The following is a 70132-nucleotide window of genomic DNA, read 5'->3' as shown; positions in this document are numbered from 1 at the left end:
GCTCCTCTTCCCAGGTCTCCTGTCTCTTTTGAGTGTAAGAGATCTCTGTCTATCGCTCACCGTGCAGCAGTGTCCAGCTTCTATAACTCACCGTGCCACAGTGTCCAGCTCCTCTTCCCAGGTCTCCTGTCTCTTTTGAGTGTAAGAGATCTCTGTCTATCGCTCACCGTGCAGCAGTGTCCAGCTTCTATAACTCACCGTGCCACAGTGTCCAGCTCCTCTTCCCAGGTCTCCTGTCTCTTTTGAGTGTAAGAGATCTCTGTCTATAGCTCACCGTGCAGCAGTGTCCAGCTTCTATAACTCACCATGCAGCAGTGTCCAGCTGCTATAGCTCACCGTGCAGCAGTGTCAAGCTTCTATAACTCACCGTGCCACAGTGTCCAGCTCCTCTTCCCAGGTCTCCTGTCTCTTTTGAGTGTAAAGGATCTCTGGGTATAACTCACCGTGCAGCAGTGTCCAGCTTCTATAACTCACCGTGCCACAGTGTCCAGCTCCTCTTCCCAGGTCTCCTGTCTCTTTTGAGTGTAAGAGATCTCTGTCTATAGCTCACCGTGCAGCAGTGTCAAGCTTCTATAACTCACCGTGCCACAGTGTCCAGCTCCTCTTCCCAGGTCTCCTGTCTCTTTTGAGTGTAAGAGATCTCTGTCTATAGCTCACCGTGCAGCAGTGTCAAGCTTCTATAACCCCCAGTGCCACAGTGTCTAGCTCCTCTTCCCAGGTCTCCTGTCTCTTTTGAGTGTAAAGGATCTCTGGGTATAACTCACCATGCAGCAGTGTCCAGCTGCTATAGCTCACCGTGCAGCAGTGTCAAGCTTCTATAACTCACCGTGCCACAGTGTCCAGCTCCTCTTCCCAGGTCTCCTGTCTCTTTTGAGTGTAAAGGATCTCTGGGTATAACTCACCATGCAGCAGTGTCCAGCTGCTATAGCTCACCGTGCAGCAGTGTCCAGCTTCTATAACTCACCGTGCCACAGTGTCCAGCTCCTCTTCCCAGGTCTCCTGTCTCTTTTGAGTGTAAGAGATCTCTGTCTATAGCTCACCGTGCAGCAGTGTCCAGCTTCTATAACTCACCGTGCCACAGTGTGCAGCTCCTCTTCCCAGGTCTCCTGTCTCTTTTGAGTGTAAAGGATCTCTGGGTATAACTCACCGTGCAGCAGTGTCCAGCTTCTATAACTCACCGTGCCACAGTGTCCAGCTCCTCTTCCCAGGTCTCCTGTCTCTTTTGAGTGTAAAGGATCTCTGGGTATAACTCACCGTGCAGCAGTGTCCAGCTTCTATAACTCACCGTGCCACAGTGTCCAGCTTCTATAACTCACCGTGCCACAGTGTCCAGCTCCTCTTCCCGGGTCTAGTGTCTCTTTTGAGTGTAAGAGATCTCTGTCTATAGCTCACCGTGCAGCAGTGTCCAGCTGCTATAGCTCACCGTGCCAGAGTGTCCAGCTCCTCTTCCCGGGTCTAGTGTCTCTTTTGAGTGTAAGAGATCTCTGTCTATAGCTCACCGTGCAGCAGTGTCCAGCTTCTATAACTCACCGTGCCACAGTGTCCAGCTCCTCTTCCCAGGTCTCCTGTCTCTTTTGAGTGTAAGAGATCTCTGTCTATAACTCACCGTGCAGCAGTGTCCAGCTTCTATAACTCACCGTGCCACAGTGTCCAGCTCCTCTTCCCAGGTCTCCTGTCTCTTTTGAGTGTAAAGGATCTCTGGGTATAACTCACCGTGCAACAGTGTCCAGCTTCTATAACTCACCGTGCCACAGTGTCCAGCTTCTCTTCCCAGGTCTCCTGTCTCTTTTGAGTGTAAGAGATCTCTGTCTATAGCTCACCGTGCAGCAGTGTCCAGCTTCTATAACTCACCGTGCCACAGTGTCCAGCTCCTCTTCCCAGGTCTCCTGTCTCTTTTGAGTGTAAGAGATCTCTGTCTATAGCTCACCGTGCAGCAGTGTCCAGCTCCTCTTCCCTGGTCTAGTGTCTCTTTTGAGTGTAACAGATCTCTGTCTATAGCTCACCGTGCAGCAGTGTCCAGCTTCTATAACTCACCGTGCAACAGTGTCCAGCTTCTATAACTCACCGTGCCACAGTGTCCAGCTCCTCTTCCCAGGTCTCCTGTCTCTTTTGAGTGTAAGAGATCTCTGTCTATAGCTCACCGTGCAGCAGTGTCCAGCTTCTATAACTCACCGTGCGGCAGTGTCCAGCTCCTCTTCCCAGGTCTCCTGTCTCTTTTGAGTGTAAGAGATCTCTGTCTATAGCTCACCGTGCAGCAGTGTCCAGCTTCTATAACTCACCGTGCCACAGTGTCCAGCTCCTCTTCCCAGGTCTCCTGTCTCTTTTGAGTGTAAGAGATCTCTGTCTATAGCTCACCGTGCAGCAGTGTCCAGCTTCTATAACTCACCGTGCCACAGTGTCCTGCTCCTCTTCCCAGGTCTCCTGTCTCTTTTGAGTGTAAGAGATCTCTGTCTATAGCTCACCGTGCAGCAGTGTCCAGCTTCTATAACTCACCGTGCCACAGCTTCCAGCTCCTCTTCCCAGGTCTCCTGTCCCTTTTGAGTGTAAGAGATCTCTGTCTATAACTCACCGTGCAGCTGTGTCCAGCTTCTATAACTCACCGTGCCACAGTGTCCAGCTCCTCTTCCCAGGTCTCCTGTCTCTTTTGAGTGTAAGAGATCTCTGTCTATAGCTCACCATGCAGCAGTGTCCAGCTGCTATAGCTCACCGTGCAGCAGTGTCAAGCTTCTATAACTCACCGTGCCACAGTGTCCAGCTCCTCTACCCAGGTCTCCTGTCTCTTTTGAGTGTAAGAGATCTCTGTCTATAGCTCACCGTGCAGCAGTGTCCAGCTGCTATAGCTCACCGTGCCACAGTGTCCAGCTCCTCTTCCCAGGTCTCCTGTCTCTTTTGAGTGTAAGAGATCTCTGTCTATAACTCACCGTGCAGCAGTGTCCAGCTTCTATAACTCACCGTGCCACAGTGTCCAGCTCCTCTTCCCAGGTCTCCTGTCTCTTTTGAGTGTAAGAGATCTCTGTCTATAGTTCACCGTGCAGCAGTGTCCAGCTTCTATAACTCACCGTGCCACAGTGTACAGCTCCTCTTCCCAGGTCTCCTGTCTCTTTTGAGTGTAAGAGATCTCTGTCTATAACTCACCGTGCAGCAGTGTCCAGCTTCTATAACTCACCGTGCCACAGTGTCCAGCTCCTCTTCCCAGGTCTCCTGTCTCTTTTGAGTGTAAAGGATCTCTGGGTATAACTCACCGTGCAACAGTGTCCAGCTTCTATAACTCACCGTGCCACAGTGTCCAGCTCCTCTTCCCAGGTCTCCTGTCTCTTTTGAGTGTAAGAGATCTCTGTCTATACCTCACTGTGCAGCAGTGTCCAGCTTCTATAACTCACCGTGCCACAGTGTCCAGCTGCTATAACTCACCGTACCACAGTGTCCAGCTCCTCTTCCCAGGTCTCCTGTCTCTTTTGAGTGTAAAGGATCTCTGGGTATAACTCACCGTGCAACAGTGTCCAGCTTCTATAACTCACTGTGCCACAGTGTCCAGCTCCTCTTCCCGGGTCTAGTGTCTCTTTTGAGTGTAAGAGATCTCTGTCTATAGCTCACCGTGCAGCAGTGTCCAGCTTCTATAACTCACCCTGCCACAGTGTCCAGCTCCTCTTCCCTGGTCTAGTGTCTCTTTTGAGTGTAAGAGATCTCTGTCTATAGCTCACTGTGCAGCAGTGTCCAGCTTCTATAACTCACCGTGCAACAGTGTCCAGCTTCTATAACTCACCGTGCCACAGTGTCCAGCTCCTCTTCCCAGGTCTCCTGTCTCTTTTGAGTGTAATAGATCTCTGTCTATAGCTCACCGTGCAGCAGTGTCCAGCTTCTATAACTCACTGTGCGGCAGTGTCCAGCTCCTCTTCCCAGGTCTCCTGTCTCTTTTGAGTGTAAGAGATCTCTGTCTATAGCTCACCGTGCAGCAGTGTCCAGCTTCTATAACTCACCGTGCCACAGTGTCCAGCTCCTCTTCCCAGGTCTCCTGTCTCTTTTGAGTGTAAGAGATCTCTGTCTATAGCTCACCGTGCAGCAGTGTCCAGCTTCTATAACTCACCGTGCCACAGTGTCCAGCTTCTATAACTCACCGTGCCACAGTGTCCAGCTCCTCTTCCCAGGTCTCCTGTCTCTTTTGAGTGTAAAGGATCTCTGGTTATAACTCACCGTGCAGCAGTGTCCAGCTTCTATAACTCACCGTGCCACAGTGTCCAGCTCCTCTTCCCAGGTCTCCTGTCTCTTTTGAGTGTAAGAGATCTCTGTCTATAACTCACCGTGCAGCAGTGTCCAGCTTCTATAACTCACCGTGCCACAGTGTCCAGCTCCTCTTCCCAGGTCTCCTGTCTCTTTTGAGTGTAAGAGATCTCTGTCTATAGCTCACCGTGCAGCAGTGTCCAGCTTCTATAACTCACGTGCCACAGTGTCCAGCTCCTCTTCCCAGGTCTCCTGTCTCTTTTGAGTGTAAGAGATCTCTGTCTATAGCTCACCGTGCAGCAGTGTCCAGCTTCTATAACTCACCGTGCCACAGTGTCCAGCTCCTCTTCCCTGGTCTAGTGTCTCTTTTGAGTGTAAGAGATCTCTGTCTATAGCTCACTGTGCAGCAGTGTCCAGCTTCTATAACTCACCGTGCAACAGTGTCCAGCTTCTATAACTCACTGTGCCACAGTGTCCAGCTCCTCTTCCCAGGTCTCCTGTCTCTTTTGAGTGTAAGAGATCTCTGTCTATAGCTCACCGTGCAGCAGTGTCCAGCTTCTATAACTCACCGTGCCACAGTGTCCAGCTCCTCTTCCCAGGTCTCCTGTCTCTTTTGAGTGTAAGAGACCTCTGTCTATAGCTCACCGTGCAGCAGTGTCCAGCTTCTATAACTCACCGTGCCACAGTGTCCAGCTCCTCTTCCCAGGTCTCCTGTCTCTTTTGAGTGTAAGAGATCTCTGTCTATAGCTCACCGTGCAGCAGTGTCCAGCTTCTATAACTCACCGTGCCACAGCTTCCAGCTCCTCTTCCCAGGTCTCCTGTCTCTTTTGAGTGTAAGAGATCTCTGTCTATAACTTACCGTGCAGCTGTGTCCAGCTTCTAAAACTCACCGTGCCACATTGTCCTGCTCCTCTTCCCAGGTCTCCTGTCTCTTTTGAGTGTAAGAGATCTCTGTCTATAGCTCACCATGCAGCAGTGTCCAGCTGCTATAGCTCACCGTGCAGCAGTGTCAAGCTTCTATAACTCACCGTGCCACAGTGTCCAACTCCTCTTCCCAGGTCTCCTGTCTCTTTTGAGTGTAAGAGATCTCTGTCTATAGCTCACCGTGCAGCAGTGTCCAGCTGCTATAGCTCACCAAGCCACAGTGTCCAGCTCCTCTTCCCAGGTCTCCTGTCTCTTTTGAGTGTAAGAGATATCTGTCTATAACTCACCGTGCAGCAGTGTCCAGCTTCTATAACTCACCGTGCCACAGTGTCCAGCTCCTCTTCCCAGGTCTCCTGTCTCTTTTGAGTGTAAGAGATCTCTGTCTATAGTTCACCGTGCAGCAGTGTCCAGCTTCTATAACTCACCGTGCCACAGTGTACAGCTCCTCTTCCCAGGTCTCCTGTCTCTTTTGAGTGTAAGAGATCTCTGTCTATAACTCACCGTGCAGCAGTGTCCAGCTTCTATAACTCACCGTGCCACAGTGTCCAGCTCCTCTTCCCAGGTCTCCTGTCTCTTTTGTGTGTAAAGGATCTCTGGGTATAACTCACCGTGCTGTGGAAAAGTAAATTTTGCCATGTTCTGTGTCCCTACGTGTCATCCATCATATGTTATCTGTGCATGATTAATATGCATATGTATTCCCTATGTTCGATTAATGACGCAATTACAGTTGTATCCACCTCTAGTATGTCAGTTTCCAGTTCTCGTGAATACTACGAATATCAGGCCTATGTAAAGCTACGTTGCCACGTTTCTCAGTGTACACGTTATTCCATTGTAAAGTCCCCGTTTCTAGGCTTTAAAAGGGCCTGGACACCAGATTCAGCTCCTGTCTCCTGAAGCCTCGCTGAGGAGCGATACAGCCCCCACCTGTATCCTCGACCCTTCACTTACTTCCTGCCTCACAGTGCCCGGTTCAGCCTAGCTCTGCCTCTGAGTCTGCCAAGAGTATGTTATGATTCCAGTTATCAGTTCAGTCCTCCTTCTCTGCATTCCTAAGCTACTGAACTGCATCAATAGTTTCCGTCATTGTCTAGCCTTTATGTCTCCATGTAAGAGAAATACTGCATTTAATGGTCATTTAATATTCTTCATCACGCACTACATGTAGAATAATGCATGCTCTAGTCTTAGAGTCTGTTCGCCTTTACCCCGATAACTTTTGGATTCTATCAACATGTTCTCTAAACATCAGATACTAGATACTGCTTAGGTACATGTCGCCCTGACTCTCCAGACTTCAGTCTCTGCTCCTAGCACAGAGTTCGTAGCCCCCAGCTTCTCCTAGTAACACGTCATTGCCAAGTTTGCGCGCACCATTAGGTCAGAGGTCCCGGCTCCTTAGGTAGCCCCCTCCATGTTTCCGCCCCATTTATAATGTAACAAGATGAGGCGAATTTACGCCCCAAACCAATTGCACATCTGACAATGTAACAAGATGAGGCGAATTTACGCCCCAAACCAATTAACAATGTAACAAGATGAGGCGAATTTACGCCCCAAACCAATTCTGCCTTGTCCGCCCCATTTATGACATATTCTGTTACGTTTGCATCACATGTCTATGTATACGCCCCTGTTGCACCCATTTTTCACCCTTATCTTTCGCGACTGCTATTGACCACACCCACTGCTCCGCCTATCGTATGTATTGTAATGCAACTGTTTTAGTATATATGATCGTGTATTGTTATTAAATGTTAGCGCGCTCATCCCAGATCCAGCCCCGGCAGCTGCCGGGCTCTGCCATCCTATTCCTGTGCAGGTTGTCCTGTTCCTGTCCTTTATGCTGTATTAAACCTGCAAACTCCTACTACCTCGAATCTTGACTCTTATTTATTGAGCTATCTGTTATTCATTTATCCATTCAAAAATAGAGGTATTATTTATTTATTTACCACATAATGGCGCCCGAATAGGGACTTGCCCTTTCCCCACGCGTCGGTGAAGCCACGCCGGCCCCCTGACCCTCTGCAGTCGTGACGGAACTCTTCTGCGCACCGGCAGATATTTCTGCTTTAAGTATCCCTCAGGCCCACGGAGGAGACGGAGGAGGCGGTCCAGCATCCAGACGAGACGGTGGAGGAGAGCGGCGAGTCCCGACCAGAGCCCAAGCCGAGAGTCCAAGGTCCGAGGTATCCGGAGGCCCATCCGTAACAGAAGTCCGAAGTTCGTCCGTCCGGCGTCCAAGCAGTCCAGTCCAGTCCGAGGCCTTCCGTTCTTGCTGCCCGGTGAGTACCATTGCTGGGGTAGTATCTAGACAGGGTCAATCTAATTGACTCTGGTCCGTGGGTTGGTGGTACACAGGCCCACAAACGAAGTGTCCACTTCGGTGGATGCGGGTCCTGACGTGTCTCTGTATGAGACCGGCTAAGTTTCGTACTGTTTCAGCAGTGCATCTAGTTTCTGTTCTAGTCAGTTCTGTTCTCGAGAAAATTCATGTATTCTGTTTTCCGTATTCCAGGTAGTATTCTGTTCGAACTGTTATTCTGAATGTTATTCATGTATTTTAATGTCGTGGTATGAGTGCGAAGTAATTATCGTGTTTATTGTGTATTGTATTGTGTCCAGATTATAGTTCAGTTATGACGCTATTTTCAAAACTACGTCAGTTAAAAACCAGAAAAGGTCTGCTAGAAGCAGCAGTTCCTGTCCCGCCTAGGGACAGTCCAGGTCATTTCATGTATCAGAAGCATGGCATAAGCGCCATATTGTATCTAGATTTATGGGTAGAGTATACCAAACAGTTAGAGGAAAAGTATAGATGGCCCGTATCAGGCACATGGGATGCCGAGTGCATCATGCGAGTAGAAGAAGCATTATGGAGAAAGAAAGCCAGACAGTCACAGAAAGATGCCATCGAGTTATGGCGCAAAGAATCTCATAAAAGAACCGAAAAAGAAATCAGAAAGTCAGAATTAAGTAGAGAATCCTTAGAACGAGCCCAAGAAAGGGAATTAATCGAGATTGGTGAACGAGTCAAAACCGAACAGTCAGACAGACAGAGGCATGCCCTCATCAAGGGTATGTATCCTCTTCTTGCCGAGGGCTTGCCAAAAGCAATCCCGGAGGCATTCAGTAATTTCCCGCCATCATTAGTTCCGACCAAGCTACGTCACAAACCGACCGCAGCTGATATTTTCATCTCGTCCTACTTGGACGACACAGTCCCAGAATATGCAAATCCCGCTCCGCCAGTCCCTGTAAATCAGGCACTTCCCGCTCCTCCAGACACCGGAGTACCTGTTACGGTACCCCCGGTCCAGCCCGCCATACAAGTCCAGCCTACATTTCCATTTCCCACTCTGCCAGGACGAAGAGCATCAGTAGACGACTCTAGTTTAGGGGCCGCAGGGGGAGGTCCTCCTCAGACCCCGCCGCCACACAAGCGTTTAACGTTAGCCGAATTACATGCACAAGCGTCACAGCGTACGCCCAGGTATCAGTCTGTTGCAGAAATAAGAAAAGCCCTTACCGAATGTGGCTATGATCCAGTCCCAGGCGAGGATAGTATGGTTTTATATTCATTACGCGTGAGAAAGGTGACCGAGTATCTAGTCACCCTACCAGATATGAAAGAAGATCTAGACAGAATATATCGTTTCATCCGTACCGGGAATGATCCAGAAAGTATTAGTGATGTCATGTGCCAAAGAAAAGCTGAAGTCCAGCTCATGCTATTAAAGTTTCTGATTAATTGTCTAATAAGGGAACAAGATTATCCGACCAAAGATCAAGCCGAAATGAAAGTCCTGACAAGGTGGAGTGATAATATAGCCGAGGGTAAGCACAAGACCATCAGTAGTATAGAGAGTATGTATAAGAAGATTCGTAAAGAAATAATAAGGATACACGAACAACGCAAAGCAGCACAAGTAAGCGAGAAAGAAAATGACTCTTCTACAGAAGAGGTAGAGGACGAGAATCCCGACAGAATAGCGTATGTAGGAAAATCTAGATTTCCAGATCGCCATTTACGTCTAGAACACAAGCCAGTTTTCCACCATCCAGCACCAGAACAAGGTTCTCTAGAACAAGTATTCCAAGCTACCGATCACATTCTGAAATCACGAATCGGTTATAGCGAGTTAAGTTCTATGCATGAACAAGAACTAGTCCGATCAGCAGTCCGATGGATTACTGATTCTACCACTTTTCCAGACGAAATAGTGGCACAAATGTTTCTGAAATTGCCCCCAGCCGAGCAACGACTGGCGGGTATGTATATGATCCAGCACCTCATCACATTGTATGAGGGTCAACATTCTGATCCAGGTCCGTTACACGATGTCCTGAACGAGTTACTCCAGTACAAATGGAAAGGTTTAGGTACCGATTTGATTAGGGTCATTCTAGAACAGCGCCACAAATATAGTATGTTTTTGAACCTGCATTTTGTTCATGTCTCACCCCCAGAAAGTAAACCCTTTTACATAGACAGACAGAATCCGTTACGAGAAGTGCATCCAGTTAAGACAGACGGTGGTGAAATGCAACGAGTGTTTGTTTACACCCCGATCACAAAGATGGAACTCTTAGAGATGAAAAAGTTAATTCCCTGTCATGATAAAGATCCAGCAGGGTTCCACCGAGAATTAAAAGACATGCTCCGTATGGGAGAATACACGTATCCAGATATTATTAAAATGTTAAAAGTCTTGTTGCCCGCAGGGGTATATGAGAAACTCAAAGAAAAAGAATGGGAGGTGGGAGAGAAAAAGATCGATTGGGCAGTCCTAGAAGCTGAAGACAAGGCACGAGTGCCAGGTACCGGTCTTGGAGATAAATGTAAAGAATTACCAGAATTGTTAATACAAGTTTTGCCCAGGTTATTGACAACTAGAAAAGAAGACTGGGATGCAATCTCAGCCTGTAAACAGAAACAAGACGAAGATATTAGTGATTATTATTCCAGATTTGAGAAATGTTTTACCATAAACAGTGGCCTCAAGACGAGTAGCGAGTCATACCCTCATCTTTTTGTTACTAAATTAGTCGAGAATTCAAGCCCACAAATTAAAAACCGAGTTTTGAAAGTCGAAAGTACCTGGCAAGCTAATACCCCGTCCCAGATGTTACAGATGCTCCAATATCACCAGAATAGAATCAGAGAAGAACAAGAACATGAAAGAAAACGTATGAAAGACACGAAAATGAAAGTACTAGTTGCACAATCTGTTCCTCAAGACAGTCAGAAAAGGGGTCCAAATCAAGCCAGTCATCCTGCAGCTCCCGTTAAAGGGAACTGCAATTATTGTAAACAGCCAGGTCATTTTATAAACGAGTGTGCAGTTCTGAAACACGACATAGCTACCGGTAAGACTAAAGAAAGGCCACGTCCGCCGAGACAAGAACAAGTTACACAGACTCCTCAGTCACAGAATGCACCACAGACAGTTATAGCACCGCAGCCTATCGCTGCAACACAGCATGTTACACAGCAGATGTACCAGTATGCACAGTCTGAGTATCCAGAGTATCAGCCATATTCATGAAACAGCCTAGAGAGGGAGGTAGGCTTGCCTCTCATCGAGATACCTGTAGATCAAGAAGGTCCCTATGTTCATAGTCAAGTATTAGGGAAAGACAGAAAGTTTCTGATTGATACAGGGGCAAGTAGGACCACCATCAGTCACGCCGAAGTTCCAGGGGCTCCGCTCTCAGGCTCAAGAAATGTTTCCCTTGGATTTTCAGGAAAACCTATTGTAAATGAAATATCAAAGCCAGTTACTCTAGAAGTAGGTCCATTGTCCCGCACTACTGATCTGTTACTTACTAAGTCATGTCCAGAGAATCTATTAGGCATTAAAACACTGAAAGAGTTAGGTGCAGTTATATGCTGTTCCCCAGAGGGAATACGATTGTTCCTACGTGACTTCAAGGGTCACTATGTATTACGAGATTTTGATCCCAGATTGTCTAATGTTCCACAGCATCTATGGGCGCAAGGTCCAACTGATGTTGGCTTTATGCAAATCACACCCCATCGTGTGACTCTCAAGCCAGGTGTAGTGTTACCACGAATCAGACAGTACAGATTGCCACCTGAGGCTGTAGCAGCCTTATCCAAAATTATTGACGAGCTCATGGCTCAAGGAGTAGTTGTAGAAACTGACTCCAATGTATACAATTCTCCGATCATTCCAGTTATGAAACGTACTGATCCAAATGCACCTCCAGTATATCGATTAGTGATTGATCTCCGAGAACTTAATAAATGTATTATTCCCCAGTACCCAGTTGTCCCAGATATCTCTTCCCTATTGACAGCCATTGATTCCGAAGCCTCATTTTTTACTGTCATAGACCTCAAGAACGCGTTTTTCAGTGTCCCCATTCATCCAGACAGCCAGTTTCTTTTCGGATTTTGTTTAAATGGAAGGAGCTATATGTTCACACGCGCTCCTCAAGGTTTCACAGAAAGTCCTAGTATTTACAGTCAAGCACTCAAGAGACAACTAGACAACATTCACATGCCAACTGACACTGCCCTGCTCCAGTATGTCGATGATCTCCTCATCACAGCCCGTTCTGAACGTGCTTGCGAGCGAGCATCCCTTACAGTCTTGTATTTCCTAGCCGAGATGGGACACAAGGTGTCCCCTTCTAAGCTTCAATTCTGTGTCCAGCAAGTGGTCTACTTAGGACACTTACTGTCCAAGAGGGGTAGGCAGTTGACACCAGACCGTATCCAGTTAATAGCGAGTCTTCCCCAGCCCAAGACCCAGAAGGAGGTACGTGCTTTTATCGGCCTTACTTCTTATTGCAGACAATGGATTCCTCAGTATGCATTTCTAGCCAAGCCACTGATACAGTTAACGACACAGGAGGCAGCCGTATCGACTGTCCTCCCTTGGACATCTGAACATACACTTAGTTTCAATGAGTTAAAGAAAGCCCTATGTCAAGCTCCAGTTCTAGCAACACCGAACTACAGTAAGCCTTTTACACTTTTCGTCACTGAACGCGAAGGTACAGCATTATCTGTCCTCACACAAGATCAAGCAGGACAATACAAGCCCTGTGCTTATTTTTCGAGCACATTAGATCCTGTAGCCCAGGCTCTGCCTGCGTGCCTCAAGTCAGTTGCAGCCACAGCACTAGCTATCAGACAAAGTGATTCCATAGTATTAGGACATTCCTTGACAGTACAAGTTCCACACTCCGTGGAAGTTCTTTTAAACCGAACACAAACTCAGCACTTGACAATTGCACGTTTAACAGGTTATGAATTGACACTGTTCCAGCCACACATAGAAATCAGACGCTGCAACGTTTTAAATCCTGCTACATTGTTACCATCAGTTACTTCGAATTCTGCCACACACGACTGTGCGGAAGTAGTTAACATCATGACAAAGCCAAGACAAGATCTGACAGATATTCCATTACCAGATCCCGACCTGACACTTTATGTGGATGGTTCATGTATGAGAACAAGTACAGGAGAACTAGTCGCCGCGTATGCAGTGACTACCGACACCGAAGTTATTGAGACACACCGTATTGACACCCTGTCTGCTCAAGCAGCAGAGCTAGTTGCTCTGACTCAAGCCTGCATACACGCCAAGAACCTGAAAGTTAATGTTTACACAGATTCACGTTACGCATTTGGAGTTGTACACGACTTTGGAGTGCTCTGGCAAGAGAGAGGTTTCATGACTTCTCATGGAACCAAGATTCAGCATGGTCTCCTTATTCAGGCTCTGTTAGATGCCATACATTTACCGACATCCATTGCTATCATGAAGTGCAAAGCACATACGAAAGTTACTGACATTATTTCCCAGGGTAATGATCTAGCAGATCGCACAGCCAAGCTTACAGCTCAGACTCCAGACATTTCAGTAAATACGACACAGACACACACTCCAGATCCGACTACATGCATGACAGTTAAAGACCCTACTCAAGATGTCATAGATATCCAGTTACATGCTACTCCCGATGAAATCAAGAAATGGTCCGAACAAGGAGGGGTCCAGACAGATCAAGGATGGTTAACGAAGGGTAGAGCCACATGGTTTCTCCCCGACTCTATGGTTCAAGTCATTATTAATACCGCACATAGTCCAGCACATTTAGGAGAAAAAGCTATGTTAGGCAGTATCCAGAACATTTGGTTCAACAAGCATTTACGAGCTGCAGCCAAGCAGAAAGTCCGTACCTGTATGATATGTTGTCAGTTTAATCCAGGTAAAAGTGTCCCGGTGGAACAAGGTGGATTCCAGCCCCCTGACCACCCTTTTGAAGTCCTCCAGATGGATTACATTCAGATGGAGCGATGTCGAGGTTTCAAGTATGTCCTTGTAGTTGTATGCGCTTTGTCCAGGTGGACGGAGGCATATCCAGTCCCAGATTACACAGCCGCGACCACTGCCAAGCAGTTGGTTCGTGAGTTCTTCCCCCGTTACGGACTCCCTAGAGTCGTATATTCTGACAACGGCCAGCCATTCTCATCTGAACTCATGAAACACGTGTCCCTTTTATTAGGGTACCAGTGGAAGTTCCATTGTGTACGCCATCCTGAAGCAGCCGGTCTCGTAGAGAGACATAATCAGACCCTGAAAATCCGAATTGCAAAAGTTTGTCAAGAGAAAGGTGTAGACTGGCTCGTAGCTCTGCCAGTCGCTTTGTTTTATATGCGCATGGTCGCACATTCCAGATCAGGTCTGTCCCCGTATGAGGTCGTTTTCGGCCGCCCCCCTAACATGTGGGGTACTCCTAGACCCCGAAGTATTACCGATGTTTCAAGTAATATGCTGACAGATTACCTAGCTTCCTTGATGTCTGCCCTCAACTCTTGTCGTTCACAGGTTGCCGCCGCATTTCCAGACAATACCGAGGTGGCACCGCATGAAATCGTTCCCGGATCCATGGTCCTAGTGCGAAATTTCGATCGCTCAAGTCCACTGGAGCCTCGCTGGAAGGAGCCCCGACAGGTCCTCCTGGCCACCCGTACAGCCGTGAAGTTGGAGGGACGCAAAGGCTGGGTGCACCTTTCGCATATCAAAAGGTTTTATGGATTGAAACCAATTTCAAAGAACATTTCCGAGGATTCTAAAGACTGCCAAAGTACTATTCTTAAGGACTGTCCCGCAAAAGACACTGATACTGCACCCTCCCTGTTAGAGAAAACTCCGCAACAGGAGTATAAACTCAAGTTAAGGTCTAGTAAAATAAGTCAGCCAGTTTGATTGTCTAAGTCCTCCCCTAGGTGAAACGGTTAGACCGGTTTCTGACATGTATAAAATAGACCCCCATAGTGAGAGAGTTAGTCAAAACTCAATCCGATGTATCGTTTTTCTATGTTTCGTTTTATTTCTCAGTATTATGATTTCCTGCACCAGTTATGCATTTTACCTGTATTTTCCAGTTTCTCATGTAAATGAGTCTTCTAATGCTACAGTAGAGCACACGTTTAGTGATCTGCCTCCTCATGAACTCTCTTACCGCCTCGCTATGCGTAATAATTCCTTTATCCGCATGTTACATTATTCACATCAGACCAGCAATGCCACTAATTGTTGGGTGTGCGGTCGACTCCCCCCTTTCCAGACACCGAAGGGAGTTCTGCCACTCTTTCCTTATCCATTTTCACATAATGGTTCGTGTGGAGCATGGTCCACGTTAACGTCATCTTCAACAGATATGTCTTTTCTTAACAGTACATGTTTCCCAGACAAGCAAGGTCTTCCCCACAGAACAGGGTTAGATCTAGAAAACGAAGTTAACAATTTAGGTAATTATTCTTCGAATTTTATGGTCCTGAATGTTCAGTCTGATTCCACTCCAGACTTACCTGCTATTTCCGTATTACCAGTCAAAGGCGAATTATGTGTCCGAAATAATGGTTCCGTACATGTAGGACATAGCGATTGTACTACTATTGTCAAGTACAGTGACAGTGGGAAATCTATTTTCAAAGCTTCACGTCATTCTTATTTTATTTGTGGTCAAACCGCATATGTTCGTCTGCCCCTCGATTGGGAGGGAACCTGTTACATTGCCTTCCTACTGCCACCTGTTTTCCTAGCCCCATCTGATTATCATAGAAACACACATCTAGTACACATTAGACATAGAAGGGAGATCGAGTCCCCCATTGTCGATTATACTGAAACTGCTCTAGAACAGTATACAGATTTCAATAGAGGTTTCTTCTTCTTTATAGGACCTATCCAGAATAGTAAGCTAATCCGTAGGTTAACCAGAACCCTTGAAGCAGTAGTTAATGAGACTGCCTCTGCTCTAGGTAACTTAACTGAAGAGCAATCTGCTATGAGATTTGTCGTTTTACAGAATCGTCTCGTCCTTGACGTCATATTGGCCGATAGGGGCGGGGCCTGTAGAGTCATCGGATCTAGTTGCTGCATTTTTATTCCAAATAACGCGCCGTCTGTTTATTCAGCTATAACCAGACTCCATAAAATTGCCCATCTGTTACACCAAGATCCAGGCACCTGGACATGGTCCGGTTGGTTCTGGAATATAATTTCCGCTTGGGGATGGAAAGTCTTGTCCTTTCTAGGTATTGCCGTAGCGATCAAATTCAGCTGCTGCCTCTGTATACAATGTGGCCCTGCGATTTGCGGCATTTGTGCTACCTCTTGTATTCCTAGTCCCAAGCCCCGTTCTAAATCCCGTTCCAAGAAAATTCGAGACGAGTAAATGATACTGTATGAAATGATAGATGGTATCATGAATATTGATGTTTCCTGATGGAAACGTAGTGACAAGGAGGGAATGTGGAAAAGTAAATTTTGCCATGTTCTGTGTCCCTACGTGTCATCCATCATATGTTATCTGTGCATGATTAATATGCATATGTATTCCCTATGTTCGATTAATGACGCAATTACAGTTGTATCCACCTCTAGTATGTCAGTTTCCAGTTCTCGTGAATACTACGAATATCAGGCCTATGTAAAGCTACGTTGCCACGTTTCTCAGTGTACACGTTATTCCATTGTAAAGTCCCCGTTTCTAGGCCTCAAAAGGGCCTGGACACCAGATTCAGCTCCTGTCTCCTGAAGCCTCGCTGAGGAGCGATACAGCCCCCACCTGTATCCTCGACCCTTCACTTACTTCCTGCCTCACAGTGCCCGGTTCAGCCTAGCTCTGCCTCTGAGTCTGCCAAGAGTATGTTATGATTCCAGTTATCAGTTCAGTCCTCCTTCTCTGCATTCCTAAGCTACTGAACTGCATCAATAGTTTCCGTCATTGTCTAGCCTTTACGTCTCCATGTAAGAGAAATACTGCATTTAATGGTCATTTAATATTCTTCATCACGCACTACATGTAGAATAATGCATGCTCTAGTCTTAGAGTCTGTTCGCCTTTACCCCGATAACTTTTGGATTCTATCAACATGTTCTCTAAACATCAGATACTAGATACTGCTTAGGTACATGTCGCCCTGACTCTCCAGACTTCAGTCTCTGCTCCTAGCACAGAGTTCGTAGCCCCCAGCTTCTCCTAGTAACACGTCATTGCCAAGTTTGCGCGCACCATTAGGTCAGAGGTCCCGGCTCCTTAGGTAGCCCCCTCCATGTTTCCGCCCCATTTATGACATATTCTGTTACGTTTGCATCACATGTCTATGTATACGCCCCTGTTACACCCATTTTTCACCCTTATCTTTCGCGACTGCTATTGACCACACCCACTGCTCCGCCTATCGTATGTATTGTAATGCAACTGTTTTAGTATATATGATCGTGTATTGTTATTAAATGTTAGCGCGCTCATCCCAGATCCAGCCCCGGCAGCTGCCGGGCTCTGCCATCCTATTCCTGTGCAGGTTGTCCTGTTCCTGTCCTTTATGCTGTATTAAACCTGCAAACTCCTACTACCTCGAATCTTGACTCTTATTTATTGAGCTATCTGTTATTCATTTATCCATTCAAAAATAGAGGTATTATTTATTTATTTACCACAGTGCAACAGTGTCCAGCTTCTATAACTCACCGTGCCACAGTGTCCAGCTCCTCTTCCCAGGTCTCCTGTCTCTTTTGAGTGTAAAGGATCTCTGGGTATAACTCACTGTGCAGCAGTGTCCAGCTTCTATAACTCACCGTGCCACAGTGTCCAGCTGCTATAACTCACCGTACCACAGTGTCCAGCTCCTCTTCCCAGGTCTCCTGTCTCTTTTGAGTGTAAAGGATCTCTGGGTATAACTCACCGTGCAACAGTGTCCAGCTTCTATAACTCACCGTGCCACAGTGTCCAGCTCCTCTTCCCGGGTCTAGTGTCTCTTTTGAGTGTAAGAGATCTCTGTCTATAGCTCACCGTGCAGCAGTGTCCAGCTTCTATAACTCACCGTGCCACAGTGTCCAGCTCCTCTTCCCTGGTCTAGTGTCTCTTTTGAGTGTAAGAGATCTCTGTCTATAGCTCACCGTGCAGCAGTGTCCAGCTTCTATAACTCACCGTGCAACAGTGTCCAGCTTCTATAACTCACCGTGCCACAGTGTCCAGCTCCTCTTCCCAGGTCTCCTGTCTCTTTTGAGTGTAAGAGATCTCTGTCTATAGCTCACCGTGCAGCAGTGTCCAGCTTCTATAACTCACTGTGCGGCAGTGTCCAGCTCCTCTTCCCAGGTCTCCTGTCTCTTTTGAGTGTAAGAGATCTCTGTCTATAGCTCACCGTGCAGCAGTGTCCAGCTTCTATAACTCACCGTGCCACAGTGTCCAGCTCCTCTTCCCAGGTCTCCTGTCTCTTTTGAGTGTAAGAGATCTCTGTCTATAGCTCACCGTGCAGCAGTGTCCAGCTTCTATAACTCACCGTGCCACAGTGTCCAGCTCCTCTTCCCAGGGCTCCTGTCTCTTTTGAGTGTAAGAGATCTCTGTCTATAGCTCACCGTGCAGCAGTGTCCAGCTTCTATAACTCACCATGCCACAGTGTCCAGCTTCTATAACTCACCGTGCCACAGTGTCCAGCTCCTCTTCCCAGGTTTCCTGTCTCTTTTGAGTGTAAAGGATCTCTGGGCATAACTCACCGTGCAGCAGTGTCCAGCTTCTATAACTCACCGTGCCACAGTGTCCAGCTCCTCTTCCCAGGTCTCCTGTCTCTTTTGAGTGTAAGAGATCTCTGTCTATAACTCACCGTGCAGCAGTGTCCAGCTTCTATAACTCACCGTGCCACAGTGTCCAGCTCCTCTTCCCAGATCTCCTGTCTCTTTTGAGTGTAAGAGATCTCTGTCTATAGCTCACCGTGCAGCAGTGTCCAGCTTCTATAGCTCACCGTGCAGCAGTGTCCAGCTTCTATAACTCACCGTGCCACAGTGTCCAGCTCCTCTTCCCAGGTCTCCTGTCTCTTTTGAGTGTAAGAGATCTCTGTCTATAGCTCACCGTGCAGCAGTGTCCATCTTCTATAACTCACCGTGCGGCAGTGTCCAGCTCCTCTTCCCAGGTCTCCTGTCTCTTTTGAGTGTAAGAGATCTCTGTCTATAGCTCACCGTGCAGCAATGTCCAGCTTCTATAACTCACCGTGCCACAGTGTCCAGCTCCTCTTCCCAGGTCTCCTGTCTCTTTTGAGTGTAAGAGATCTCTGTCTATAGCTCACCGTGCAGCAGTGTCCAGCTTCTATAACTCACCGTGCCACAGTGTCCAGCTCCTCTTCCCAGGTCTCCTGTCTCTTTTGAGTGTAAGAGATCTCTGTCTATAACTCACCGTGCAGCAGTGTCCAGCTTCTATAACTCACCGTGCCACAGCTTCCAGCTCCTCTTCCCAGGTCTCCTGTCTCTTTTGAGTGTAAGTGATCTCTGTCTATAACTCACCGTGCAGCAGTGTCCAGCTTCTATAACTCACCGTGCCACAGTGTCCAGCTCCTCTTCACAGGTCTCCTGTCTCTTTTGAGTGTAAGAGATCTCTGTCTATAGCTCACCATGCAGCAGTGTCCAGCTGCTATAGCTCACCGCGCAGCAGTGTCAAGCTTCTATAACTCACCGTGCCACAGTGTCCAGCTCCTCTTCCCAGGTCTCCTGTCTCTTTTGAGTGTAAGAGATCTCTGTCTATAGCTCACCGCGCAGCAGTGTCCAGCTGCTATAGCTCACCGTGCCACAGTGTCCAGCTCCTCTTCCCAGGTATCCTGTCTCTTTTGAGTGTAAGAGATCTCTGTCTATAACTCACCGTGCAGCAGTGTCCAGCTTCTATAACTCACCGTGCCACAGTGTCCAGCTCCTCTTCCCAGGTCTTCTGTCTCTTTTGAGTGTAAGAGATCTCTGTCTATAGTTCACCGTGCAGCAGTGTCCAGCTTCTATAACTCACCGTGCCACAGTGTACAGCTCCTCTTCCCAGGTCTCCTGTCTCTTTTGAGTGTAAGAGATCTCTGTCTATAACTCACCGTGCAGCAGTGTCCAGCTTCTATAACTCACCGTGCCACAGTGTCCAGCTCCTCTTCCCAGGTCTCCTGTCTCTTTTGAGTGTAAAGGATCTCTGGGTATAACTCACCGTGCAACAGTGTCCAGCTTCTATAACTCACCGTGCCACAGTGTCCAGCTCCTCTTCCCAGGTCTCCTGTCTCTTTTGAGTGTAAGAGATCTCTGTCTATACCTCACTGTGCAGCAGTGTCCAGCTTCTATAACTCACCGTGCCACAGTGTCCAGCTGCTATAACTCACCGTGCCACAGTGTCCAGCTCCTCTTCCCAGGTCTCCTGTCTCTTTTGAGTGTAAAGGATCTCTGGGTATAACTCACCGTGCAACAGTGTCCAGCTTCTATAACTCACCGTGCCACAGTGTCCAGCTCCTCTTCCCTGGTCTAGTGTCTCTTTTGAGTGTAAGAGATCTCTGTCTATAGCTCACCGTGCAGCAGTGTCCAGCTTCTATAACTCACCGTGCCACAGTGTCCAGCTCCTCTTCCCTGGTCTAGTGTCTCTTTTGAGTGTAAGAGATCTCTGTCTATAGCTCACCGTGCAGCAGTGTCCAGCTTCTATAACTCACCGTGCAACAGTGTCCAGCTTCTATAACTCACTGTGCCACAGTGTCCAGCTCCTCTTCCCGGGGTCTAGTGTCTCTTTTGAGTGTAAGAGATCTCTGTCTATAGCTCACCGTGCAGCAGTGACCAGCTTCTATAACTCACCGTGCCACAGTGTCCAGCTCCTCTTCCCAGGTCTCCTGTCTCTTTTGAGTGTAACAGATCTCTGTCTATAGCTCACCGTGCAGCAGTGTCCAGCTTCTATAACTCACCGTGCCACAGTGTCCAGCTCCTCTTCCCAGGTCTCCTGTCTCTTTTGAGTGTAAGAGATCTCTGTCTATAGCTCACCGTGCAGCAGTGTCCAGCTTCTATAACTCACCGTGCCACAGTGTCCAGCTTCTATAACTCACCGTGCCACAGTGTCCAGCTCCTCTTCCCAGGTCTCCTGTCTCTTTTGAGTGTAAAGGATCTCTAGGTATAACTCACCGTGCAGCAGTGTCCAGCTTCTATAACTCACCGTGCCACAGCGTCCAGCTCCTCTTCCCAGGTCTCCTGTCTCTTTTGAGTGTAAGAGATCTCTGTATATAACTCACCGTGCAGCAGTGTCCAGCTTCTATAACTCACCGTGCCACAGTGTCCAGCTCCTCTTCCCAGGTCTCCTGTCTCTTTTGAGTGTAAGAGATCTCTGTCTATAGCTCACCGTGCAGCAGTTTCCAGCTTCTATAACTCACCGTGCCACAGTGTCCAGCTTCTATAACTCACCGTGCCACAGTGTCCAGCTCCTCTTCCCAGGTCTCCTGTCTCTTTTGAGTGTAAAGGATCTCTGGGTATAACTCACCGTGCAGCAGTGTCCAGCTTCTATAACTCACCGTGCCACAGTGTCCAGCTCCTCTTCCCAGGTCTCCTGTCTCTTTTGAGTGTAAGAGATCTCTGTCTATAGCTCACCGTGCAGCATTGTCCATCTTCTATAACTCACCGTGCCACAGTGTCCAGCTCCTCTTCCCAGGTCTCCTGTCTCTTTTGAGTGTAAGAGATCTCTGTCTATCGCTCACCGTGCAGCAGTGTCTAGCGTCTATAACTCACCGTGCCACAGTGTCCAGCTCCTCTTCCCAGGTCTCCTGTCTCTTTTGAGTGTAAGAGATCTCTGTCTATCGCTCACCATGCAGCAGTGTCCAGCTTCTATAACTCACCGTGCCACAGTGTCCAGCTCCTCTTCCCAGGTCTCCTGTCTCTTTTGAGTGTAAGAGATCTCTGCCTATAGCTCACCGTGCAGCAGTGTCCAGCTTCTATAACTCACCATGCAGCAGTGTCCAGCTGCTATAGCTCACCGTGCAGCAGTGTCAAGCTTCTATAACTCACCGTGCCACAGTGTCCAGCTCCTCTTCCCAGGTCTCCTGTCTCTTTTGAGTGTAAAGGATCTCTGGGTATAACTCACCGTGCAGCAGTGTCCAGCTTCTATAACTCACCGTGCCACAGTGTCCAGCTCATCTTCCCAGGTCTCCTGTCTCTTTTGAGTGTAAGAGATCTCTGTCTATAGCTCACCGTGCAGCAGTGTCCAGCTTCTATAACTCACCGTGCCACAGTGTCCAGCTCCTCTTCCCAGGTCTCCTGTCTCTTTTGAGTGTAAGAGATCTCTGTCTATAGCTCACCGTGCAGAAGTGTCCAGCTTCTATAACTCACCGTGCCACAGCTTCCAGCTCCTCTTCCCAGGTCTCCTGTCTCTTTTGAGTGTAAGAGATCTCTGTCTATAACTCACCGTGCAGCTGTGTCCAGCTTCTAAAACTCACCGTGCCACATTGTCCTGCTCCTCTTCCCAGGTCTCCTGTCTCTTTTGAGTGTAAGAGATCTCTGTCTATAGCTCACCATGCAGCAGTGTCCAGCTGCTATAGCTCACCGTGCAGCAGTGTCAAGCTTTTATAACTCACCGTGCCACAGTGTCCAGCTCCTCTTCCCAGGTCTCCTGTCTCTTTTGAGTGTAAGAGATCTCTGTCTATAGCTCACCGTGCAGCAGTGTCCAGCTGCTATAGCTCACCGTGCCACGGTGTCCAGCTCCTCTTCCCAGGTCTCCTGTCTCTTTTGAGTGTAAGAGATCTCTGTCTATAACTCACCGTGCAGCAGTGTCCAGCTTCTATAACTCACCGTGCCACAGTGTACAGCTCCTCTTCCCAGGTCTCCTGTCTCTTTTGAGTGTAAAAGATCTCTGTCTATAGTTCACCGTGCAGCAGTGTCCAGCTTCTATAACTCACCGTGCCACAGTGTATAGCTCCTCTTCCCAGGTCTCCTGTCTCTTTTGAGTGTAAGAGATCTCTGTCTATAACTCACCGTGCAGCAGTGTCCAGCTTCTATAACTCACCGTGCCACAGTGTCCAGCTCCTCTTCCCAGGTCTCCTGTCTCTTTTGAGTGTAAAGGATCTCTGGGTATAACTCACCGTGCAACAGTGTCCAGCTACTATAACTCACCGTGCCACAGTGTCCAGCTCCTCTTCCCAGGTCTCCTGTCTCTTTTGAGTGTAAGAGATCTCTGTCTATACCTCACTGTGCAGCAGTGTCCAGCTTCTATAACTCACCGTGCCACAGTGTCCATCTGCTATAACTCACCGTACCACAGTGTCCAGCTCCTCTTCCCAGGTCTCCTGTCTCTTTTGAGTGTAAAGGATCTCTGGGTATAACTCACCGTGCAACAGTGTCCAGCTTCTATAACTCACCGTGCCACAGTGTCCAGCTCCTCTTCCCGGGTCTAGTGTCTCTTTTGAGTGTAAGAGATCTCTGTCTATAGCTCACCGTGCAGCAGTGTCCAGCTTCTATAACTCACCGTGCCACAGTGTCCAGCTCCTCTTCCCTGGTCTAGTGTCTCTTTTGAGTGTAAGAGATCTCTGTCTATAGCTCACCGTGCAGCAGTGTCCAGCTTCTATAACTCACCGTGCAACAGTGTCCAGCTTCTATAACTCACCGTGCCACAGTGTCCAGCTCCTCTTCCCAGGTCTCCTGTCTCTTTTGAGTGTAAGAGATCTCTGTCTATAGCTCACCGTGCAGCAGTGTCCAGCTTCTATAACTCACTGTGCGGCAGTGTCCAGCTCCTCTTCCCAGGTCTCCTGTCTCTTTTGAGTGTAAGAGATCTCTGTCTATAGCTCACCGTGCAGCAGTGTCCAGCTTCTATAACTCACTGTGCGGCAGTGTCCAGCTCCTCTTCCCAGGTCTCCTGTCTCTTTTGAGTGTAAGAGATCTCTGTCTATAGCTCACCGTGCAGCAGTGTCCAGCTTCTATAACTCACCGTGCCACAGTGTCCAGCTACTATAACTCACCGTGCCACAGTGTCCAGCTCCTCTTCCCAGGTCTCCTGTCTCTTTTGAGTGTAAGAGATCTCTGTCTATACCTCACTGTGCAGCAGTGTCCAGCTTCTATAACTCACCGTGCCACAGTGTCCATCTGCTATAACTCACCGTACCACAGTGTCCAGCTCCTCTTCCCAGGTCTCCTGTCTCTTTTGAGTGTAAAGGATCTCTGGGTATAACTCACCGTGCAACAGTGTCCAGCTTCTATAACTCACCGTGCCACAGTGTCCAGCTCCTCTTCCCGGGTCTAGTGTCTCTTTTGAGTGTAAGAGATCTCTGTCTATAGCTCACCGTGCAGCAGTGTCCAGCTTCTATAACTCACCGTGCCACAGTGTCCAGCTTCTATAACTCACCGTGCCACAGTGTCCAGCTCCTCTTCCCAGGTCTCCTGTCTCTTTTGAGTGTAAAGGATCTCTGGGTATAACTCACCGTGCAGCAGTGTCCAGCTTCTATAACTCACCGTGCCACAGTGTCCAGCTCCTCTTCCCAGGTCTCCTGTCTCTTTTGAGTGTAAAGGATCTCTGGGTATAACTCACCGTGCAACAGTGTCCAGCTTCTATAACTCACCGTGCCACAGTGTCCAGCTCCTCTTCCCGGGTCTAGTGTCTCTTTTGAGTGTAAGAGATCTCTGTCTATAGCTCACCGTGCAGCAGTGTCCAGCTTCTATAACTCACCGTGCCACAGTGTCCAGCTCCTCTTCCCTGGTCTAGTGTCTCTTTTGAGTGTAAGAGATCTCTGTCTATAGCTCACCGTGCAGCAGTGTCCAGCTTCTATAACTCACCGTGCAACAGTGTCCAGCTTCTATAACTCACCGTGCCACAGTGTCCAGCTCCTCTTCCCAGGTCTCCTGTCTCTTTTGAGTGTAAGAGATCTCTGTCTATAGCTCACCGTGCAGCAGTGTCCAGCTTCTATAACTCACTGTGCGGCAGTGTCCAGCTCCTCTTCCCAGGTCTCCTGTCTCTTTTGAGTGTAAGAGATCTCTGTCTATAGCTCACCGTGCAGCAGTGTCCAGCTTCTATAACTCACCGTGCCACAGTGTCCAGCTCCTCTTCCCAGGTCTCCTGTCTCTTTTGAGTGTAAGAGATCTCTGTCTATAGCTCACCGTGCAGCAGTGTCCAGCTTCTATAACTCACCGTGCCACAGTGTCCAGCTCCTCTTCCCTGGTCTCCTGTCTCTTTTGAGTGTAAGAGATCTCTGTCTATAGCTCACCGTGCAGCAGTGTCCAGCTTCTATAACTCACCGTGCCACAGTGTCCAGCTTCTATAACTCACCGTGCCACAGTGTCCAGCTCCTCTTCCCAGGTCTCCTGTCTCTTTTGAGTGTAAAGGATCTCTGGGTATAACTCACCGTGCAGCAGTGTCCAGCTTCTATAACTCACCGTGCCACAGTGTCCAGCTACTATAACTCACCGTGCCACAGTGTCCAGCTCCTCTTCCCAGGTCTCCTGTCTCTTTTGAGTGTAAAGGATCTCTGGGTATAACTCACCGTGCAACAGTGTCCAGCTTCTATAACTCACCGTGCCACAGTGTCCAGCTCCTCTTCCCGGGTCTAGTGTCTCTTTTGAGTGTAAGAGATCTCTGTCTATAGCTCACCGTGCAGCAGTGTCCAGCTTCTATAACTCACCGTGCCACAGTGTCCAGCTTCTATAACTCACCGTGCCACAGTGTCCAGCTCCTCTTCCCAGGTCTCCTGTCTCTTTTGAGTGTAAAGGATCTCTGGGTATAACTCACCGTGCAGCAGTGTCCAGCTTCTATAACTCACCGTGCCACAGTGTCCAGCTCCTCTTCCCAGGTCTCCTGTCTCTTTTGAGTGTAAAGGATCTCTGGGTATAACTCACCGTGCAACAGTGTCCAGCTTCTATAACTCACCGTGCCACAGTGTCCAGCTCCTCTTCCCGGGTCTAGTGTCTCTTTTGAGTGTAAGAGATCTCTGTCTATAGCTCACCGTGCAGCAGTGTCCAGCTTCTATAACTCACCGTGCCACAGTGTCCAGCTCCTCTTCCCTGGTCTAGTGTCTCTTTTGAGTGTAAGAGATCTCTGTCTATAGCTCACCGTGCAGCAGTGTCCAGCTTCTATAACTCACCGTGCAACAGTGTCCAGCTTCTATAACTCACCGTGCCACAGTGTCCAGCTCCTCTTCCCAGGTCTCCTGTCTCTTTTGAGTGTAAGAGATCTCTGTCTATAGCTCACCGTGCAGCAGTGTCCAGCTTCTATAACTCACTGTGCGGCAGTGTCCAGCTCCTCTTCCCAGGTCTCCTGTCTCTTTTGAGTGTAAGAGATCTCTGTCTATAGCTCACCGTGCAGCAGTGTCCAGCTTCTATAACTCACCGTGCCACAGTGTCCAGCTCCTCTTCCCAGGTCTCCTGTCTCTTTTGAGTGTAAGAGATCTCTGTCTATAGCTCACCGTGCAGCAGTGTCCAGCTTCTATAACTCACCGTGCCACAGTGTCCAGCTCCTCTTCCCTGGTCTCCTGTCTCTTTTGAGTGTAAGAGATCTCTGTCTATAGCTCACCGTGCAGCAGTGTCCAGCTTCTATAACTCACCGTGCCACAGTGTCCAGCTTCTATAACTCACCGTGCCACAGTGTCCAGCTCCTCTTCCCAGGTCTCCTGTCTCTTTTGAGTGTAAAGGATCTCTGGGTATAACTCACCGTGCAGCAGTGTCCAGCTTCTATAACTCACCGTGCCACAGTGTCCAGCTCCTCTTCCCAGGTCTCCTGTCTCTTTTGAGTGTAAGAGATCTCTGTCTATAACTCACCGTGCAGCAGTGTCCAGCTTCTATAACTCACCGTGCCACAGTGTCCAGCTCCTCTTCCCAGGTCTCCTGTCTCTTTTGAGTGTAAGAGATCTCTGTCTATAGCTCACCGTGCAGCAGTGTCCAGCTTCTATAGCTCACCGTGCAGCAGTGTCCAGCTTCTATAACTCACCGTGCAACAGTGTCCAGCTTCTATAACTCACCGTGCCACAGTGTACAGCTTCTCTTCCCAGGTCTCCTGTCTCTTTTGAGTGTAAGAGATCTCTGTCTATAACTCACCGTGCAGCAGTGTCCAGCTTCTATAACTCACCGTGCCACAGTGTCCAGCTCCTCTTCCCAGGTCTCCTGTCTCTTTTGAGTGTAAAGGATCTCTGGGTATAACTCACCGTGCAACAGTGTCCAGCTTCTATAACTCACCGTGCCACAGTGTCCAGCTAATCTTCCCAGATCTCCTGTCTCTTTTGAGTGTAAGAGATCTCTGTCTATACCTCACTGTGCAGCAGTGTCCAGCTTCTATAACTCACAGTGCCACAGTGTCCAGCTGCTATAACTCACCGTGCCACAGTGTCCAGCTCCTCTTCCCAGGTCTCCTGTCTCTTTTGAGTGTAAAGGATCTCTGGGTATAACTCACCGTGCAACATTGTCCAGCTTCTATAACTCACCGTGCCACAGTGTCCAGCTCCTCTTCCCGGGTCTAGAGTCTCTTTTGAGTGTAAGAGATCTCTGTCTATAGCTCACCGTACAGCAGTGTCCAGCTTCTATAACTCACCGTGCCACAGTGTCCAGCTCCTCTTCCCTGGTCTAGTGTCTCTTTTGAGTGTAAGAGATCTCTGTCTATAGCTCACCGTGCAGCAGTGTCCAGCTTCTATAACTCACCGTGCAACAGTGTCCAGCTTCTATAACTCACCGTGCCACAGTGTCCAGCTCCTCTTCCCAGGTCTCCTGTCTCTTTTGAGTGTAGGAGATCTCTGTCTATAGCTCACCGTGCAGCAGTGTCCAGCTTCTATAACTCACCGTGCCACAGTGTCCAGCTCCTCTTCCCAGGTCTCCTGTCTCTTTTGAGTGTAAGAGATCTCTGTCTATAGCTCACCGTGCAGCAGTGTCCAGCTTCTATAACTCACCGTGCCACAGTGTCCAGCTTCTATAACTCACCGTGCCACAGTGTCCAGCTCCTCTTCCCAGGTCTCCTGTCTCTTTTGAGTGTAAAGGATCTCTGGGTATAACTCACCGTGCAGCAGTGTCCAGCTTCTATAACTCACCGTGCCACAGTGTCCAGCTCCTCTTCCCAGGTCTCCTGTCTCTTTTGAGTGTAAGAGATCTCTTTCTATAGCTCACCGTGCAGCAGTGTCCAGCTTCTATAACTCACCGTGCCACAGTGTCCAGCTCCTCTTCCCAGGTCTCCTGTCTCTTTTGAGTGTAAGAGATCTCTGTCTATAGCTCACCGTGCAGCAGTTTCCAGCTTCTATAACTCACCGTGCCACAGTGTCCAGCTTCTATAACTCACCGTGCCACAGTGTCCAGCTCCTCTTCCCAGGTCTCCTGTCTTTTTTGAGTGTAAAGGATCTCTGGGTACAACTCACCGTGCAGCAGTGTCCAGCTTCTATAACTCACCGTGCCACAGTGTCCAGCTCCTCTTCCCAGGTCTCCTGTCTCTTTTGAGTATAAGAGATCTCTGTCTATAGCTCACCGTGCAGCAGTGTCCAGCTTCTATAACTCACCGTGCCACAGTGTCCAGCTCCTCTTCCCAGGTCTCCTGTCTCTTTTGAGTGTAAGAGATCTCTGTCTATAGCTCACCGTGCAGCAGTGTCAAGCTTATATAACTCACCGTGCCACAGTGTCCAGCTCCTCTTCCCAGGTCTCCTGTCTCTTTTGAGTGTAAGAGATCTCTGTCTATAGCTCACCGTGCAGCATTGTCCAGCTTCTATAACTCACCGTGCCACAGTGTCCAGCTCCTCTTCCCAGGTCTCCTGTCTCTTTTGAGTGTAAGAGATCTCTGTCTATCGCTCACCGTGCAGCAGTGTCCAGCTTCTATAACTCACCGTGCCACAGTGTCCAGCTCCTCTTCCCAGGTCTCCTGTCTCTTTTGAGTGTAAGAGATCTCTGTCTATAGCTCACCGTGCAGCAGAGTCCAGCTTCTATAACTCACCGTGCCACAGTGTCCAGCTCCTCTTCCCAGGTCTCCTGTCTCTTTTGAGTGTAAGAGATCTCTGTCTATCGCTCACCGTGCAGCAGTGTCCAGCTTCTGTAACTCACCGTGCCACAGTGTCTAGCTCCTCTTCCCAGGTCTCCTGTCTCTTTTGAGTGTAAGAGATCTCTGTCTATAGCTCACCGTGCAGCAGAGTCCAGCTTCTATAACTCACCATGCAGGAGTGTCCAGCTGCTATAGCTCACCGTGCAGCAGTGTCAAGCTTCTATAACTCACCGTGCCACAGTGTCCAGCTCCTCTTCCCAGGTCTCCTGTCTCTTTTGAGTGTAAAGGATCTCTGGGTATAACTCACCGTGCAGCAGTGTCCAGCTTCTATAACTCACCGTGCCACAGTGTCCAGCTCCTCTTCCCAGGTCTCCTGTCTCTTTTGAGTGTAAGAGATCTCTGTCTATAGCTCACCGTGCAGCAGTGTCCAGCTTCTATAACCCCCAGTGCCACAGTGTCCAGCTCCTCTTCCCAGGTCTCCTGTCTCTTTTGAGTGTAAAGGATCTCTGGGTATAACTCACCATGCAGCAGTGTCCAGCTGCTATAGCTCACCGTGCAGCAGTGTCAAGCTTCTATAACTCACCGTGCCACAGTGTCCAGCTCCTCTTCCCAGGTCTCCTGTCTCTTTTGAGTGTAAAGGATCTCTGGGTATAACTCACCATGCAGCAGTGTCCAGCTGCTATAGCTCACCGTGCAGCAGTGTCCAGCTTCTATAACTCACCGTGCCACAGTGTCCAGCTCCTCTTCCCAGGTCTCCTGTCTCTTTTGAGTGTAAGAGATATCTGTCTATAGCTCACCGTGCAGCAGTGTCCAGCTTCTATAACTCACCGTGCCACAGTGTCCAGCTCCTCTTCCCAGGTCTCCTGTCTCTTTTGAGTGTAAAGGATCTCTGGGTATAACTCACCGTGCAGCAGTGTCCAGCTTCCATAACTCACCGTGCCACAGTGTCCAGCTCCTCTTCCCAGGTCTCCTGTCTCTTTTGAGTGTAAAGGATCTCTGGGTATAACTCACCGTGCAGCAGTGTCCAGCTTCTATAACTCACCGTGCAACAGTGTCCAGCTTCTATAACTCACCGTGCCACTGTGTCCAGCTCCTCTTCCCAGGTCTCCTGTCTCTTTTGAGTGTAAAGGATCTCTGGGTATAACTCACCGTAAAGCAGTGTCCAGCTTCTATAACTCACCGTGCCACAGTGTCCAGCTTCTATAACTCACCGTGCCACAGTGTCCAGCTCCTCTTCCCAGGTCTCCTGTCTCTTTTGAGTGTAAGAGATCTCTGTCTATAGCTCACCGTGCAGCAGTGTCCAGCTTCTATAACTCACCGTGCCACAGTGTCCAGCTCCTCTTCCCAGGTCTCCTGTCTCTTTTGAGTGTAAGAGATCTCTGTCTATAGCTCACCGTGCAGCAGTGTCTAGCTTCTATAACTCACCGTGCCACAGTGTCCAGCTCCTCTTCCCAGGTCTCCTGTCTCTTTTGAGTGTAAAGGATCTCTGGGTATAGCTCACCGTGCCACAGTGTCCAACTGCTATAGCTCACCGTGCAGCAGTGTCCAGCTTCTATAACTCACCATGCAGCAGTGTCCAGCTGCTATCGCTCACCGTGCAGCAGTGTCCAGCTTCTATAGCTCACAGTGCCACAGTGTCCAGCTCCTCTTCCCAGGTCTCCTGTCTCTTTTGAGTGTAAGAGATCTCTGTCTATAGCTCACCGTGCAGCAGTGTCCAGCTTCTATAACTCACCGTGCCACAGTGTCCAGCTCCTCTTCCCAGGTCTCCTGTCTCTTTTGCGTGTAAGAGATCTCTGTCTATAGCTCACCGTGCAGCAGTGTCCAGCTTCTATAACTCACCGTGCCACAGTGTCCAGCTCCTCTTCCCAGGTCTCCTGTCTCTTCTGAGTGTAAGAGATCTCTGTCTATAGCTCACCGTGCAGCAGTGTCCAGCTTCTATAACTCACCGTGCCACAGTGTCCAGCTCCTCTTCCCAGGTCTCCTGTCTCTTTTGAGTGTAAGAGATCTCTGTCTATAGCTCACCGTGCAGCAGTGTCCAGCTTCTATAACTCACCGTGCCACAGTGTCCAGCTCCTCTTCCCAGGTCTCCTGTCTCTTTTGAGTGTAAAGGATCTCTGGGTATAACTCACCATGCAGCAGTGTCCAGCTGCTATAGCTCACTGTGCAGCAGTGTCAAGCTTCTATAACTCACCGTGCCACAGTGTCCAGCTCCTCTTCCCAGGTCTCCTGTCTCTTTTGAGTGTAAGAGATCTCTGTCTATAGCTCACCGTGCAGCAGTGTCCAGCTTCTATAACTCACCGTGCCACAGTGTCCAGCTCCTCTTCCCAAGTTTCCTGTCTCTTTTGAGTGTAAAGGATCTTCGGGTATAACTCACCGTGCAGCAGTGTCCAGCTTCTATAACTCACCGTGCCACAGTGTCCAGCTCCTCTTCCCAGGACTCCTGTCTCTTTTGAGTGTAAGAGATCTCTGTCTATAGCTCACCGTGCAGCAGTGTCCAGCTTCTATAACTCACCGTGCCACAGTGTCCAGCTCCTCTTCCCAGGTCTCCTGTCTCTTTTGAGTGTAAGAGATCTCTGTCTATAGCTCACCGTGCAGCAGTGTCCAGCTTCTATAACTCACCGTGCCATAGTGTCCAGCTCCTCTTCCCAGGTCTCCTGTCTCTTTTGAGTGTAAGAGATCTCTGTCTATAGCTCACCGTGCAGCAGTGTCAAGCTTCTATAACTCACCGTGCCACAGTGTCCAGCTCCTCTTCCCAGGTCTCCTGTCTCTTTTGAGTGTAAGAGATCTCTGTCTATAGCTCACCGTGTAGCAGTGTCCAGCTTCTATAACTCACCGTGCCACAGTGTCCAGCTCCTCTTCCCAGGTCTCCTGTCTCTTTTGAGTGTAAGAGATCTCTGTCTATAGCTCACCGTGCAGCAGTGTCCAGCTTCTATAACTCACCGTGCCACAGTGTCCAGCTCCTCTTCCCAGGTCTCCTGTCTCTTTTGACTGTAAAGGATCTCTGGGTATAACTCACCATGCAGCAGTGTCCAGCTGCTATAGCTCACCGTGCAGCAGTGTCAAGCTTCTATAACTCACCGTGCCACAGTGTCCAGCTCCTCTTGCCAGGTCTCCTGTCTCTTTTGAGTGTAAGAGATCTCTGTCTATAGCTCACCGTGCAGCAGTGTCCAGCTTCTATAACTCACCGTGCAGCAGTGTCCAGCTTCTATAACTCACCGTGCCACAGTGTCCAGCTCCTCTTCCCAGGTTTCCTGTCTCTTTTGAGTGTAAAGGATCTCTGGGTATAACTCACCGTGCAGCAGTGTCCAGCTTCTATAACTCACCGTGCCACAGTGTCCAGCTCCTCTTCCCAGGTCTCCTGTCTCTTTTGAGTGTAAAGGATCTCTGGGTATAACTCACCATGCAGCAGTGTCCAGCTGCTATAGCTCACCGTGCAGCAGTGTCCAGCTTCTATAACTCACCGTGCCACAGTGTCCAGCTCCTCTTCCCAGGTCTCCTGTCTCTTTTGAGTGTAAGAGATTTCTGTCTATAGCTCACCGTGCAGCAGTGTCCAGCTTCTATAACTCACCGTGCCACAGTGTCCAGCTCCTCTTCCCAGGTCTCCTGTCTCTTTTGAGTGTAAAGGATCTCTGGGTATAACTCACCATGCAGCAGTGTCCAGCTTCTATAACTCACCGTGCAGCAGTGTCCAGCTTCTATAACTCACCGTGCCACAGTGTCCAGCTCCTCTTCCCAGGTCTCCTGTCTCTTTTGAGTGTAAGAGATCTCTGTCTATAGCTCACCGTGCAGCAGTGTCCAGTTTCTATAACTCACCCTGCCACAGTGTCCAGCTCCTCTTCCCAGGTCTCCTGTCTCTTTTGAGTGTAAAGGATCTCTGGGTATAACTCACCGTGCAGCAGTGTCCAGCTTCTATAACTCACCGTGCCACAGTGTCCAGCTCCTCTTCCCAGGTCTCCTGTCTCTTTTGAGTGTAAGAGATCTCTGTCTATAGCTCACCGTGCAGCAGTGTCCAGCTTCTATAACTCACCGTGCCACAGTGTCCAGCTGCTATAGCTCACCGTGCAGCAGTGTCCAGCTTCTATAACTCACCGTGCCACAGTGTCCAGCTCCTCTTCCCAGGTCTCCTGTCTCTTTTGAGTGTAAGAGATCTCTGTCTATAGCTCACCGTGCAGCAGTGTCCAGCTTCTATAACTCACCGTGCCACAGTGTCCAGCTCCTCTTCCCAGGTCTCCTGTCTCTTTTGAGTGTAAGAGATCTCTGTCAATAGCTCACCGTGCAGCAGTGTCCAGCTTCTATAACTCACCGTGCCACAGTGTCCAGCTCCTCTTCCCAGGTCTCCTGTCTCTTTTGAGTGTAAGAGATCTCTGTCTATAGCTCACCGTGCAGCAGTGTCCAGCTTCTATAACTCACCGTGCCACAGTGTCCAGCTCCTCTTCCCAGGTCTCCTGTCTCTTTTGAGTGTAAAGGATCTCTGTCTATAGCTCACCGTGCAGCGGTGTCCAGCTTCTATAACTCACCGTGCCACAGTGTCCAGCTCCTCTTCCCAGGTCTCCTGTCTCTTTTGAGTGTAAGGGATCTCTGTCTATAGCTCACCGTGCAGCAGTGTCCAGCTTCTATAACTCACCGTGCCAGAGTGTCCAGCTCCTCTTCCCAGGTCTCCTGTCTCTTTTGAGTGTAAAGGATCTCTGGGTATAACTCACCGTGCAGCAGTGTCCAGCTCCTCTTCCCGGGTCTAGTGTCTCTTTTGAGTGTAAGAGATCTCTGTCTATAGCTCACCGTGCAGCAGTGTCCAGCTTCTATAACTCACCGTGCCACAGTGTCCAGCTCCTCTTCCCAGGTCTCCTGTCTCTTTTGAGTGTAAAGGATCTCTGGGTATAACTCACCATGCAGCAGTGTCCAGCTTCTATAACTCACCGTGCCACAGTGTCCAGCTCCTCTTCCCAGGTCTCCTGTCTCTTTTGAGTGTAAGAGATCTCTGTCTATAGCTCACCGTGCAGCAGTGTCCAGCTTCTATAACTCACCGTGCCACAGTGTCCAGCTCCTCTTCCCAGGTCTCCTGTCTCTTTTGAGTGTAAGAGATCTCTGTCTATAGCTCACCGTGCAGCAGTGTCCAGCTTCTATAACTCACCGTGCCACAGTGTCCAGCTCCTCTTCCCAGGTCTCCTGTCTCTTTTGAGTATAAGAGATCTCTGTCTATAGCTCACCGTGCAGCAGCGTCCAGCTGCTATAGCTCACCGTGCCACAGTGTCCAGCTCCTCTTCCCAGGTCTCCTGTCTCTTTTCAGTGTAAGAGATCTCTGTCTATAGCTCACCGTGCAGCAGTGTCCAGCTTCTATAACTCACCGTGCCACAGTGTCCAGATCCTCTTCCCAGGTCTCCTGTCTCTTTTGAGTGTAAGAGATCTCTGTCTATAGCTCACCGTGCAGCAGTGTCCAGCTTCTATAACTCACCATGCCACAGTGTCCAGCTCCTCTTCCCAGGTCTCCTGTCTCTTTTGAGTGTAAGAGATCTCTGTCTATAGCTCACCGTGCAGCAGTGTCCAGCTTCTATAACTCACCGTGCAGCAGTGTCCAGCTCCTCTTCCCAGGTCTCCTGTCTCTTTTGAGTGTAAAGGATCTCTCTCTATAACTCACCGTGCCACAGTGTCCAGCTTCTATAACTCACCGTGCCACAGTGTCCAGCTCCGCTTCCCAGGTCTCCTGTCTCTTTTGAGTGTAAGAGATCTCTGTCTATAGCTCACCGTGCAGCAGTGTCCAGCTTCTATAACTCACCGTGCCACAGTGTCCAGCTCCTCTTCAAAGGTCTCCTGTCTCTTTTGAGTCTAAGAGATCTCTGTCTATAGCTCACCGTGCAGCAGTGTCCAGCTTCTATAACTCACCGTGCCACAGTGTCCAGCTCCTCTTCCCGGGTCTAGTGTCTCTTTTGAGTGTAAGAGATCTCTGTCTATAGCTCACAGTGCAGCAGTGTCCATCTTCTATAACTCACCGTGCCACAGTGTCCAGCTCCTCTTCCCAGGTCTCCTGTCTCTTTTGAGTGTAAAGGATCTCTGGGTATAACTCACCATGCAGCAGTGTCCAGCTTCTATAACTCACAGTGTCCAGCTCCTCTTCCCAGGTCTCCTGTCTCTTTTGAGTGTAAGAGATCTCTGTCTATAGCTCACTGTGCAGCAGTGTCCAGCTTCTATAACTCACCGTGCCACAGTGTCCAGCTCCTCTTCCCGGGTCTAGTGTCTCTTTTGAGTGTAAGAGATCTCTGTCTATAGCTCACCGTGCAGCAGTGTCCAGCTTCTATAACTCACCGTGCCACAGTGTCCAGCTCCTCTTCCCAGGTCTCCTGTCTCTTTTGAGTGTAAAGGATCTCTGGGTATAACTCACCGTGCAGCAGTGTCCAGCTTCTATAACTCACCGTGCCACAGTGTCCAGCTCCTCTTCCCAGGTCTCCTGTCTCTTTTGAGTGTAAAGGATCTCTGGGTATAACTCACCATGCAGCAGTGTCCAGCTTCTATAACTCACCGTGCAGCAGTGTCTAGCTTCTATAACTCACCGTGCCACAGTGTCCAGCTCCTCTTCCCAGGTCTCCTGTCTCTTTTGAGTGTAAGAGATCTCTGTCTATAGCTCACCGTGCAGCAGTGTCCAGCTTCTATAACTCACCCTGCCACAGTGTCCAGCTCCTCTTCCCAGGTCTCCTGTCTCTTTTGAGTGTAAGAGATCTCTGTCTATAGCTCACCGTGCAGCAGTGTCCAGCTTCTATAACTCACCGTGCCACAGTGTCCAGCTGCTATAGCTCACCGTGCAGCAGAGTCCAGCTTCTATAACTCACCGTGCCACAGTGTCCAGCTCCTCTTCCCAGGTCTCCTGTCTCTTTTGAGTGTAAGAGATCTCTGTCTATAGCTCACCGTGCAGCAGTGTCCAGCTTCTATAACTCACCGTGCCACAGTGTTCAGCTCCTCTTCCCAGGTCTCCTGTCTCTTTTGAGTGTAAGAGATCTCTGTCAATAGCTCACCGTGCAGCAGTGTCCAGCTTCTATAACTCACCGTGCCACAGTGTCCAGCTCCTCTTCCCAGGTCTCCTGTCTCTTTTGAGTGTAAGAGATCTCTGTCTATAGCTCACCGTGCAGCAGTGTCCAGCTTCTATAACTCACCGTGCCACAGTGTCCAGCTCCTCTTCCCAGGTCTCCTGTCTCTTTTGAGTGTAAAGGATCTCTGTCTATAGCTCACCGTGCAGCAGTGTCCAGCTTCTATAACTCACCGTGCCACAGTGTCCAGCTCCTCTTCCCAGGTCTCCTGTCTCTTTTGAGTGTAAGAGATCTCTGTCTATAGCTCACCGTGCAGCAGTGTCCAGCTTCTATAACTCACCGTGCCACAGTGTCCAGCTCCTCTTCCCAGGTCTCCTGTCTCTTTTGAGTGTAAGAGATCTCTGTCTATAGCTCACCGTGCAGCAGTGTCCAGCTGCTATAGCTCACCGTGCCACAGTGTCCAGCTCCTCTTCCCAGGTCTCCTGTCTCTTTTCAGTGTAAGAGATCTCTGTCTATAGCTCACCGTGCAGCAGTGTCCAGCTTCTATAACTCACCGTGCTACAGTGTCCAGATCCTCTTCCCAGGTCTCCTGTCTCTTTTGAGTGTAAGAGATCTCTGTCTATAGCTCACCGTGCAGCAGTGTCCAGCTTCTATAACTCACCGTGCCACAGTGTCCAGCTCCTCTTCCCAGGTCTCCTGTCTCTTTTGAGTGTAAGAGATCTCTGTCTATAGCTCACCATGCAGCAGTGTCCAGCTTCTATAACTCACCGTGCAGCAGTGTCCAGCTCCTCTTCCCAGGTCTCCTGTCTCTTTTGAGTGTAAAGGATCTCTGTCTATAACTCACCATGCCACAGTGTCCAGCTTCTATAACTCACCGTGCCACAGTGTCCAGCTCCTCTTCCCGGGTCTAGTGTCTCTTTTGAGTGTAAGAGATCTCTGTCTATAGCTCACCGTGCAGCAGTGTCCAGCTTCTATAACTCACCGTGCCACAGTGTCCAGCTCCTCTTCCCAGGTCTCCTGTCTCTTTTGAGTGTAAAGGATCTCTGGGTATAACTCACCATGCAGCAGTGTCCAGCTTCTATAACTCACAGTGTCCAGCTCCTCTTCCCAGGTTTCCTGTCTCTTTTGAGTGTAAGAGATCTCTGTCTATAGCTCACTGTGCAGCAGTGTCCAGCTTCTATAACTCACCGTGCCACAGTGTCCAGCTCCTCTTCCCGGGTCTAGTGTCTCTTTTGAGTGTAAGAGATCTCTGTCTATAGCTCACCGTGCAGCAGTGTCCAGCTTCTATAACTCACCGTGCCACAGTGTCCAGCTCCTCTTCCCAGGTCTCCTGTCTCTTTTGAGTGTAAAGGATCTCTGGGTATAACTCACCGTGCAGCAGTGTCCAGCTTCTATAACTCACCGTGCCACAGTGTCCAGCTGCTATAGCTCTCCGTGCAGCAGTGTCCAGCTCCTCTTCCCAGGTCTCCTGTCTCTTTTGAGTGTAAAGGATCTCTGTCTATAGCTCACCGTGCAGCAGTGTCAAGCTTCTATAACTCACCGTGCCACAGTGTCCAGCTCCTCTTCCCAGGTCTCCTGTCTCTTTTAAGTGTAAGAGATCTCTGTCTATAGCTCACCGTGCAGCAGTGTCCAGCTGCTATAACTCACCGTGCCACAGTGTCCAGCTCCTCTTCCCAGGTCTCCTGTCTCTTTTGAGTGTAAGAGATCTCTGTCTATAGCTCACCGTGCAGCAGTGTCCAGCTTCTATAACTCACCATGCAGCAGTGTCCAGCTCCTCTACCCAGGTCTCCTGTCTCTTTTGAGTGTAAAGGATCTCTGGGTATAACTCACCATGCAGCAGTGTCCAGCTGCTATAGCTCACCGTGCAGCAGTGTCCAGCTTCTATAACTCACCGTGCCACAGTGTCCAGCTCCTCTTCCCAGGTCTCCTGTCTCTTTTGAGTGTAAGAGATCTCTGTCAATAGCTCACCGTGCCACAGTGTCCAGCTTCTATAACTCACCGTGCCACAGTGTCCAGCTCCTCTTCCCAGGTCTCCTGTCTCTTTTGAGTGTAAGAGATCTCTGTCTATAGCTCACGGTGCAGCAGTGTCCAGCTTCTATAACTCACGGTGCCACAGTGTCCAGATCCTCTTCCCAGGTCTCCTGTCTCTTTTGAGTGTAAGAGATCTCTGTCTATAGCTCACCGTGCAGCAGTGTCCAGCTTCTATAACTCACCGTGCCACAGTGTCCAGCTCCTCTTCCCAGGTCTCCTGTCTCTTTTGCGTGTAAGAGATCTCTGTCTATAGCTCACCGTGCAGCAGTGTCAAGCTTCTATAACTCACCGTGCCACAGTGTCCAGCTCCTCTTCCCAGGTCTCCTGTCTCTTTTGAGTGTAAGAGATCTCTGTCTATAGCTCACAGTGCAGCAGTGTCCAGCTTCTATAACTCACCGTGCCACAGTGTCCAGCTCCTCTTCCCAGGTCACCTGTCTCTTTTGAGTGTAAGAGATCTCTGTCTATAGCTCACCGTGCAGCAGTGTCAAGCTTCTATAACTCACCGTGCCACAGTGTCCAGCTTCTATAACTCACCGTGCCACAGTGTCCAGCTCCTCTTCCCAGGTCTCCTGTCTCTTTTGAGTGTAAGAGATCTCTGTCTATAGCTCACCGTGCCACAGTGTCCTGCTTCCATAACTCACCGTGCCACAGTGTCCAGCTCCTCTTCCCAGGTCTCCTGTCTCTTTTGAGTGTAAGGGATCTCTGTCTATAGCTCACCGTGCAGCAGTGTCCAGCTTCTATAACTCACCGTGCCACAGTGTCCAGCTCCTCTTCCCTGGTCTCCTGTCTCTTTTGAGTGTAAAGGATCTCTGTCTATAGCTCACCGTGCAGCAGTGTCCAGCTTCTATAACTCACCGTGCCACAGTGTCCAGCTCCTCTTCCCAGGTCTCCTGTCTCTTTTGAGTGTAAGGGATCTCTGTCTATAGCTCACCGTGCAGCAGTGTCCAGCTTCTATAACTCACCGTGCCACAGTGTCCAGCTCCTCTTCCCAGGTCTCCTGTCTCTTTTGAGTGTAAAGGATCTCTGGGTATAACTCACCGTGCAGCAGTGTCCAGCTTCTATAACTCACCGTGCCACAGTGTCCAGCTCCTCTTCCCAGGTCTCCTGTCTCTTTTGAATGTAAGAGATCTCTGTCTATAGCTCACCGTGCAGCAGTGTCCAGCTGCTATAGCTCACCGTGCCACAGTGTCCAGCTCCTCTTCCCAGGTCTCCTGTCTCTTTTAAGTGTAAGAGATCTCTGTCTATAGCTCACCGTGCAGCAGTGTCCAGCTTCTATAACTCACCGTGCCACAGTGTCCAGCTCCTCTTCCCAGGTCTCCTGTCTCTTTTGAGTGTAAGAGATCTCTGTCTATAGCTCACCGTGCAGCAGTGTCCAGCTTCTATAACTCACCGTGCCACAGTGTCCAGCTCCTCTTCCCAGGTCTCCTGTCTCTTTTGCGTGTAAGAGATCTCTGTCTATAGCTCACCTTGCAGCAGTGTCAAGCTTCTATAACTCACCGTGCCACAGTGTCCAGCTCCTCTTCCCAGGTCTCCTGTCTCTTTTGAGTGTAAGAGATCTCTGTCTATAGCTCACAGTGCAGCAGTGTCCAGCTTCTATAACTCACCGTGCCACAGTGTCCAGCTCCTCTTCCCAGGTCTCCTGTCTCTTTTGAGTGTAAGAGATCTCTGTCTATAGCTCACCGTGCAGCAGTGTCAAGCTTCTATAACTCACCGTGCCACAGTGTCCAGCTTCTATAACTCACCGTGCCACAGTGTCCAGCTCCTCTTCCCAGGTCTCCTGTCTCTTTTGAGTGTAAGGGATCTCTGTCTATAGCTCACCGTGCAGCAGTGTCCAGCTTCTATAACTCACCGTGCCACAGTGTCCAGCTCCTCTTCCCAGGTCTCCTGTCTCTTTTGAGTGTAAAGGATCTCTGTCTATAGCTCACCGTGCAGCAGTGTCCAGCTTCTATAACTCACCGTGCCACAGTGTCCAGCTCCTCTTCCCAGGTCTCCTGTCTCTTTTGAGTGTAAGGGATCTCTGTCTATAGCTCACCGTGCAGCAGTGTCCAGCTTCTATAACTCACCGTGCCACAGTGTCCAGCTCCTCTTCCCAGGTCTCCTGTCTCTTTTGAGTGTAAAGGATCTCTGGGTATAACTCACCGTGCAGCAGTGTCCAGCTTCTATAACTCACCGTGCCACAGTGTCCAGCTCCTCTTCCCAGGTCTCCTGTCTCTTTTGAGTGTAAGAGATCTCTGTCTATAGCTCACCGTGCCACAGTGTCCCGCTTCTATAACTCACCGTGCCACAGTGTCCAGCTCCTCTTCCCAGGTCTCCTGTCTCTTTTGAGTGTAAGGGATCTCTGTCTATAGCTCACCGTGCAGCAGTGTCCAGCTTCTATAACTCACCGTGCCACAGTGTCCAGCTCCTCTTCCCAGGTCTCCTGTCTCTTTTGAGTGTAAAGGATCTCTGTCTATAGCTCACCGTGCAGCAGTGTCCAGCTTCTATAACTCACCGTGCCACAGTGTCCAGCTCCTCTTCCCAGGTCTCCTGTCTCTTTTGAGTGTAAGGGATCTCTGTCTATAGCTCACCGTGCAGCAGTGTCCAGCTTCTATAACTCACCGTGCCACAGTGTCCAGCTCCTCTTCCCAGGTCTCCTGTCTCTTTTGAGTGTAAAGGATCTCTGGGTATAACTCACCGTGCAGCAGTGTCCAGCTTCTATAACTCACCGTGCCACAGTGTCCAGCTCCTCTTCCCAGGTCTCCTGTCTCTTTTGAATGTAAGAGATCTCTGTCTATAGCTCACCGTGCAGCAGTGTCCAGCTGCTATAGCTCACCGTGCCACAGTGTCCAGCTCCTCTTCCCAGGTCTCCTGTCTCTTTTAAGTGTAAGAGATCTCTGTCTATAGCTCACCGTGCAGCAGTGTCCAGCTTCTATAACTCACCGTGCCGCAGTGTCCAGCTCCTCTTCCCAGGTCTCCTGTCTCTTTTGAGTGTAAGAGATCTCTGTCTATAGCTCACCGTGCAGCAGTGTCCAGCTTCTATAACTCACCGTGCCACAGTGTCCAGCTCCTCTTCCCAGGTCTCCTGTCTCTTTTGAGTGTAAGAGATCTCTGTCTATAGCTCACCTTGCAGCAGTGTCAAGCTTCTATAACTCACCGTGCCACAGTGTCCAGCTCCTCTTCCCAGGTCTCCTGTCTCTTTTGAGTGTAAGAGATCTCTGTCTATAGCTCACAGTGCAGCAGTGTCCAGCTTCTATAACTCACCGTGCCACAGTGTCCAGCTCCTCTTCCCAGGTCTCCTGTCTCTTTTGAGTGTAAGAGATCTCTGTCTATAGCTCACCGTGCAGCAGTGTCAAGCTTCTATAACTCACCGTGCCACAGTGTCCAGCTTCTATAACTCACCGTGCCACAGTGTCCAGCTCCTCTTCCCAGGTCTCCTGTCTCTTTTGAGTGTAAGGGATCTCTGTCTATAGCTCACCGTGCAGCAGTGTCCAGCTTCTATAACTCACCGTGCCACAGTGTCCAGCTCCTCTTCCCAGGTCTCCTGTCTCTTTTGAGTGTAAAGGATCTCTGTCTATAGCTCACCGTGCAGCAGTGTCCAGCTTCTATAACTCACCGTGCCACAGTGTCCAGCTCCTCTTCCCAGGTCTCCTGTCTCTTTTGAGTGTAAGGGATCTCTGTCTATAGCTCACCGTGCAGCAGTGTCCAGCTTCTATAACTCACCGTGCCACAGTGTCCAGCTCCTCTTCCCAGGTCTCCTGTCTCTTTTGAGTGTAAAGGATCTCTGGGTATAACTCACCGTGCAGCAGTGTCCAGCTTCTATAACTCACCGTGCCACAGTGTCCAGCTCCTCTTCCCAGGTCTCCTGTCTCTTTTGAATGTAAGAGATCTCTGTCTATAGCTCACCGCGCAGCAGTGTCCAGCTGCTATAGCTCACCGTGCCACAGTGTCCAGCTCCTCTTCCCAGGTCTCCTGTCTCTTTTGAGTGTAAGAGATCTCTGTCTATAGCTGACCGTGCAGCAGTGTCCAGCTTCTATAACTCACCGTGCCACAGTGTCCAGCTCCTCTTCCCAGGTCTCCTGTCTCTTTTGAGTGTAAAGGATCTCTGGGTATAACTCACCGTGCAGCCGTGTCCAGCTGCTATAGCTCACCGTGCAGCAGTGTCCAGCTTCTATAACTCACCGTGCCACAGTGTCCAGCTCCTCTTCCCAGGTCTCCTGTCTCTTTTGAGTGTAAGAGATCTCTGTCTATAGCTCACCGTGCAGCAGTGTCCAGCTTCTATAACTCACCGTGCCACAGTGTCCAGCTCCTCTTCCCAGGTCTCCTGTCTCTTTTGAGTGTAAGGGATCTCTGTCTATAGCTCACCGTGCAGCAGTGTCCAGCTTCTATAACTCACCGTGCCACAGTGTCCAGCTCCTCTTCCCAGGTCTCCTGTCTCTTTTGAGTGTAAAGGATCTCTGGGTATAACTCACCGTGCAGCAGTGTCCAGCTTCTATAACTCACCGTGCCACAGTGTCCAGCTCCTCTTCCCAGGTCTCCTGTCTCTTTTGAATGTAAGAGATCTCTGTCTATAGCTCACCGTGCAGCAGTGTCCAGCTGCTATAGCTCACCGTGCCACAGTGTCCAGCTCCTCTTCCCAGGTCTCCTGTCTCTTTTAAGTGTAAGAGATCTCTGTCTATAGCTCACCGTGCAGCAGTGTCCAGCTTCTATAACTCACCGTGCCACAGTGTCCAGCTCCTCTTCCCAGGTCTCCTGTCTCTTTTGAGTGTAAGAGATCTCTGTCTATAGCTCACCGTGCAGCAGTGTCCAGCTTCTATAACTCACCGTGCCACAGTGTCCAGCTCCTCTTCCCAGGTCTCCTGTCTCTTTTGCGTGTAAGAGATCTCTGTCTATAGCTCACCTTGCAGCAGTGTCAAGCTTCTATAACTCACCGTGCCACAGTGTCCAGCTCCTCTTCCCAGGTCTCCTGTCTCTTTTGAGTGTAAGAGATCTCTGTCTATAGCTCACAGTGCAGCAGTGTCCAGCTTCTATAACTCACCGTGCCACAGTGTCCAGCTCCTCTTCCCAGGTCTCCTGTCTCTTTTGAGTGTAAGAGATCTCTGTCTATAGCTCACCGTGCAGCAGTGTCAAGCTTCTATAACTCACCGTGCCACAGTGTCCAGCTTCTATAACTCACCGTGCCACAGTGTCCAGCTCCTCTTCCCAGGTCTCCTGTCTCTTTTGAGTGTAAGGGATCTCTGTCTATAGCTCACCGTGCAGCAGTGTCCAGCTTCTATAACTCACCGTGCCACAGTGTCCAGCTCCTCTTCCCAGGTCTCCTGTCTCTTTTGAGTGTAAAGGATCTCTGTCTATAGCTCACCGTGCAGCAGTGTCCAGCTTCTATAACTCACCGTGCCACAGTGTCCAGCTCCTCTTCCCAGGTCTCCTGTCTCTTTTGAGTGTAAGGGATCTCTTTCTATAGCTCACCGTGCAGCAGTGTCCAGCTTCTATAACTCACCGTGCCACAGTGTCCAGCTCCTCTTCCCAGGTCTCCTGTCTCTTTTGAGTGTAAAGGATCTCTGGGTATAACTCACCGTGCAGCAGTGTCCAGCTTCTATAACTCACCGTGCCACAGTGTCCAGCTCCTCTTCCCAGGTCTCCTGTCTCTTTTGAGTGTAAGAGATCTCTGTCTATAGCTCACCGTGCCACAGTGTCCCGCTTCTATAACTCACCGTGCCACAGTGTCCAGCTCCTCTTCCCAGGTCTCCTGTCTCTTTTGAGTGTAAGGGATCTCTGTCTATAGCTCACCGTGCAGCAGTGTCCAGCTTCTATAACTCACCGTGCCACAGTGTCCAGCTCCTCTTCCCAGGTCTCCTGTCTCTTTTGAGTGTAAAGGATCTCTGTCTATAGCTCACCGTGCAGCAGAGTCCAGCTTCTATAACTCACCGTGCCACAGTGTCCAGCTCCTCTTCCCAGGTCTCCTGTCTCTTTTGAGTGTAAGGGATCTCTGTCTATAGCTCACCGTGCAGCAGTGTCCAGCTTCTATAACTCACCGTGCCACAGTGTCCAGCTCCTCTTCCCAGGTCTCCTGTCTCTTTTGAGTGTAAAGGATCTCTGGGTATAACTCACCGTGCAGCAGTGTCCAGCTTCTATAACTCACCGTGCCACAGTGTCCAGCTCCTCTTCCCAGGTCTCCTGTCTCTTTTGAATGTAAGAGATCTCTGTCTATAGCTCACCGTGCAGCAGTGTCCAGCTGCTATAGCTCACCGTGCCACAGTGTCCAGCTCCTCTTCCCAGGTCTCCTGTCTCTTTTAAGTGTAAGAGATCTCTGTCTATAGCTCACCGTGCAGCAGTGTCCAGCTTCTATAACTCACCGTGCCGCAGTGTCCAGCTCCTCTTCCCAGGTCTCCTGTCTCTTTTGAGTGTAAGAGATCTCTGTCTATAGCTCACCGTGCAGCAGTGTCCAGCTTCTATAACTCACCGTGCCACAGTGTCCAGCTCCTCTTCCCAGGTCTCCTGTCTCTTTTGAGTGTAAGAGATCTCTGTCTATAGCTCACCTTGCAGCAGTGTCAAGCTTCTATAACTCACCGTGCCACAGTGTCCAGCTCCTCTTCCCAGGTCTCCTGTCTCTTTTGAGTGTAAGAGATCTCTGTCTATAGCTCACAGTGCAGCAGTGTCCAGCTTCTATAACTCACCGTGCCACAGTGTCCAGCTCCTCTTCCCAGGTCTCCTGTCTCTTTTGAGTGTAAGAGATCTCTGTCTATAGCTCACCGTGCAGCAGTGTCAAGCTTCTATAACTCACCGTGCCACAGTGTCCAGCTTCTATAACTCACCGTGCCACAGTGTCCAGCTCCTCTTCCCAGGTCTCCTGTCTCTTTTGAGTGTAAGGGATCTCTGTCTATAGCTCACCGTGCAGCAGTGTCCAGCTTCTATAACTCACCGTGCCACAGTGTCCAGCTCCTCTTCCCAGGTCTCCTGTCTCTTTTGAGTGTAAAGGATCTCTGTCTATAGCTCACCGTGCAGCAGTGTCCAGCTTCTATAACTCACCGTGCCACAGTGTCCAGCTCCTCTTCCCAGGTCTCCTGTCTCTTTTGAGTGTAAGGGATCTCTGTCTATAGCTCACCGTGCAGCAGTGTCCAGCTTCTATAACTCACCGTGCCACAGTGTCCAGCTCCTCTTCCCAGGTCTCCTGTCTCTTTTGAGTGTAAAGGATCTCTGGGTATAACTCACCGTGCAGCAGTGTCCAGCTTCTATAACTCACCGTGCCACAGTGTCCAGCTCCTCTTCCCAGGTCTCCTGTCTCTTTTGAATGTAAGAGATCTCTGTCTATAGCTCACCGCGCAGCAGTGTCCAGCTGCTATAGCTCACCGTGCCACAGTGTCCAGCTCCTCTTCCCAGGTCTCCTGTCTCTTTTGAGTGTAAGAGATCTCTGTCTATAGCTGACCGTGCAGCAGTGTCCAGCTTCTATAACTCACCGTGCCACAGTGTCCAGCTCCTCTTCCCAGGTCTCCTGTCTCTTTTGAGTGTAAAGGATCTCTGGGTATAACTCACCGTGCAGCCGTGTCCAGCTGCTATAGCTCACCGTGCAGCAGTGTCCAGCTTCTATAACTCACCGTGCCACAGTGTCCAGCTCCTCTTCCCAGGTCTCCTGTCTCTTTTGAGTGTAAGAGATCTCTGTCTATAGCTCACCGTGCAGCAGTGTCCAGCTTCTATAACTCACCGTGCCACAGTGTCCAGCTCCTCTTCCCAGGTCTCCTGTCTATTTTGAGTGTAAGAGATCTCTGTCTATAGCTCACCGTGCAGCAGTGTCCAGCTGCTATAGCTCACCGTGCCACAGTGTCCAGCTCCTCTTCCCAGGTCTCCTGTCTCTTTTGAGTGTAAGAGATCTCTGTCTATAGCTCACCATGCAGCAGTGTCCAGCTGCTATAGCTCACCGTGCAGCAGTGTCAAGCTTCTATAACTCACCGTGCCACAGTGTCCAGCTCCTCTTCCCAGGTCTCCTGTCTCTTTTGAGTGTAAGAGATTTCTGTCTATAGCTCACCGTGCAGCAGTGTCCAGCTTCTATAACTCACCGTGCCACAGTGTCCAGCTCCTCTTCCCAGGTCTCCTGTCTCTTTTGAGTGTAAAGGATCTCTGGGTATAACTCACCATGCAGCAGTGTCCAGCTTCTATAACTCACCGTGCAGCAGTGTCCAGCTTCTATAACTCACCGTGCCACAGTGTCCAGCTCCTCTTCCCAGGTCTCCTGTCTCTTTTGAGTGTAAGAGATCTCTGTCTATAGCTCACCGTGCAGCAGTGTCCAGCTTCTATAACTCACCCTGCCACAGTGTCCAGCTCCTCTTCCCAGGTCTCCTGTCTCTTTTGAGTGTAAAGGATCTCTGGGTATAACTCATCGTGCAGCAGTGTCCAGCTTCTATAACTCACCGTGCCACAGTGTCCAGCTCCTCTTCCCAGGTCTCCTGTCTCTTTTGAGTGTAAGAGATCTCTGTCTATAGCTCACCGTGCAGCAGTGTCCAGCTTCTATAACTCACCGTGCCACAGTGTCCAGCTGCTATAGCTCACCGTGCAGCAGTGTCCAGCTTCTATAACTCACTGTGCCACAGTGTCCAGCTCCTCTTCCCAGGTCTCCTGTCTCTTTTGAGTGTAAGAGATCCCTGTCTATAGCTCACCGTGCAGCAGTGTCCAGCTTCTATAACTCACCGTGCCACAGTGTCCAGCTCCTCTTCCCAGGTCTCCTGTCTCTTTTGAGTGTAAGAGATCTCTGTCTATAGCTCACCGTGCAGCAGTGTCCAGCTTCTATAACTCACCGTGCCACAGTGTCCAGCTCCTCTTCCCAGGTCTCCTGTCTCTTTTGAGTGCAAGAGATCTCTGTCTATAGCTCACCGTGCAGCAGTGTCCAGCTTCTATAACTCACCGTGCCACAGTGTCCAGCTCCTCTTCCCAGGTCTCCTGTCTCTTTTGAGTGTAAAGGATCTCTGTCTATAGCTCACCGTGCAGCAGTGTCCAGCTTCTATAACTCACAGTGCCACAGTGTCCAGCTCCTCTTCCCAGGTCTCCTGTCTCTTTTGAGTGTAAGGGATCTCTGTCTATAGCTCACCGTGCAGCAGTGTCCAGCTTCTATAACTCACCGTGCCAGAGTGTCCAGCTCTTCTTCCCAGGTCTCCTGTCTCTTTTGAGTGTAAAGGATCTCTGGGTATAACTCACCGTGCAGCAGTGTCCAGCTCCTCTTCCCGGGTCTAGTGTCTCTTTTGAGTGTAAGAGATCTCTGTCTATAGCTCACCGTGCAGCAGTGTCCAGCTTCTATAACTCACCGTGCCACAGTGTCCAGCTCCTCTGCCCAGGTCTCCTGTCTCTTTTGAGTGTAAAGGATCTCTGGGTATAACTCACCATGCAGCAGTGTCCAGCTTCTATAACTCACCGTGCCACAGTGTCCAGCTCCCCTTCCCAGGTCTCCTGTCTCTTTTGAGTGTAAGAGATCTCTGTCTATAGCTCACCGTGCAGCAGTGTCCAGCTTCTATAACTCACCGTGCCACAGTGTCCAGCTCCTCTTCCCAGGTCTCCTGTCTCTTTTGAGTGTAAGAGATCTCTGTCTATAGCTCACCGTGCAGCAGTGTCCAGCTTCTATAACTCACCGTGCCACAGTGTCCAGCTCCTCTTCCCAGGTCTCCTGTCTCTTTTGAGTGTAAGAGATCTCTGTCTATAGCTCACCGTGCAGCAGTGTCCAGCTGCTATAGCTCACCGTGCCACAGTGTCCAGCTCCTCTTCCCAGGTCTCCTGTCTCTTTTCAGTGTAAGAGATCTCTGTCTATAGCTCACCGTGCAGCAGTGTCCAGCTTCTATAACTCACCGTGCCACAGTGTCCAGATCCTCTTCCCAGGTCTCCTGTCTCTTTTGAGTGTAAGAGATCTCTGTCTATAGCTCACCGTGCCACAGTGTCCAGCTCCTCTTCCCAGGTCTCCTGTCTCTTTTGAGTGTAAGAGATCTCTGTCTATAGCTCACCGTGCAGCAGTGTCCAGCTTCTATAACTCAACGTGCAGCAGTGTCCAGCTCCTCTTCCCAGGTCTCCTGTCTCTTTTGAGTGTAAAGGATCTCTGTCTATAACTCACCGTGCCACAGTGTCCAGCTTCTATAACTCACCGTGCCACAGTGTCCAGCTCCTCTTCCCAGGTCTCCTGTCTCTTTTGAGTGTAAGAGATCTCTGTCTATAGCTCACCGTGCAGCAGTGTCCAGCTTCTATAACTCACCGTGCCACAGTGTCCAGCTCCTCTTCCCAGGTCTCCTGTCTCTTTTGAGTGTAAGAGATCTCTGTCTATAGCTCACCGTGCAGCAGTGTCCAGCTTCTATAACTCAACGTGCAGCAGTGTCCAGCTCCTCTTCCCAGGTCTCCTGTCTCTTTTGAGTGTAAAGGATCTCTGTCTATAGCTCACCGTGCAGCAGTGTCCAGCTGCTATAGCTCACCGTGCCACAGTGTCCAGCTCCTCTTCCCAGGTCTCCTGTCTCTTTTCAGTGTAAGAGATCTCTGTCTATAGCTCACCGTGCAGCAGTGTCCAGCTTCTATAACTCACCGTGCCACAGTGTCCAGATCCTCTTCCCAGGTCTCCTGTCTCTTTTGAGTGTAAGAGATCTCTGTCTATAGCTCACCGTGCCACAGTGTCCAGCTCCTCTTCCCAGGTCTCCTGTCTCTTTTGAGTGTAAGAGATCTCTGTCTATAGCTCACCGTGCAGCAGTGTCCAGCTTCTATAACTCAACGTGCAGCAGTGTCCAGCTCCTCTTCCCAGGTCTCCTGTCTCTTTTGAGTGTAAAGGATCTCTGTCTATAACTCACCGTGCCACAGTGTCCAGCTTCTATAACTCACCGTGCCACAGTGTCCAGCTCCTCTTCCCAGGTCTCCTGTCTCTTTTGAGTGTAAGAGATCTCTGTCTATAGCTCACCGTGCAGCAGTGTCCAGCTTCTATAACTCACCGTGCCACAGTGTCCAGCTCCTCTTCCCAGGTCTCCTGTCTCTTTTGAGTCTAAGAGATCTCTGTCTATAGCTCACCGTGCAGCAGTGTCCAGCTTCTATAACTCACGGTGCCACAGTGTCCAGCTCCTCTTCCCGGGTCTAGTGTCTCTTTTGAGTGTAAGAGATCTCTGTCTATAGCTCACCGTGCAGCAGTGTCCAGCTTCTATAACTCACCGTGCCACAGTGTCCAGCTCCTCTTCCCAGGTCTCCTGTCTCTTTTGAGTGTAAAGGATCTCTGGGTATAACTCACCATGCAGCAGTGTCCAGCTTCTATAACTCACAGTGTCCAGCTCCTCTTCCCAGGTCTCCTGTCTCTTTTGAGTGTAAGAGATCTCTGTCTATAGCTCACTGTGCAGCAGTGTCCAGCTTCTATAACTCACCGTGCCACAGTGTCCAGCTCCTCTTCCCGGGTCTAGTGTCTCTTTTGAGTGTAAGAGATCTCTGTGTATAGCTCACCGTGCAGCAGTGTCCAACTTCTATAACTCACCGTGCCACAGTGTCCAGCTCCTCTTCCCAGGTCTCCTGTCTCTTTTGAGTGTAAAGGATCTCTGGGTATAACTCACCATGCAGCAGTGTCCAGCTTCTATAACTCACCGTGCCACAGTGTCCAGCTCCTCTTCCCAGGTCTCCTGTCTCTTTTGAGTGTAAGGGATCTCTGTCTATAGCTCACCGTGCAGCAGTGTCCAGCTTCTATAACTCACCGTGCCACAGTGTCCAGCTCCTCTTCCCAGGTCTCCTGTCTCTTTTGAGTGTAAGAGATCTCTGTCTATAGCTCACCGTGCAGCAGTGTCCAGCTTCTATAACTCACCGTGCCACAGTGTCCAGCTCCTCTTCCCAGGTCTCCTGTCTCTTTTGAGTGTAAAGGATCTCTGGGTATAACTCACCATGCAGCAGTGTCCAGCTTCTATAACTCACCGTGCCACAGTGTCCAGCTCCTCTTCCCAGGTCTCCTGTCTCTTTTGAGTGTAAGGGATCTCTGTCTATAGCTCACCGTGCAGCAGTGTCCAGCTTCTATAACTCACCGTGCCAGAGTGTCCAGCTCCTCTTCCCAGGTCTCCTGTCTCTTTTGAGTGTAAAGGATCTCTGGGTATAACTCACCGTGCAGCAGTGTCCAGCTCCTCTTCCCGGGTCTAGTGTCTCTTTTGAGTGTAAGAGATCTATGTCTATAGCTCACCGTGCAGCAGTGTCCAGCTTCTATAACTCGCCGTGCCACAGTGTCCAGCTCCTCTGCCCAGGTCTCCTGTCTCTTTTGAGTGTAAAGGATCTCTGGGTATAACTCACCATGCAGCAGTGTCCAGCTTCTATAACTCACCGTGCCACAGTGTCCAGCTCCCCTTCCCAGGTCTCCTGTCTCTTTTGAGTGTAAGAGATCTCTGTCTATAGCTCACCGTGCAGCAGTGTCCAGCTTCTATAACTCACCGTGCCACAGTGTCCAGCTCCTCTTCCCAGGTCTCCTGTCTCTTTTGAGTGTAAGAGATCTCTGTCTATAGCTCACCGTGCAGCAGTGTCCAGCTTCTATAACTCACCGTGCCACAGTGTCCAGCTCCTCTTCCCAGGTCTCCTGTCTCTTTTGAGTGTAAGAGATCTCTGTCTATAGCTCACCGTGCAGCAGTGTCCAGCTGCTATAGCTCACCGTGCCACAGTGTCCAGCTCCTCTTCCCAGGTCTCCTGTCTCTTTTCAGTGTAAGAGATCTCTGTCTATAGCTCACCGTGCAGCAGTGTCCAGCTTCTATAACTCACCGTGCCACAGTGTCCAGATCCTCTTCCCAGGTCTCCTGTCTCTTTTGAGTGTAAGAGATCTCTGTCTATAGCTCACCGTGCAGCAGTGTCCAGCTTCTATAACTCACCGTGCCACAGTGTCCAGCTCCTCTTCCCAGGTCTCCTGTCTCTTTTGAGTGTAAGAGATCTCTGTCTATAGCTCACCGTGCAGCAGTGTCCAGCTTCTATAACTCAACGTGCAGCAGTGTCCAGCTCCTCTTCCCAGGTCTCCTGTCTCTTTTGAGTGTAAAGGATCTCTGTCTATAACTCACCGTGCCACAGTGTCCAGCTTCTATAACTCACCGTGCCACAGTGTCCAGCTCCTCTTCCCAGGTCTCCTGTCTCTTTTGAGTGTAAGAGATCTCTGTCTATAGCTCACCGTGCAGCAGTGTCCAGCTTCTATAACTCACCGTGCCACAGTGTCCAGCTCCTCTTCCCAGGTCTCCTGTCTCTTTTGAGTCTAAGAGATCTCTGTCTATAGCTCACCGTGCAGCAGTGTCCAGCTTCTATAACTCACCGTGCCACAGTGTCCAGCTCCTCTTCCCGGGTCTAGTGTCTCTTTTGAGTGTAAGAGATCTCTGTCTATAGCTCACCGTGCAGCAGTGTCCAGCTTCTATAACTCACCGTGCCACAGTGTCCAGCTCCTCTTCCCAGGTCTCCTGTCTCTTTTGAGTGTAAAGGATCTCTGGGTATAACTCACCATGCAGCAGTGTCCAGCTTCTATAACTCACAGTGTCCAGCTCCTCTTCCCAGGTCTCCTGTCTCTTTTGAGTGTAAGAGATCTCTGTCTATAGCTCACTGTGCAGCAGTGTCCAGCTTCTATAACTCACCGTGCCACAGTGTCCAGCTCCTCTTCCCGGGTCTAGTGTCTCTTTTGAGTGTAAGAGATCTCTGTGTATAGCTCACCGTGCAGCAGTGTCCAACTTCTATAACTCACCGTGCCACAGTGTCCAGCTCCTCTTCCCAGGTCTCCTGTCTCTTTTGAGTGTAAAGGATCTCTGGGTATAACTCACCATGCAGCAGTGTCCAGCTTCTATAACTCACCGTGCCACAGTGTCCAGCTCCTCTTCCCAGGTCTCCTGTCTCTTTTGAGTGTAAGGGATCTCTGTCTATAGCTCACCGTGCAGCAGTGTCCAGCTTCTATAACTCACCGTGCCACAGTGTCCAGCTCCTCTTCCCAGGTCTCCTGTCTCTTTTGAGTGTAAGAGATCTCTGTCTATAGCTCACCGTGCAGCAGTGTCCAGCTTCTATAACTCACCGTGCCACAGTGTCCAGCTCCTCTTCCCAGGTCTCCTGTCTCTTTTGAGTGTAAAGGATCTCTGGGTATAACTCACCATGCAGCAGTGTCCAGCTTCTATAACTCACCGTGCCACAGTGTCCAGCTCCTCTTCCCAGGTCTCCTGTCTCTTTTGAGTGTAAGGGATCTCTGTCTATAGCTCACCGTGCAGCAGTGTCCAGCTTCTATAACTCACCGTGCCAGAGTGTCCAGCTCCTCTTCCCAGGTCTCCTGTCTCTTTTGAGTGTAAAGGATCTCTGGGTATAACTCACCGTGCAGCAGTGTCCAGCTCCTCTTCCCGGGTCTAGTGTCTCTTTTGAGTGTAAGAGATCTATGTCTATAGCTCACCGTGCAGCAGTGTCCAGCTTCTATAACTCGCCGTGCCACAGTGTCCAGCTCCTCTGCCCAGGTCTCCTGTCTCTTTTGAGTGTAAAGGATCTCTGGGTATAACTCACCATGCAGCAGTGTCCAGCTTCTATAACTCACCGTGCCACAGTGTCCAGCTCCCCTTCCCAGGTCTCCTGTCTCTTTTGAGTGTAAGAGATCTCTGTCTATAGCTCACCGTGCAGCAGTGTCCAGCTTCTATAACTCACCGTGCCACAGTGTCCAGCTCCTCTTCCCAGGTCTCCTGTCTCTTTTGAGTGTAAGAGATCTCTGTCTATAGCTCACCGTGCAGCAGTGTCCAGCTTCTATAACTCACCGTGCCACAGTGTCCAGCTCCTCTTCCCAGGTCTCCTGTCTCTTTTGAGTGTAAGAGATCTCTGTCTATAGCTCACCGTGCAGCAGTGTCCAGCTGCTATAGCTCACCGTGCCACAGTGTCCAGCTCCTCTTCCCAGGTCTCCTGTCTCTTTTCAGTGTAAGAGATCTCTGTCTATAGCTCACCGTGCAGCAGTGTCCAGCTTCTATAACTCACCGTGCCACAGTGTCCAGATCCTCTTCCCAGGTCTCCTGTCTCTTTTGAGTGTAAGAGATCTCTGTCTATAGCTCACCGTGCAGCAGTGTCCAGCTTCTATAACTCACCGTGCCACAGTGTCCAGCTCCTCTTCCCAGGTCTCCTGTCTCTTTTGAGTGTAAGAGATCTCTGTCTATAGCTCACCGTGCAGCAGTGTCCAGCTTCTATAACTCACCGTGCCACAGTGTCCAGCTCCTCTTCCCAGGTCTCCTGTCTCTTTTGAGTGTAAGAGATCTCTGTCTATAGCTCACCGTGCAGCAGTGTCCAGCTGCTATAGCTCACCGTGCCACAGTGTCCAGCTCCTCTTCCCAGGTCTCCTGTCTCTTTTCAGTGTAAGAGATCTCTGTCTATAGCTCACCGTGCAGCAGTGTCCAGCTTCTATAACTCACCGTGCCACAGTGTCCAGATCCTCTTCCCAGGTCTCCTGTCTCTTTTGAGTGTAAGAGATCTCTGTCTATAGCTCACCGTGCAGCAGTGTCCAGCTTCTATAACTCACCGTGCCACAGTGTCCAGCTCCTCTTCCCAGGTCTCCTGTCTCTTTTGAGTGTAAGAGATCTCTGTCTATAGCTCACCGTGCAGCAGTGTCCAGCTTCTATAACTCAACGTGCAGCAGTGTCCAGCTCCTCTTCCCAGGTCTCCTGTCTCTTTTGAGTGTAAAGGATCTCTGTCTATAACTCACCGTGCCACAGTGTCCAGCTTCTATAACTCACCGTGCCACAGTGTCCAGCTCCTCTTCCCAGGTCTCCTGTCTCTTTTGAGTGTAAGAGATCTCTGTCTATAGCTCACCGTGCAGCAGTGTCCAGCTTCTATAACTCACCGTGCCACAGTGTCCAGCTCCTCTTCCCAGGTCTCCTGTCTCTTTTGAGTCTAAGAGATCTCTGTCTATAGCTCACCGTGCAGCAGTGTCCAGCTTCTATAACTCACCGTGCCACAGTGTCCAGCTCCTCTTCCCGGGTCTAGTGTCTCTTTTGAGTGTAAGAGATCTCTGTCTATAGCTCACCGTGCAGCAGTGTCCAGCTTCTATAACTCACCGTGCCACAGTGTCCAGCTCCTCTTCCCAGGTCTCCTGTCTCTTTTGAGTGTAAAGGATCTCTGGGTATAACTCACCATGCAGCAGTGTCCAGCTTCTATAACTCACAGTGTCCAGCTCCTCTTCCCAGGTCTCCTGTCTCTTTTGAGTGTAAGAGATCTCTGTCTATAGCTCACTGTGCAGCAGTGTCCAGCTTCTATAACTCACCGTGCCACAGTGTCCAGCTCCTCTTCCCGGGTCTAGTGTCTCTTTTGAGTGTAAGAGATCTCTGTGTATAGCTCACCGTGCAGCAGTGTCCAACTTCTATAACTCACCGTGCCACAGTGTCCAGCTCCTCTTCCCAGGTCTCCTGTCTCTTTTGAGTGTAAAGGATCTCTGGGTATAACTCACCATGCAGCAGTGTCCAGCTTCTATAACTCACCGTGCCACAGTGTCCAGCTCCTCTTCCCAGGTCTCCTGTCTCTTTTGAGTGTAAGGGATCTCTGTCTATAGCTCACCGTGCAGCAGTGTCCAGCTTCTATAACTCACCGTGCCACAGTGTCCAGCTCCTCTTCCCAGGTCTCCTGTCTCTTTTGAGTGTAAGAGATCTCTGTCTATAGCTCACCGTGCAGCAGTGTCCAGCTTCTATAACTCACCGTGCCACAGTGTCCAGCTCCTCTTCCCAGGTCTCCTGTCTCTTTTGAGTGTAAAGGATCTCTGGGTATAACTCACCATGCAGCAGTGTCCAGCTTCTATAACTCACCGTGCCACAGTGTCCAGCTCCTCTTCCCAGGTCTCCTGTCTCTTTTGAGTGTAAGAGATCTATGTCTATAGCTCACCGTGCAGCAGTGTCCAGCTTCTATAAGTCACCGTGCCACAGTGTCCAGCTGCTATAGCTCTCCGTGCAGCAGTGTCCAGCTCCTCTTCCCAGGTCTCCTGTCTCTTTTGAGTGTAAAGGATCTCTGTCTATAGCTCACCGTGCAGCAGTGTCAAGCTTCTATAACTCACCGTGCCACAGTGTCCAGCTCCTCTTCCCAGGTCTCCTGTCTCTTTTAAGTGTAAGAGATCTCTGTCTATAGCTCACCGTGCAGCAGTGTCCAGCTGCTATAACTCACCGTGCCACAGTGTCCAGCTCCTCTTCCCAGGTCTCCTGTCTCTTTTGAGTGTAAGAGATCTCTGTCTATAGCTCACCGTGCAGCAGTGTCCAACTTCTATAACTCACCATGCAGCAGTGTCCAGCTCCTCTACCCAGGTCTCCTGTCTCTTTTGAGTGTAAAGGATCTCTGGGTATAACTCACCATGCAGCAGTGTCCAGCTGCTATAGCTCACCGTGCAGCAGTGTCCAGCTTCTATAACTCACCGTGCCACAGTGTCCAGCTCCTCTTCCCAGGTCTCCTGTCTCTTTTGAGTGTAAGAGATCTCTGTCTATAGCTCACCATGCAGCAGTGTCCAGCTTCTATAACTCACCGTGCCACAGTGTCCAGCTCCTCTTCCCAGGTCTCCTGTCTCTTTTGAGTGTAAGAGATCTCTGTCTATAACTCACCGTGCCACAGTGTCCAGCTTCTATAACTCACTGTGCGACAGTGTCCAGCTCCTCTTCGCAGGTCTCCTGTCTCTTTTGAGTGTAAGAGATCTCTGTCTATAGCTCACCGTGCAGCAATGTCCAGCTTCTATAACTCACCGTGCCACAGTGTCCAGCTCCTCTTCCTGGGTCTCCTGTCTCTTTTGAGTGTAAAGGATCTCTGGGTATAACTCACCATGCAGCAGTGTCCAGCTTCTATAACTCACCGTGCCACAGTGTCCAGCTCCTCTTCCCGGGTCTAGTGTCTCTTTTGAGTGTAAAGGATCTCTGGGTATAACTCACCGTGCAGCAGTGTCCAGCTTCTATAACTCACCGTGCCACAGTGTCCAGCTTCTATAACTCACCGTGCCACAGTGTCCAGCTCCTCTTCCCAGGTCTCCTGTCTCTTTTGAGTGTAAGAGATCTCTGTCTATAGCTCACGGTGCAGCAGTGTCCAGCTTCTATAACTCACCGTGCCACAGTGTCCAGCTCCTCTTCCCAGGTCTCCTGTCTCTTTTGAGTGTAAGAGATCTCTGTCTATAGCTCACCGTGCAGCAGTGTCCAGCTTCTATAACTCACCGTGCCACAGTGTCCAGCTCCTCTTCCCAGGTCTCCTGTCTCTTTTGCGTGTAAGAGATCTCTGTCTATAGCTCACCGTGCAGCAGTGTCAAGCTTCTATAACTCACCGTGCCACAGTGTCCAGCTCCTCTTCCCAGGTCTCCTGTCTCTTTTGAGTGTAAGAGATCTCTGTCTATAGCTCACAGTGCAGCAGTGTCCAGCTTCTATAACTCACCGTGCCACAGTGTCCAGCTCCTCTTCCCAGGTCTCCTGTCTCTTTTGAGTGTAAGAGATCTCTGTCTATAGCTCACCGTGCAGCAGTGTCAAGCTTCTATAACTCACCGTGCCACAGTGTCCAGCTTCTATAACTCACCGTGCCACAGTGTCCAGCTCCTCTTCCCAAGTCTCCTGTCTCTTTTGAGTGTAAGAGATCTCTGTCTATAGCTCACCGTGCCACAGTGTCCAGCTTCTATAACTCACCGTGCCACAGTGTCCAGCTCCTCTTCCCAGGTCTCCTGTCTCTTTTGAGTGTAAGGGATCTCTGTCTATAGCTCACCGTGCAGCAGTGTCCAGCTTCTATAACTCACCGTCCCACAGTGTCCAGCTCCTCTTCCCAGGTCTCCTGTCTCTTTTGAGTGTAAAGGATCTCTGTCTATAGCTCACCGTGCAGCAGTGTCCAGCTTCTATAACTCACCGTGCCACAGTGTCCAGCTCCTCTTCCCAGGTCTCCTGTCTCTTTTGAGTGTAAGGGATCTCTGTCTATAGCTCACCGTGCAGCAGTGTCCAGCTTCTATAACTCACCGTGCCACAGTGTCCAGCTCCTCTTCCCAGGTCTCCTGTCTCTTTTGAGTGTAAAGGATCTCTGTGTATAGCTCACCGTGCAGCAGTGTCCAACTTCTATAACTCACCGTGCCACAGTGTCCAGCTCCTCTTCCCAGGTCTCCTGTCTCTTTTGAGTGTAAAGGATCTCTGGGTATAACTCACCGTGCAGCAGTGTCCAGCTTCTATAACTCACCGTGCCACAGTGTCCAGCTCCTCTTCCCAGGTCTCCTGTCTCTTTTGAGTGTAAGGGATCTCTGTCTATAGCTCACCGTGCAGCAGTGTCCAGCTTCTATAACTCACCGTGCCACAGTGTCCAGCTCCTCTTCCCAGGTCTCCTGTCTCTTTTGAGTGTAAGAGATCTCTGTCTATAGCTCACCGTGCAGCAGTGTCCAGCTTCTATAACTCACCGTGCCACAGTGTCCAGCTCCTCTTCCCAGGTCTCCTGTCTCTTTTGAGTGTAAAGGATCTCTGGGTATAACTCACCATGCAGCAGTGTCCAGCTTCTATAACTCACCGTGCCACAGTGTCCAGCTCCTCTTCCCAGGTCTCCTGTCTCTTTTGAGTGTAAGAGATCTATGTCTATAGCTCACCGTGCAGCAGTGTCCAGCTTCTATAAGTCACCGTGCCACAGTGTCCAGCTGCTATAGCTCTCCGTGCAGCAGTGTCCAGCTCCTCTTCCCAGGTCTCCTGTCTCTTTTGAGTGTAAAGGATCTCTGTCTATAGCTCACCGTGCAGCAGTGTCAAGCTTCTATAACTCACCGTGCCACAGTGTCCAGCTCCTCTTCCCAGGTCTCCTGTCTCTTTTAAGTGTAAGAGATCTCTGTCTATAGCTCACCGTGCAGCAGTGTCCAGCTGCTATAACTCACCGTGCCACAGTGTCCAGCTCCTCTTCCCAGGTCTCCTGTCTCTTTTGAGTGTAAGAGATCTCTGTCTATAGCTCACCGTGCAGCAGTGTCCAACTTCTATAACTCACCATGCAGCAGTGTCCAGCTCCTCTACCCAGGTCTCCTGTCTCTTTTGAGTGTAAAGGATCTCTGGGTATAACTCACCATGCAGCAGTGTCCAGCTGCTATAGCTCACCGTGCAGCAGTGTCCAGCTTCTATAACTCACCGTGCCACAGTGTCCAGCTCCTCTTCCCAGGTCTCCTGTCTCTTTTGAGTGTAAGAGATCTCTGTCTATAGCTCACCATGCAGCAGTGTCCAGCTTCTATAACTCACCGTGCCACAGTGTCCAGCTCCTCTTCCCAGGTCTCCTGTCTCTTTTGAGTGTAAGAGATCTCTGTCTATAACTCACCGTGCCACAGTGTCCAGCTTCTATAACTCACTGTGCGACAGTGTCCAGCTCCTCTTCGCAGGTCTCCTGTCTCTTTTGAGTGTAAGAGATCTCTGTCTATAGCTCACCGTGCAGCAATGTCCAGCTTCTATAACTCACCGTGCCACAGTGTCCAGCTCCTCTTCCTGGGTCTCCTGTCTCTTTTGAGTGTAAAGGATCTCTGGGTATAACTCACCATGCAGCAGTGTCCAGCTTCTATAACTCACCGTGCCACAGTGTCCAGCTCCTCTTCCCGGGTCTAGTGTCTCTTTTGAGTGTAAAGGATCTCTGGGTATAACTCACCGTGCAGCAGTGTCCAGCTTCTATAACTCACCGTGCCACAGTGTCCAGCTTCTATAACTCACCGTGCCACAGTGTCCAGCTCCTCTTCCCAGGTCTCCTGTCTCTTTTGAGTGTAAGAGATCTCTGTCTATAGCTCACGGTGCAGCAGTGTCCAGCTTCTATAACTCACCGTGCCACAGTGTCCAGCTCCTCTTCCCAGGTCTCCTGTCTCTTTTGAGTGTAAGAGATCTCTGTCTATAGCTCACCGTGCAGCAGTGTCCAGCTTCTATAACTCACCGTGCCACAGTGTCCAGCTCCTCTTCCCAGGTCTCCTGTCTCTTTTGCGTGTAAGAGATCTCTGTCTATAGCTCACCGTGCAGCAGTGTCAAGCTTCTATAACTCACCGTGCCACAGTGTCCAGCTCCTCTTCCCAGGTCTCCTGTCTCTTTTGAGTGTAAGAGATCTCTGTCTATAGCTCACAGTGCAGCAGTGTCCAGCTTCTATAACTCACCGTGCCACAGTGTCCAGCTCCTCTTCCCAGGTCTCCTGTCTCTTTTGAGTGTAAGAGATCTCTGTCTATAGCTCACCGTGCAGCAGTGTCAAGCTTCTATAACTCACCGTGCCACAGTGTCCAGCTTCTATAACTCACCGTGCCACAGTGTCCAGCTCCTCTTCCCAGGTCTCCTGTCTCTTTTGAGTGTAAGAGATCTCTGTCTATAGCTCACCGTGCCACAGTGTCCAGCTTCTATAACTCACCGTGCCACAGTGTCCAGCTCCTCTTCCCAGGTCTCCTGTCTCTTTTGAGTGTAAGGGATCTCTGTCTATAGCTCACCGTGCAGCAGTGTCCAGCTTCTATAACTCACCGTCCCACAGTGTCCAGCTCCTCTTCCCAGGTCTCCTGTCTCTTTTGAGTGTAAAGGATCTCTGTCTATAGCTCACCGTGCAGCAGTGTCCAGCTTCTATAACTCACCGTGCCACAGTGTCCAGCTCCTCTTCCCAGGTCTCCTGTCTCTTTTGAGTGTAAGGGATCTCTGTCTATAGCTCACCGTGCAGCAGTGTCCAGCTTCTATAACTCACCGTGCCACAGTGTCCAGCTCCTCTTCCCAGGTCTCCTGTCTCTTTTGAGTGTAAAGGATCTCTGGGTATAACTCACCGTGCAGCAGTGTCCAGCTTCTATAACTTACCGTGCCACAGTGTCCAGCTCCTCTTCCCAGGTCTCCTGTCTCTTTTGAATGTAAGAGATCTCTGTCTATAGCTCACCGTGCAGCAGTGTCCAGCTGCTATAGCTCACCGTGCCACAGTGTCCAGCTCCTCTTCCCAGGTCTCCTGTCTCTTTTAAGTGTAAGAGATCTCTGTCTATAGCTCACCGTGCAGCAGTGTCCAGCTTCTATAACTCACCGTGCCACAGTGTCCAGCTCCTCTTCCCAGGTCTCCTGTCTCTTTTGAGTGTAAGAGATCTCTGTCTATAGCTCACCGTGCAGCAGTGTCCAGCTTCTATAACTCACCGTGCCACAGTGTCCAGCTCCTCTTCCCAGGTCTCCTGTCTCTTTTGCGTGTAAGAGATCTCTGTCTATAGCTCACCGTGCAGCAGTGTCAAGCTTCTATAACTCACCGTGCCACAGTGTCCAGCTCCTCTTCCCAGGTCTCCTGTCTCTTTTGAGTGTAAGAGATCTCTGTCTATAGCTCACAGTGCAGCAGTGTCCAGCTTCTATAACTCACCGTGCCACAGTGTCCAGCTCCTCTTCCCAGGTCTCCTGTCTCTTTTGAGTGTAAGAGATCTCTGTCTATAGCTCACCGTGCAGCAGTGTCAAGCTTCTATAACTCACCGTGCCACAGTGTCCAGCTTCTATAACTCACCGTGCCACAGTGTCCAGCTCCTCTTCCCAGGTCTCCTGTCTCTTTTGAGTGTAAGAGATCTCTGTCTATAGCTCACCGTGCCACAGTGTCCAGCTTCTATAACTCACCGTGCCACAGTGTCCAGCTCCTCTTCCCAGGTCTCCTGTCTCTTTTGAGTGTAAGGGATCTCTGTCTATAGCTCACCGTGCAGCAGTGTCCAGCTTCTATAACTCACCGTGCCACAGTGTCCAGCTCCTCTTCCCAGGTCTCCTGTCTCTTTTGAGTGTAAAGGATCTCTGTCTATAGCTCACCGTGCAGAAGTGTCCAGCTTCTATAACTCACCGTGCCACAGTGTCCAGCTCCTCTTCCCAGGTCTCCTGTCTCTTTTGAGTGTAAGGGATCTCTGTCTATAGCTCACCGTGCAGCAGTGTCCAGCTTCTATAACTCACCGTGCCACAGTGTCCAGCTCCTCTTCCCAGGTCTCCTGTCTCTTTTGAGTGTAAAGGATCTCTGGGTATAACTCACCGTGCAGCAGTGTCCAGCTTCTATAACTCACCGTGCCACAGTGTCCAGCTCCTCTTCCCAGGTCTCCTGTCTCTTTTGAATGTAAGAGATCTCTGTCTATAGCTCACCGTGCAGCAGTGTCCAGCTGCTATAGCACACCGTGCCACAGTGTCCAGCTCCTCTTCCCAGGTCTCCTGTCTCTTTTGAGTGTAAGAGATCTCTGTCTATAGCTGACCGTGCAGCAGTGTCCAGCTTCTATAACTCACCGTGCCACAGTGTCCAGCTCCTCTTCCCAGGTCTCCTGTCTCTTTTGAGTGTAAAGGATCTCTGGGTATAACTCACCGTGCAGCAGTGTCCAGCTGCTATAGCTCACCGTGCAGCAGTGTCCAGCTTCTATAACTCACCGTGCCACAGTGTCCAGCTCCTCTTCCCAGGTCTCCTGTCTCTTTTGAGTGTAAGAGATCTCTGTCTATAGCTCACCGTGCAGCAGTGTCCAGCTTCTATAACTCACCGTGCCACAGTGTCCAGCTCCTCTTCCCAGGTCTCCTGTCTATTTTGAGTGTAAGAGATCTCTGTCTATAGCTCACCGTGCAGCAGTGTCCAGCTGCTATAGCTCACCGTGCCACAGTGTCCAGCTCCTCTTCCCAGGTCTCCTGTCTCTTTTGAGTGTAAGAGATCTCTGTCTATAGCTCACCGTGCAGCAGTGTCCAGCTTCTATAACTCACCGTGCCACAGTGTCCAGCTCCTCTTCCCAGGTCTCCTGTCTCTTTTGAGAGTAAAGGATCTCTGGGTATAACTCACCGTGCAGCAGTGTCCAGCTGCTATAGCTCACCGTGCAGCAGTGTCCAGCTTCTATAACTCACCGTGCCACAGTGTCCAGCTCCTCTTCCCAGGTCTCCTGTCTCTTTTGAGTGTAAGAGATCTCTGTCTATAGCTCACCGTGCAGCAGTGTCCAGCTTCTATAACTCACCGTGCCACAGTGTCCAGCTCCTCTTCCCAGGTCTCCTGTCTCTTTTGAGTTTAAAGGATCTCTGGGTATAACTCACCGTGCAGCAGTGTCCAGCTTCTATAACTCACCGTGCCACAGTGTCCAGCTCCTCTTCCCAGGTCTCCTGTCTCTTTTGAGTGTAAGGGATCTCTGTCTATAGCTCACCGTGCAGCAGTGTCCAGCTTCTATAACTCACCGTGCCACAGTGTCCAGCTCCTCTTCCCAGGTCTCCTGTCTCTTTTGAGTGTAAGAGATCTCTGTCTATAGCTCACCGTGCAGCAGTGTCCAGCTTCTATAACTCACCGTGCCACAGTGTCCAGCTCCTCTTCCCAGGTCTCCTGTCTCTTTTGAGTGTAAAGGATCTCTGGGTATAACTCACCATGCAGCAGTGTCCAGCTTCTATAACTCACCGTGCCACAGTGTCCAGCTCCTCTTCCCAGGTCTCCTGTCTCTTTTGAGTGTAAGGGATCTCTGTCTATAGCTCACCGTGCAGCAGTGTCCAGCTTCTATAACTCACCGTGCCAGAGTGTCCAGCTCCTCTTCCCAGGTCTCCTGTCTCTTTTGAGTGTAAAGGATCTCTGGGTATAACTCACCGTGCAGCAGTGTCCAGCTCCTCTTCCCGGGTCTAGTGTCTCTTTTGAGTGTAAGAGATCTATGTCTATAGCTCACCGTGCAGCAGTGTCCAGCTTCTATAACTCGCCGTGCCACAGTGTCCAGCTCCTCTGCCCAGGTCTCCTGTCTCTTTTGAGTGTAAAGGATCTCTGGGTATAACTCACCATGCAGCAGTGTCCAGCTTCTATAACTCACCGTGCCACAGTGTCCAGCTCCCCTTCCCAGGTCTCCTGTCTCTTTTGAGTGTAAGAGATCTCTGTCTATAGCTCACCGTGCAGCAGTGTCCAGCTTCTATAACTCACCGTGCCACAGTGTCCAGCTCCTCTTCCCAGGTCTCCTGTCTCTTTTGAGTGTAAGAGATCTCTGTCTATAGCTCACCGTGCAGCAGTGTCCAGCTTCTATAACTCACCGTGCCACAGTGTCCAGCTCCTCTTCCCAGGTCTCCTGTCTCTTTTGAGTGTAAGAGATCTCTGTCTATAGCTCACCGTGCAGCAGTGTCCAGCTGCTATAGCTCACCGTGCCACAGTGTCCAGCTCCTCTTCCCAGGTCTCCTGTCTCTTTTCAGTGTAAGAGATCTCTGTCTATAGCTCACCGTGCAGCAGTGTCCAGCTTCTATAACTCACCGTGCCACAGTGTCCAGATCCTCTTCCCAGGTCTCCTGTCTCTTTTGAGTGTAAGAGATCTCTGTCTATAGCTCACCGTGCAGCAGTGTCCAGCTTCTATAACTCACCGTGCCACAGTGTCCAGCTCCTCTTCCCAGGTCTCCTGTCTCTTTTGAGTGTAAGAGATCTCTGTCTATAGCTCACCGTGCAGCAGTGTCCAGCTTCTATAACTCACCGTGCCACAGTGTCCAGCTCCTCTTCCCAGGTCTCCTGTCTCTTTTGAGTGTAAGAGATCTCTGTCTATAGCTCACCGTGCAGCAGTGTCCAGCTGCTATAGCTCACCGTGCCACAGTGTCCAGCTCCTCTTCCCAGGTCTCCTGTCTCTTTTCAGTGTAAGAGATCTCTGTCTATAGCTCACCGTGCAGCAGTGTCCAGCTTCTATAACTCACCGTGCCACAGTGTCCAGATCCTCTTCCCAGGTCTCCTGTCTCTTTTGAGTGTAAGAGATCTCTGTCTATAGCTCACCGTGCAGCAGTGTCCAGCTTCTATAACTCACCGTGCCACAGTGTCCAGCTCCTCTTCCCAGGTCTCCTGTCTCTTTTGAGTGTAAGAGATCTCTGTCTATAGCTCACCGTGCAGCAGTGTCCAGCTTCTATAACTCAACGTGCAGCAGTGTCCAGCTCCTCTTCCCAGGTCTCCTGTCTCTTTTGAGTGTAAAGGATCTCTGTCTATAACTCACCGTGCCACAGTGTCCAGCTTCTATAACTCACCGTGCCACAGTGTCCAGCTCCTCTTCCCAGGTCTCCTGTCTCTTTTGAGTGTAAGAGATCTCTGTCTATAGCTCACCGTGCAGCAGTGTCCAGCTTCTATAACTCACCGTGCCACAGTGTCCAGCTCCTCTTCCCAGGTCTCCTGTCTCTTTTGAGTCTAAGAGATCTCTGTCTATAGCTCACCGTGCAGCAGTGTCCAGCTTCTATAACTCACCGTGCCACAGTGTCCAGCTCCTCTTCCCGGGTCTAGTGTCTCTTTTGAGTGTAAGAGATCTCTGTCTATAGCTCACCGTGCAGCAGTGTCCAGCTTCTATAACTCACCGTGCCACAGTGTCCAGCTCCTCTTCCCAGGTCTCCTGTCTCTTTTGAGTGTAAAGGATCTCTGGGTATAACTCACCATGCAGCAGTGTCCAGCTTCTATAACTCACAGTGTCCAGCTCCTCTTCCCAGGTCTCCTGTCTCTTTTGAGTGTAAGAGATCTCTGTCTATAGCTCACTGTGCAGCAGTGTCCAGCTTCTATAACTCACCGTGCCACAGTGTCCAGCTCCTCTTCCCGGGTCTAGTGTCTCTTTTGAGTGTAAGAGATCTCTGTGTATAGCTCACCGTGCAGCAGTGTCCAACTTCTATAACTCACCGTGCCACAGTGTCCAGCTCCTCTTCCCAGGTCTCCTGTCTCTTTTGAGTGTAAAGGATCTCTGGGTATAACTCACCATGCAGCAGTGTCCAGCTTCTATAACTCACCGTGCCACAGTGTCCAGCTCCTCTTCCCAGGTCTCCTGTCTCTTTTGAGTGTAAGGGATCTCTGTCTATAGCTCACCGTGCAGCAGTGTCCAGCTTCTATAACTCACCGTGCCACAGTGTCCAGCTCCTCTTCCCAGGTCTCCTGTCTCTTTTGAGTGTAAGAGATCTCTGTCTATAGCTCACCGTGCAGCAGTGTCCAGCTTCTATAACTCACCGTGCCACAGTGTCCAGCTCCTCTTCCCAGGTCTCCTGTCTCTTTTGAGTGTAAAGGATCTCTGGGTATAACTCACCATGCAGCAGTGTCCAGCTTCTATAACTCACCGTGCCACAGTGTCCAGCTCCTCTTCCCAGGTCTCCTGTCTCTTTTGAGTGTAAGAGATCTATGTCTATAGCTCACCGTGCAGCAGTGTCCAGCTTCTATAAGTCACCGTGCCACAGTGTCCAGCTGCTATAGCTCTCCGTGCAGCAGTGTCCAGCTCCTCTTCCCAGGTCTCCTGTCTCTTTTGAGTGTAAAGGATCTCTGTCTATAGCTCACCGTGCAGCAGTGTCAAGCTTCTATAACTCACCGTGCCACAGTGTCCAGCTCCTCTTCCCAGGTCTCCTGTCTCTTTTAAGTGTAAGAGATCTCTGTCTATAGCTCACCGTGCAGCAGTGTCCAGCTGCTATAACTCACCGTGCCACAGTGTCCAGCTCCTCTTCCCAGGTCTCCTGTCTCTTTTGAGTGTAAGAGATCTCTGTCTATAGCTCACCGTGCAGCAGTGTCCAACTTCTATAACTCACCATGCAGCAGTGTCCAGCTCCTCTACCCAGGTCTCCTGTCTCTTTTGAGTGTAAAGGATCTCTGGGTATAACTCACCATGCAGCAGTGTCCAGCTGCTATAGCTCACCGTGCAGCAGTGTCCAGCTTCTATAACTCACCGTGCCACAGTGTCCAGCTCCTCTTCCCAGGTCTCCTGTCTCTTTTGAGTGTAAGAGATCTCTGTCTATAGCTCACCATGCAGCAGTGTCCAGCTTCTATAACTCACCGTGCCACAGTGTCCAGCTCCTCTTCCCAGGTCTCCTGTCTCTTTTGAGTGTAAGAGATCTCTGTCTATAACTCACCGTGCCACAGTGTCCAGCTTCTATAACTCACTGTGCGACAGTGTCCAGCTCCTCTTCGCAGGTCTCCTGTCTCTTTTGAGTGTAAGAGATCTCTGTCTATAGCTCACCGTGCAGCAATGTCCAGCTTCTATAACTCACCGTGCCACAGTGTCCAGCTCCTCTTCCTGGGTCTCCTGTCTCTTTTGAGTGTAAAGGATCTCTGGGTATAACTCACCATGCAGCAGTGTCCAGCTTCTATAACTCACCGTGCCACAGTGTCCAGCTCCTCTTCCCGGGTCTAGTGTCTCTTTTGAGTGTAAAGGATCTCTGGGTATAACTCACCGTGCAGCAGTGTCCAGCTTCTATAACTCACCGTGCCACAGTGTCCAGCTTCTATAACTCACCGTGCCACAGTGTCCAGCTCCTCTTCCCAGGTCTCCTGTCTCTTTTGAGTGTAAGAGATCTCTGTCTATAGCTCACGGTGCAGCAGTGTCCAGCTTCTATAACTCACCGTGCCACAGTGTCCAGCTCCTCTTCCCAGGTCTCCTGTCTCTTTTGAGTGTAAGAGATCTCTGTCTATAGCTCACCGTGCAGCAGTGTCCAGCTTCTATAACTCACCGTGCCACAGTGTCCAGCTCCTCTTCCCAGGTCTCCTGTCTCTTTTGCGTGTAAGAGATCTCTGTCTATAGCTCACCGTGCAGCAGTGTCAAGCTTCTATAACTCACCGTGCCACAGTGTCCAGCTCCTCTTCCCAGGTCTCCTGTCTCTTTTGAGTGTAAGAGATCTCTGTCTATAGCTCACAGTGCAGCAGTGTCCAGCTTCTATAACTCACCGTGCCACAGTGTCCAGCTCCTCTTCCCAGGTCTCCTGTCTCTTTTGAGTGTAAGAGATCTCTGTCTATAGCTCACCGTGCAGCAGTGTCAAGCTTCTATAACTCACCGTGCCACAGTGTCCAGCTTCTATAACTCACCGTGCCACAGTGTCCAGCTCCTCTTCCCAAGTCTCCTGTCTCTTTTGAGTGTAAGAGATCTCTGTCTATAGCTCACCGTGCCACAGTGTCCAGCTTCTATAACTCACCGTGCCACAGTGTCCAGCTCCTCTTCCCAGGTCTCCTGTCTCTTTTGAGTGTAAGGGATCTCTGTCTATAGCTCACCGTGCAGCAGTGTCCAGCTTCTATAACTCACCGTCCCACAGTGTCCAGCTCCTCTTCCCAGGTCTCCTGTCTCTTTTGAGTGTAAAGGATCTCTGTCTATAGCTCACCGTGCAGCAGTGTCCAGCTTCTATAACTCACCGTGCCACAGTGTCCAGCTCCTCTTCCCAGGTCTCCTGTCTCTTTTGAGTGTAAGGGATCTCTGTCTATAGCTCACCGTGCAGCAGTGTCCAGCTTCTATAACTCACCGTGCCACAGTGTCCAGCTCCTCTTCCCAGGTCTCCTGTCTCTTTTGAGTGTAAAGGATCTCTGTGTATAGCTCACCGTGCAGCAGTGTCCAACTTCTATAACTCACCGTGCCACAGTGTCCAGCTCCTCTTCCCAGGTCTCCTGTCTCTTTTGAGTGTAAAGGATCTCTGGGTATAACTCACCGTGCAGCAGTGTCCAGCTTCTATAACTCACCGTGCCACAGTGTCCAGCTCCTCTTCCCAGGTCTCCTGTCTCTTTTGAGTGTAAGGGATCTCTGTCTATAGCTCACCGTGCAGCAGTGTCCAGCTTCTATAACTCACCGTGCCACAGTGTCCAGCTCCTCTTCCCAGGTCTCCTGTCTCTTTTGAGTGTAAGAGATCTCTGTCTATAGCTCACCGTGCAGCAGTGTCCAGCTTCTATAACTCACCGTGCCACAGTGTCCAGCTCCTCTTCCCAGGTCTCCTGTCTCTTTTGAGTGTAAAGGATCTCTGGGTATAACTCACCATGCAGCAGTGTCCAGCTTCTATAACTCACCGTGCCACAGTGTCCAGCTCCTCTTCCCAGGTCTCCTGTCTCTTTTGAGTGTAAGAGATCTATGTCTATAGCTCACCGTGCAGCAGTGTCCAGCTTCTATAAGTCACCGTGCCACAGTGTCCAGCTGCTATAGCTCTCCGTGCAGCAGTGTCCAGCTCCTCTTCCCAGGTCTCCTGTCTCTTTTGAGTGTAAAGGATCTCTGTCTATAGCTCACCGTGCAGCAGTGTCAAGCTTCTATAACTCACCGTGCCACAGTGTCCAGCTCCTCTTCCCAGGTCTCCTGTCTCTTTTAAGTGTAAGAGATCTCTGTCTATAGCTCACCGTGCAGCAGTGTCCAGCTGCTATAACTCACCGTGCCACAGTGTCCAGCTCCTCTTCCCAGGTCTCCTGTCTCTTTTGAGTGTAAGAGATCTCTGTCTATAGCTCACCGTGCAGCAGTGTCCAACTTCTATAACTCACCATGCAGCAGTGTCCAGCTCCTCTACCCAGGTCTCCTGTCTCTTTTGAGTGTAAAGGATCTCTGGGTATAACTCACCATGCAGCAGTGTCCAGCTGCTATAGCTCACCGTGCAGCAGTGTCCAGCTTCTATAACTCACCGTGCCACAGTGTCCAGCTCCTCTTCCCAGGTCTCCTGTCTCTTTTGAGTGTAAGAGATCTCTGTCTATAGCTCACCATGCAGCAGTGTCCAGCTTCTATAACTCACCGTGCCACAGTGTCCAGCTCCTCTTCCCAGGTCTCCTGTCTCTTTTGAGTGTAAGAGATCTCTGTCTATAACTCACCGTGCCACAGTGTCCAGCTTCTATAACTCACTGTGCGACAGTGTCCAGCTCCTCTTCGCAGGTCTCCTGTCTCTTTTGAGTGTAAGAGATCTCTGTCTATAGCTCACCGTGCAGCAATGTCCAGCTTCTATAACTCACCGTGCCACAGTGTCCAGCTCCTCTTCCTGGGTCTCCTGTCTCTTTTGAGTGTAAAGGATCTCTGGGTATAACTCACCATGCAGCAGTGTCCAGCTTCTATAACTCACCGTGCCACAGTGTCCAGCTCCTCTTCCCGGGTCTAGTGTCTCTTTTGAGTGTAAAGGATCTCTGGGTATAACTCACCGTGCAGCAGTGTCCAGCTTCTATAACTCACCGTGCCACAGTGTCCAGCTTCTATAACTCACCGTGCCACAGTGTCCAGCTCCTCTTCCCAGGTCTCCTGTCTCTTTTGAGTGTAAGAGATCTCTGTCTATAGCTCACGGTGCAGCAGTGTCCAGCTTCTATAACTCACCGTGCCACAGTGTCCAGCTCCTCTTCCCAGGTCTCCTGTCTCTTTTGAGTGTAAGAGATCTCTGTCTATAGCTCACCGTGCAGCAGTGTCCAGCTTCTATAACTCACCGTGCCACAGTGTCCAGCTCCTCTTCCCAGGTCTCCTGTCTCTTTTGCGTGTAAGAGATCTCTGTCTATAGCTCACCGTGCAGCAGTGTCAAGCTTCTATAACTCACCGTGCCACAGTGTCCAGCTCCTCTTCCCAGGTCTCCTGTCTCTTTTGAGTGTAAGAGATCTCTGTCTATAGCTCACAGTGCAGCAGTGTCCAGCTTCTATAACTCACCGTGCCACAGTGTCCAGCTCCTCTTCCCAGGTCTCCTGTCTCTTTTGAGTGTAAGAGATCTCTGTCTATAGCTCACCGTGCAGCAGTGTCAAGCTTCTATAACTCACCGTGCCACAGTGTCCAGCTTCTATAACTCACCGTGCCACAGTGTCCAGCTCCTCTTCCCAGGTCTCCTGTCTCTTTTGAGTGTAAGAGATCTCTGTCTATAGCTCACCGTGCCACAGTGTCCAGCTTCTATAACTCACCGTGCCACAGTGTCCAGCTCCTCTTCCCAGGTCTCCTGTCTCTTTTGAGTGTAAGGGATCTCTGTCTATAGCTCACCGTGCAGCAGTGTCCAGCTTCTATAACTCACCGTCCCACAGTGTCCAGCTCCTCTTCCCAGGTCTCCTGTCTCTTTTGAGTGTAAAGGATCTCTGTCTATAGCTCACCGTGCAGCAGTGTCCAGCTTCTATAACTCACCGTGCCACAGTGTCCAGCTCCTCTTCCCAGGTCTCCTGTCTCTTTTGAGTGTAAGGGATCTCTGTCTATAGCTCACCGTGCAGCAGTGTCCAGCTTCTATAACTCACCGTGCCACAGTGTCCAGCTCCTCTTCCCAGGTCTCCTGTCTCTTTTGAGTGTAAAGGATCTCTGGGTATAACTCACCGTGCAGCAGTGTCCAGCTTCTATAACTTACCGTGCCACAGTGTCCAGCTCCTCTTCCCAGGTCTCCTGTCTCTTTTGAATGTAAGAGATCTCTGTCTATAGCTCACCGTGCAGCAGTGTCCAGCTGCTATAGCTCACCGTGCCACAGTGTCCAGCTCCTCTTCCCAGGTCTCCTGTCTCTTTTAAGTGTAAGAGATCTCTGTCTATAGCTCACCGTGCAGCAGTGTCCAGCTTCTATAACTCACCGTGCCACAGTGTCCAGCTCCTCTTCCCAGGTCTCCTGTCTCTTTTGAGTGTAAGAGATCTCTGTCTATAGCTCACCGTGCAGCAGTGTCCAGCTTCTATAACTCACCGTGCCACAGTGTCCAGCTCCTCTTCCCAGGTCTCCTGTCTCTTTTGCGTGTAAGAGATCTCTGTCTATAGCTCACCGTGCAGCAGTGTCAAGCTTCTATAACTCACCGTGCCACAGTGTCCAGCTCCTCTTCCCAGGTCTCCTGTCTCTTTTGAGTGTAAGAGATCTCTGTCTATAGCTCACAGTGCAGCAGTGTCCAGCTTCTATAACTCACCGTGCCACAGTGTCCAGCTCCTCTTCCCAGGTCTCCTGTCTCTTTTGAGTGTAAGAGATCTCTGTCTATAGCTCACCGTGCAGCAGTGTCAAGCTTCTATAACTCACCGTGCCACAGTGTCCAGCTTCTATAACTCACCGTGCCACAGTGTCCAGCTCCTCTTCCCAGGTCTCCTGTCTCTTTTGAGTGTAAGAGATCTCTGTCTATAGCTCACCGTGCCACAGTGTCCAGCTTCTATAACTCACCGTGCCACAGTGTCCAGCTCCTCTTCCCAGGTCTCCTGTCTCTTTTGAGTGTAAGGGATCTCTGTCTATAGCTCACCATGCAGCAGTGTCCAGCTTCTATAA

Source organism: Lissotriton helveticus, chromosome 6, assembly GCF_964261635.1.
Source record: "Lissotriton helveticus chromosome 6, aLisHel1.1, whole genome shotgun sequence".
Classification (NCBI taxonomy): Eukaryota; Metazoa; Chordata; class Amphibia; order Caudata; family Salamandridae; genus Lissotriton; species Lissotriton helveticus.
This window is presented reverse-complemented; position numbering follows the sequence as displayed.